Source organism: Euphorbia lathyris, chromosome 4 (genome assembly GCF_963576675.1).
Source record: "Euphorbia lathyris chromosome 4, ddEupLath1.1, whole genome shotgun sequence".
NCBI classification, from domain to species: domain Eukaryota; kingdom Viridiplantae; phylum Streptophyta; class Magnoliopsida; order Malpighiales; family Euphorbiaceae; genus Euphorbia; species Euphorbia lathyris.
Genome location: NC_088913.1, coordinates 38,555,023 through 38,627,111, shown reverse-complemented (window position 1 = coordinate 38,627,111; position 72,089 = coordinate 38,555,023). Strand labels below are relative to the sequence as shown.

Below are 72,089 nucleotides of genomic sequence, written 5' to 3'. Positions count from 1 at the left end.
CGAGATAAGAGTTTGGTACCTGCTCATCGAATCCTTCATCTTGCTCAGATTTTGCTCGTACTCCGCAATGGATAAAGATTGAATTCTTGTTCTCCATTTTCCATTCTTGAATTTACCGTCAATTGATTTGCCTCCCATAATTTTGTACACCCGGTCTTCTACATCCTTGTTTATATGCCAGGTGCATAGCAAGTGTGATGTATGTGGGAAAACCTCCAGAATCGGCTTCAACAACCCCAACTCCCTATCACTAACAATAACAGTCGGGTTGAGATCAAACCCAATCAAAACCCCCAGCTGTTCCAGGACCCAACGGTAGCTTCCTTCAGTCTCATCTTTAATGATGACATATGCGATCTTGAAATTTTTATTGCAAGGCGTCATCCCAACAATTTCAACAAATGGCATTTTGTACTTGTTGGTTTTGTACGTTGAATCAATGCCGATGTACCAGTAATAGGTCCCGAATAAATCTACTGATTCTGGATGTGCCATAAACACATGTGTAATCACGCCAGAATGAGGATCAGCTTGCGTATAATAAGCATACTTGTTCTCGAGAGCAATATGATAGAACTGACTAGCCAAGTCTCTACCTTCGAACTCATCCTTCCTCATCTTATCCCTATAGTTGTAGATGTGTTTAATTGTTGGGCTGTCTTCGGGATGCTTTTCTTTAACGGCTGCTAAAATAGCACAAGGCTTTGCGTGAGCCGAACTCATATCACGAATAATTAATTTAGATGCGGTACTGAGTCCGCTCATCTGCCGACTTCCCTCTGGATACACACGTAACGAATGATTGTGCTAACTAGTTAATCCAGCCTTAGCCTTTATCCCCTAACCAGTAAGGTCTGACCGTTGATAGGCTTTAATCTCAAATTTACACCTGCACGCTTTAGTTTTAGTTTTTCGTATTAACCCTGCATCATCTGTTCTCCCTCTATAGCGTTCACCCCGTGAACATCTCAATTGCTTTTGCTTTCCACCATGTTTATGCGAAGATATTATAATCTCAAACTCAATTCGAATAGCTACCTGTTTTGCCCAAGTAACAGCATCTTCACACGAAGGGAAAACAGTGTCCGTTATAAAACGGGAAATGTAATCAATGCCATCGGCTTGCCAATCTTCTAACGGTTCCTGAATATATAAAAAATGCACAATATGTATTAACAATACGCGTAAAAAATTTAAAAAAATGGCATTCGGGTGCATAATAGGTATTAACAATACGCGTAAAAATTAAAAAATATAAATTTGGGGTTTATTCGGGCAGCCTGCACGTTAAAAATTACAATTTCGAGCTTGTTCGGGCCTTGTAAAGGCTAAACGGACAGGCTGCCCCGTTAAAAAGCAAAAAACGGGCCAAATTTGGCCTAAACGGGCAGCCTGCCCGTTCCACCGTCGGTTGGAACGGGCAAGTCACTCTGCCCGTCCCACGACGGAACTAGCGCAGCGTGCAGCCTGTTCCTATGGTGGAACGGGCGGCGCACCCTACTCGTTCCGCTGGGTGAACGAGCGGCTTATGTCGCTCGTCCGCAGACCGAACGGGTAGTTCATTCGTTCGGCCTGCAGACGAGAGGCATGTGCCGCCCGTTTAGGCTTATTCCCTAAAAAAAATCAAAATTTAAAAAACGAATTTTTAATTTAAATTTATATCGTAAGATTATCTCGCGTTCGAAATCATGGTCTTTGGGAATGCTCGGGTCCATTTTCGTCAAATTCGGGTTTTTAGGCTTGGAGAGAGAAAGAGAGAAAAAAAATTTTGAGTTTTTGAAAAAAATAAATGAGGAGGGCATAAATGTTAAAAGGGTGCGGTGGATATTCACGTAGTTTATATAGCAATACCCTATATTTTTAACATATTAAATTTAAATTCTTTTATTTTTTATTTATTTGAAATATATATATGAATAAATAAATAATGTGGGTATTTTTTTAACATCCCATGCATTGCATGGATATTCATGTAGTTTATAAACACTAAAAAATTCTAAGTCCCAAAAAAATCAATCCGGGAATTTGATTGTAAGAAACCCTATAAGACTACCTAAAATTAGAATAAGTATCAAATCTGGCCTTACGTTGTAAATAATAAAGGGTCTTTTACATAAAACACATGAATAGGAATTATATTTATATTTTAATCAATAGGAATAATTTAATTAACAATATATCAAAAACACTAAATATATTTGAAAAATGTCACAGTTATTTAGTTATGAATTTCCTATTTTTTGGAGTGGTTAGACAGTTTTTTAATTTGATAAAATTCAAATTATTTTCTGATAAAATTGTAGTTATTTTTTAAAAATTGAGTGTGAATGTAAATTTTCCAATAATAAACCACAGTACAATAAACATACCTTTAACCCTACACATTGATGTAATTCACATTCCATTATAAAGCCCATAACATAATATTGAATAGCCCTTATTAAATGACTTTCATACTATTCCATAAACAGTCAAGCACAAACAATAGAAACGAAAGGATAAACTTTCAAACTGCAATCTCTAGTCTACAGAAACAAAAAGTTGGAAATTTGCAACTAGAAAATCAGAAAAGCCATAAGGACTCAAATGAAAAACATGGAATTGTCAAAGTTGGGATGCAGACTGTACAGCTTCTGATCAAAGGAGATTGACGAAGAAGGCTGATGCAACACCATATTATTGTAGTAAAGGCGGCCTCTGTAAGCAGCAAGATCGGCATACATAACCGGAGGAACCAGCGAGACAGGCTTAGTGCACCGAGCACTGGTGAAGCACATGCTATAAATAAGATCCTGTATTTCATCTGAATTAAACATGTTCTCATCCTGCACCACATGGTAATGCGCTGGTTTGCTCGTCCCTATTTGCCCGTAATGGCTACAAAGATAGAAGTCATACCCGAAAGGATCAACGATTGTAGTGTCCACCACTGTACCTGGAGGCACATTTTGATCCCTATTGCTGTCCAGAAACAGACGAGTTGTATGCCGCTTCTGAGCGATTATGACTGTGACTTTTGGGAAGTAATTCTGAGCTGAAAATGTCATCTTCAGATCCTTTAACTCCTCATTCAGAACCATATCAAATTGGTTCCCACTTACTCCGTCACGAAATACAACAATTGTCTCTGGCCTTGCCGCATTTTGCTTCGCGTAACTGTTCACAAGCTCCATACACATGTCACCAAACTTGGCAATCTTCTCTGTTCGGTGCTGTTGGAAACATATTTTCGCACTGTACTTATTCGCAACTGGCCAGTTCATGGACCCAGAAACAGCTGCTATCGAATGACTTGTCGCGTTTAATGCGCTAGGATGATTAACATCAGCACCAACAAACATGAAACGGCCTTTGTTTTGCAAGCACTGGGGCTGCTTCCACAGCTCCACATTGCTGCCACCGATCTTGGCGTTCATCTTTAAAGCAAGATTTGCGAGAAACTGATCTTTATTGGGTTTGCTGGCATTTGCTGATAAACAGCACTGAGTTCGGATGCCAAGCTTGGTCTCGCATATGAACTTGAGATTCTCATAGCCATGATCCACCTTTGGTAGTATACAAACAAGAATCTGTAACTCGTCTCTTGACCGTTTCTTGATGTTTTCAAGCATTTTATGCAGATGGTCAGTATTATATAAAGTATTTTGTGTCGGTTGTTCAACACAAAAAGGCCTATCCATGTGAATGTTCAATCTTTGACAGCGAGCAATCAGTTCAGAAATGAATGCGTTAATATAATTAAGATTGCCAAAATCAAGCACCCCCCACGCCTTAATAGGTACACTGCTAACAACTGTGTTTCTTTGAAGGTTCCAATCGCGTTTCTCTTTATTATCTTGTACATCTGCACATATTCCTCTTGGAGTTCCAATCTTCAATACCGGCGGCACAATAACCCGACCAGTAACTTTCGTCATATTCTTATCAGCATTAATTCCGAAATTGCTAGTAATGTCTCCTCTGCCAGGAAAAAAATGCAGAATTATAAGTACCAAATATGAACTAATAAGAATGAAAACATTAGAAAAGACTTGAAATTTCTTACCCGCAGGGTCCCAATTTTGATCCTAGCATGTCATATATTTTGCCCTCCCTAGCCTTGGGAGAAGCTAATGAAATCCTCCTTAACTTGTCAGCTGAGTATCTATCCAAATTATCCTTGGGAAACTTCTGCCCTGCAGCTATGATGCAGAACTCCATAGGAACATAATTCATCTTCTTGTTTTTCCCTAAATCTAAGCATGGAATGTGTTTTAACTCAATATTCTTATTATATTTCTCCCTGAAATAGTCGACAAGCCGAACTTTCCTCGGAGGGATGGCTCCTCCGGTTTTGTCTTCGACATCGAAAGAAATATCTTGAGTGTTCTCAACAGTTAGCCTTGCAATTTTGAATTTCTGATTGGTTATTCTGTGAGTTACAGTAACATTCAAACCCCTCAAAAGTTTCTCAACTCGGCTCCTGTACGTACCGAAATTGTTCAAATTGAAATTGTGGATATGCTCGAAAAGGAAATCCACAACGTTCATATCCCTAATTAAGGGCAAAACAGAGTAATCCATACACAAGGCTAGACCCTGAGACGTCAGCTTGAGGCTATGTTTAAGCCCTCTAGAGGCTGCGATACCAAATCCAAGATCATCACCCTCTTCATAAGGAGACTCAGGATGAAAACTTCCATTCACATGAAGCATTTCCCTTGAAGGATTCTCCTTCATTACGACATCAAGAGCTTGTAGTACATCACGAGGGACCGATAACTGGTTTCGAGTAAAATAAGTATCCAATTTATCACATTTGATCTCATTCACAAGCTTGACTTCACATACAAAGGAACGGATTCGCAAGCCTTCCTCGCGATGTAATTTGACCTTGAATGTCTGTTCCTAATGGGACAGTGCTGAAGATATTCTTCTCACCATCATAAGCAGTCTTTGACAAGGGAAATTGCTCGGAATCATCGGAGAATAACTTGTTCCGCACTAAAGAGAGAACAGATTTTGGTGGCACCGTTACAGGAAGACCATTCTTGGAAGGGAAATCAGGTTTGATCTGAATATCATAGTGCAATATGATACTCTTTGGGTTGTACTTAAGCAGAAAATGATTAACACGAAGTCCTATAGATGCTATATTCTTCTTTCCACCATTGTCTGGCCTTTTCATGGCTACAAGTTCGTTTTCATCAGAAGATGGAAGAGGCAAGTTTCCCGAAATTGTCAGAGATTGCGTCGCTGAAATCAGAGACTCTGTTGACAAAAAAAAAAAAAAATTAAAGGAAAGAAAGGCAAAACTTTGTATGTTACGCCAATCAGCAAAATAAAATCAAACAATTCTGCAGAATATATTTAATAAGCAATTTAAAAGAATAATAAAAATAAACAAATGTTTGGTATTTATGATGTCGGTTTGTATTACATGAAAAATTTCTATAATGGATCGGGATAAGTATTAATCTCAGTTACTCACTCAGATACTTCAGTTGTGCTATTATCTAAATGGAAAGATTAATAGTGGGAGAACTACTTATGGAGTGACCTAAAATTACTTCTAGTAGTGGTCTCAATCCATAATCAATAAAAAAATATTTTTATATTAATATTATATAATTAATTAAATTTTGAAAAAAAAACACTCTTACTATTTTATTGATGCGTGAGTAGAAAAATATATTTTTATTTGTTTTTTTGAAAGAACACACATTTTTTTTTTTTTACTAACATTGTCACTTAATTTAGTAACATGTCATCTTAGCAAAAGTCAAAATTTCACCATGCAACCAGAGGCATAGACAGGGGAGGGGGCCTGGGTGATCCGGCCCCTCCGACCGCCGGAACCACCTTGATTCCAAGTAGTTTCGGTCCTTCCTGTCGCAAAAAAAAAAAAAAAATATCGGGTGTTGAACTAGTCCTCAAAGATGGTCCATTAAGTGTTAGACTTGTCCAAAATTTTAATATTTTGGGCCTATTAGGTACTTCATAAATCCAAATTTCTAATTTTTTTTAGTCTATTAGGTCTTTTTAAATCCAAAATTCTAATTTTTTTTAGTCTGTTAGGTTATCCTTAAATCCAAATTATTAATTTTTGGTTTGGTAGTCCCTCTCATATCAAAATTTTTAATTGTTTTACCTGTTTGGTCTTCCATAAATCCAATTTTTTTACATGTTAAGATTCTTAAACGAAATCTAGCTTAATTTTGAGAAATTATACATTAATACTTAAAAATTGGTTCTTGACCATTCAATAAAAAAATAAAAAAAATGAACAAGTTCAATTTAGTAAAAAAAAAATTTGTTTATGAATACACGTATAAAATCAGCCTCCTAACCAAGTAATCATGTATTCGTCATTACACGCAACATCATAAAATTCAATAAATTCGCCATTACATTATAAAAGATTAAAATTCTTTTATTTTGCTTTGTTTTGTTAACTACCTAAAACACGATCCTCTTTTCCTAAAAAAACAAATCAAACCACGTCTCTCTATTTTTAAATTTTAAATTGTCATTAAATTATTGGTTAACCAAGGAATGATTGAAGGCCTTCCTTCCAAAACCTACCCAACTGAGCTTTGTATTGAGGTCATTTGAGTTGAATTTTAAATTAAAATTTAATTGATAAATTTTAATAAATAATTAATTAGTTTATTAAATAATTAAATCTCAAACTCCTGCGAGAAGATAGTGAGGGAATTTCCTTCACCCGCCTGTCAGCTCTATAGTTTAGCTTCCCCCTTCTGTTTTCTTTTTCTGTTTTTTGTTTTCTTTCTTCTGTTGTTTTTTATTTAAGTTCCATGTTAACCAAAAAAAAAAAATATGCAATAGCAATTCAAAGGAAAGGAATTGTAAATTTTACTTTTACGTAGATGCAGCAAAATCATATTATTTGCTCCCCAAACTCTAATATGTGATCTTCATGACAAAATTATCACCATTATACTCAGGAATAATAGAGATAAAATAATAATAAAAATATTAGTTTTGGCATGCATTTCAGAGCAAGATTTTAGAAAGAAGCAATAAAAAGTTACCAGTTCCAAAAGATAAGTTCTGAACTGGAGAAGAAGCATTAGTTGTAGTAGGTCGTCGGAAAGTAACATTGCCACCTCTACCGCCGACCCGTTCCGAACTAGAATGTCGTTCGATTTCAGTCCTTCCATCTTCCCGAGAACGGTATTGCTGAAAACCGGTGCGGCCACGACCACGACCACGACCAGCTGCACCATAATACTGGGCGGTATTTCTGCCTCTATTACCGCGAGCGCCTCCACGAGTAAGAGCAGGCTTCCTCTCCATTGAATTGTGAATGAGTGAAGGTAATTGAGAAGAGGAGGAGGAGGAGAAGACGATTGAAAAACAAGTGAGAAAGAGGATTATGTTATTTATAGGGAGAAAGAGGATTGTTATTCCAAATTTGACAAGGACAAGGATATAAGGGAACAACTAACTTTACGAATTTTGGACCAAATATTTGGTCAATATAAATTTGAATTTTATTTATTCACCACAATTTACCCCCAATTAGTAAATAGTCAACAGTATAAACCATAAAAGACTATGGTTTATTGTATTGAAATGAACATAAAATAATTCCAATACAACATTTTCGAAACCCTTTCTAATTTTTTTTTTAAAATATTTTCTATTACATATTAATAGTTGACCGAGAACTCTAAAATTCGTAGAAGGACCATTATTATTATTGTGATCCACAACAACAGTGAATGGGTAAACAGAACCGATCCTGACCTTTTATAGATTTGAAGCGAAATAATAAATAATTGAACTCTAATAAAACTGTTTTATTTCTATCTTATAGTACAATTTTGAGGACTATTTTATATCATTTATTTGTCGTCCTTTTATACAATTTTATTAGCTTTAATCTTTGTTTTTATCAATATTTAGTTTTTATTTACTTTTTTTTGTAGCATTTATTTAATTTTAGCTTTTATTTACTTTTTGTAGTCTTTATTTAATTTCTATTAAGTTTTATGTTATTTTTAATTAATAAAAAAAGTTGTCGCATTTAAATTAGATCTTTTATTATGCAAAACTCATGAAATTAACTTATAAAAAATAACCAGTTTTTACTTGGTAATTAAAACAGATATTTGGTAAGTTAATTGATTGATTCTAGTGATTATTTAATGGGATTTTGTGAGACGGTTTGAAGATTTTCAGGAGAAATCTGACCAAAGACCAGGCAAAGATTTCAGTCGCCCAGTCCCGCTACCGGCTAGCTTGTCAAGTTGTGCAAGGGAGAGGACATAGCCAATGTTTTATCCCCAGCTCGTCGAGCTAGGGCCCCATCAAAGCCCTAGTATATGAAATCTAGCCAGGTCGTCGAGAATCCCTATTTTAACTCATTCTCCACTTTTTAAATTGGCAATCTGTATTTTATTTTATAGCTATTACAAAATATTTTAAGTTGTTGATAAGATTTTGAATTTTCTATTTAAAGATCATGGAATTTTCATAGGCATCGAGTAATTACTTGTTAAATTTTCCTTCCCTTTGAGAGTAGTTTGAACTCTTAGAGCACTTGCCCTATCTAAGAACAAGCCGGGTAATCCTCTATCTATTTCGCTTTCTAGCCTTGTACTGATGCACACATCTACCGCTCTGAGCAAGGTATTTTAGCTCACACGAGAGCCAGAAATCTTTCAATTCGCCCATACAATAGAAAGACCATTTTATAGGTTAGTTACCTCATGCATCAAACCTTAGGGCATTACTCAGAGAAAGAAAGAACAAAACTAAACAACCAAGCTCGGTGTGCTCGGACTGATCTACAGCACAGACTGACTTGCTTTACTGTAAAAGAGAGAGATTGAGATAGCTAAGCTATTAAAGAATAAGAATTATTACCTTACTCTCTCATCTATTAACTGTTGAGAGATAAGGAAGTACTACTATTTAAAATGGCAAAGAGGAGTCTTTTTCAAAAGCAAGCTATATATAGGATGTAATAGCCTGGGAGTAATATCATCTAATAGAATTTTATCCCCCGTTGATTCTCCCAGTAATCTAAGTATTGTCATTCTACATGTCCATCTGCAAAAGCTTCCACCTGTCATTGATACATAGGTGATCAAGGGTCCACCTCTGATTTAGAATGACGATTGTTTGAGTCGACGAGTTTCAAAGACGAATCTTCTTTTCCTTTACTCTTGTTCAACTTATAAGATCTTTCTGGATTTTGAATTGGTTGTAATTTATAACAAATTTCCATCTTTAATATGAATTTCATTCTATTTTCAAAATCAAAAGGTGTTAAACGAAATCAAAATTGCTCGAAACCACTAAAAATCTCTCTCTAGCTTGACATTCTTCGTTTTCTAACTCTTACAACCCTTCAAGATCATCTCTAATTACCTACAAATAAAAAATTTGTGCTTCTCCAAGCATTATATGAGAGGCATAATCATTCATGATAACATCAGCATCAATGGTTTCTCCAAAATTTCTTTCTTAATAAATAAAATTGCTAAACCACTCAAAATTTCTTGAGACATTGATGACCTCAAGTAAGTTTTTATTGACTTTAATTTTGAAAAATTTCTTTCCGATCCTGCTGCATTCATAGGCAAAGTTAATAAAATCCTGTAAGCAATACAAATATTTGAATAACAATCTGCAACTTTAACAAATTCAAGATTTTCAACATTTTCAACGATTGACATTAATTCATCAAATGTCAAAGTAATTTATAATACTTTTAATTGAGAGAAAATATCTTTTAAATCAAAATTCGATACACCGTCATGAGAAAAAGTAGAGTGATGATTGTCACAATAATTTTTTAAATCATCAGGATCTAATGACTTCATTTTTTAATCAAATAAAAATCCAAAAATACGTTCGAAATTCTTTAATCGCTCCAATCTACTTTATAAGCTTGTAAAGCCACAACCATCAAAAAAATAATATTGTTTAAATAACTTTTGAGGAGTCTTATTAATTTCATTTTCATGATCATTCTCATCAAATTATTTTTTCCTAGTAATACAACGTGTTGTTGGAACAGTAGGCTCCATGTCCATATCAAAAGCAACACCCTTTAATACTTAGATCTATTAAAAACATCCAAAGAAGCACAACCATACAACGTTTACTCTTCACTAGCTAAAAATTGAAGTAATTAACATAAATGGAACCGAACAAAATGATCCAAAACAAATAGAATTGAAGATGAACTTGTTATATATATGCTGATTCGGGATATAAAACATAAGGCCCGATAGCCAGGCCCATGTCACCACTGTCACTCAGTATAAGTACCCCAATCATGGGAAGATAAAGGGGGAGGACTCATTCACTTAGTCGGGTATCCCCCAAAGCTGTCCGAATACTTTCCTTTATAAACCATCTCGAATAACTAACTGTCTTGATCGTCAGAGTGTTTGTAGGGACCGTTCCCCGCATAGAGACGAAGCCCGGGAACCATAAAGATCCCCCAGAGACAGCTCGGATAACTGTAGTTCGTTCCGAAATTATATGCTAATTGCTAATTTCAAGAATTCAAATCAAATAATTCATGTTAATTAACATTCAAAATAGAAAACAACTAGGTTATGAGATTTCATACCAAATCGCAAAAAAAAAAAAAAAAAAACAAATCGCAGTGGCAGGATAGAACATAAACAGGATGAAAACGAGTGAGGCCTTGTTCTTTATTACTTAATTTCAGTAACAATCAGTTCAGTTCAGTTCAGTATTCAGTTTCAGTATTCAATAATGTATCATTATTTATTATAATTATTATATATTATTATTACTTATATATAATTTATTATTATTATCATTATTTATTTATAATTTCAACAATTTATTATAATTTATTATATATTAATTTATCTATTTTCATTATAATTATATTTATATATAATTTATGCTTTGTCATTATATATATTATCATTATTTATTATAATTATAATTATTTGGTGCAACTTATTTGCAAATTTTGCGAAAAGTAAATAAATATTATATTAATACGTTTACATTACAATACTCTAAAAAATTAACTGGCTCAACTACCTTAATATTTCAAATAGTGCAATTTTATCCCTAATATTAGAAGCTAATAGCAATTTTACCCTTAACATTGATAAATTGAGTCAAGATTTTGTATTCATATGAAAATTCATATTTAGACGTTAGGAGTAAAATAACCCCGGATCCAAAACGTTAAAGGTATTTTTGTACCTTAATACTTAATTGTAATAAAAAGTTAAGAGTGTGTATTCATATAAAAATTTGTATTTAATTTCATAGGCTTTAAATTATATATAAATTTGTGTTTGTATGTAATTTATATTTTTAAATTAAATTAGACTCATTTTTATTTAATGTCATAGGATTTTATCGAGCCTAGATTTTATTTGATATTTAATTTAGTTTAATCTTTAATAATATGTTTATTTATTATTGATATTATTTTTTTTTGGTAGAAATATTATTATTATTATTATTATTATTATTATTATAAGCTTATTAATGTCCAATATTATCATTAAATTATTTTAAAGTCTAATATCATCATTATTGTTACGTTCGATTAAATTCGGTTAAGTTCGGTATCATTCAGTTAAGTTCAGTAGCATTCAATTAAATTCAGTTCAGTTCAGTATTCAGTATCATTCAGTTCAGTTCAGTTCAGTAGCATTCAGTTCAGTTCAGTTTTTTTCAGTAATAAAGAACAGAGCCTGGGAGAAGGAGCCAGAGAAAAGCCGTACAAAAGAGAAGAGATATATGCAAGTGAGAGAGAGAGACATAACACGTTGGAGAAGAACCGTAAAATTTTAATAAAGCGATATATATACCATGTTAAAAATAATTTTTTAGGCCCTATAAATCTTGGGCCTCTAGCAGACGCACCACAAAACAGGGTTCAAGACCGGTCCTGCGTGTAAGCATCTCTTTGTTGAATGGTATAAAGGCGTGTGGGATTAGTATTTTTTAAGGCATGTGGGATTAGTATTTAATATATTATAATACATGCTTTTTAATAAAGCTTACAGCTAAAATAAGTAATAAAAAGTATCACTATTCAAGATAGAAGCAAAGTAGGTTTAAATCTGATTTTTGATAGTAACTTTGGCTAGTGTAGCCAAAGTTCATTTTGTAACTTTTTTTTTTTTTTGTATTTCTAAGTTAAAGTATTTTCTAACAGAGGAACAAAAACTTGAAAGGTGGTTTGAATCTTCCGTCACAAGAACGAAAACTTCAGATCAGGTTCTATCAATTTGTGAAAATTAAAATCAATAAACTGCAAGTTAGAAGACTACTGTAAAAAAATTATAGGACCTTTTGGGAAGCAACTTAAGGCATGAAATATGACATATATATTTTTTTCACTTTCAAAAGTTTGAATGAAGTGTGTGTTTGGACAAATGTTGTAGGATATACTTATCTGAGCGATGTATGTATTAATTATGGGATCATGAGAGTAAAATGTGGAATAGGGGAAGCTCTAGTATTTTAGAGGTCATAAGCCCTAGTTTCTGTATTTCGATTTTTTTTATAGATGAAAATTTGATTAATTTTTACTGAACCAAGAAAAACAAATAAAGATAAAACCCTTTAGGTCAATTTGTAGAGAACGAAGTACTTAGTAGTTATATTAATATTAGGATAAAGTACAAAAATATATATCATGTAGTTTGATCTTTCTACAAACACAGTCCCGTGTGGTTTAAAATTTTGCAAATAAAAGTCTGTGATTTGTGAAGCTTGCAAACTTAAATATTTGTCAAAAAATTATTACCGTGGCTATTTATAAAAAAAGGAACGATTTAGAGAAATTAAAAAGTCCGATTTTGCAAATTACCCCATATATAAGACTCAATTTTACGAAGTAACTAAGCCACACATGTTTTTTGACTGAAAAATTGACTCAAATTCTTTAATTGCAAGCTGCATAAACAACAAATCCTTGTTTATAAGGTTTTAACTATGAGAATGTGTTTGTAAATCGGGAAAACCACAAGTTTTTTATATATTTTTTACCCTAATATTTAAGAGAGAGGTTGTGAAATAAATTTTGCAGCGCTTCTATTGTGTTATTCTTATTGAATGACACTTATTGAAAAAGGACAATATATATGTATGGTTACTATTAAGGGAGTGTTTGTTTTGGAGGTTTCGGAAAAGGGTATGTAAGGAAAAGATGAGGTTTCATACATTTTGTTGGTGTTGGTTTTAGGGTATTGCTATATACAGCCCCTAAATTCCGGTTCACCGCACCCTTTTGACCATATTGCCCTTCTCATTTTTTTTCCCAAAACCTTAAAAACTCTCTCTACTTTTCTCTCCCGAGCACAAATCCCGGATTTGACAAAAATGGATCAAAGCATTCCCGAAGATAATGAGTTCGAACACGAGGTAATATTACGATTATTAAAAACGTTATTTAGGTATTTTCGATTTTTTTTTTTTTGGTTTTTGCCTGGGCGGGTGGCGCATACCACCCGTTCCCTAGGTCGAACGGATGAACTACCCGTTCGGCCTACGGAACGGGTGGTATGCGCCACCCGCTCCACCCATGGTACGGGCAGTACGCGCTGCCCGTTTCCACCTATGGTGGAAACGGGCAGCCTGCCCGTTCAGGCAAAAATGGGCAGAAATTGCCCCGAACTATTTTTGCACGGGAGAAATAGCCCCGAAGTATTTTTTTTAATTTTAATGTCAATTTTTCGTATATTCAGGTACCGATAGAAGATTGGAACCCCGATAACATTGATTATAGTTCGCGTTTCATAACGGATACCGTTTTTCCCTTAAGTCAGGATGCTATTGATTGGGCAAAAAAGATAGCTATTCAGAATGGGTTTGAGATTGTAATATCTTCGCACAAACATGGGGGAAAACAGAAGCTGTTGCGATGTTCACGGGGTGAACGATATAGAGGTGTTGTGAAAATTGATGAAGATCCTGCAATTAGGAAAAGTAAAACTAAAGCGTGCCACTGTAAATTTCAGATTAAAGCCTATCAACATGCAGACCTTTCTGGATGGGGGATACAGGCTAAGGCTGGGTTAACTGGAATGCATAACCATACAATGCGTATGTATCCAGAGGGAAGTCGGCAAATGAGCGGACTCAGTATCGCATCTAAACAAATTGTGCGTGATATGACTTCAGCTCAAGCAAAGCCTTGTGCTATTTTAGCAGCAGTTAAAGAAAAACACCCAGAGGACAACTCAGTAATTAAACACATATATAATTACAGGGACAAAATGAGGAGGGACGAGTTTGAAGGTAGAGACCTGGCTAGTCAATTCTACCATATTGCTGTGGAGAACAAATATGTCAATTACACACAGGCTGATTCAGGTGTGATAACGCATGTGTTCATGGCACATCCAGAGTCAGTTGATATGTTCAGGACTTACCACTGGTACATCGGCATTGATTCAACGTACAAAACAAACAAGTACAAAATGCCGTTTGTTGAGATTGTGGGGATGACGCCATGCAATAATAACTTCAAGATAGCGTATGTTATTGTTAAAGACGAGACTGAAGGGAGCTATCGTTGGATTTTGCAAAGGCTGAAGATTTTGATTGGGGATGATCTTAACCCGACCGTTGTTGTTAGTGACAGGGAGCTTGGGTTATTAAAGTCGATCCAAGAAGTTTTTCCATAAGCAGCGTACTTGCTATGCACTTGGCATATAAATAAGGATGTGGAAGATCGTGTGTATAGAATCATGGGAGATAAAGGCCTTGCCTCTAAATTCAAGAATGGCAGATGGAGAACAATATTAGAATCATTAACCATTGAGGAGTACGAGACCAATCTTATGATGATGAAGGATAAGATGAGCAGGTTCAAAGGAGTTATCTCGTATGTTGAGGAGACGTGGTTGGTGCATAAGGAGAAGTTTTTTGTTGCTTGGACAAAGGAGTTCCTACATTTTGGCAACACAACTACTTGTCGAGTGGAGAGCGAACATGCTAGTCTAAAGCAATGGCTCAATACGGCAACTAGTTCCTTGACACGGTATGGCAGAAGGTTCACAAGCAGATTGAATCACAAGCAACCAATATAAGGTATTTGCAATTTCTTCTACTGCAATTTAGGAATTTGCATTTATGGTTGTATCATTTCACTAACTAATAATAATTTTGTCTTCGTATCAGGTACATGCTTGAGCAGTCCCGGCTTCGTCAAGCAGTCACTTTCGCCGGACGCCCATTAAGCCAACTTGTATTCAAAGTCTCTCACTACTGTCTGCAGTTGCTGAATCAAGAGTTAGAGCGCATGAGAGGGTTGAGCCATGAAGTGTACGTGCGTTGCGGTTATGTATTGAGAACATCGCATCAGATACCATGTGCATGCGAGCTGAAACGAGCTTGTGATCTGGAACAAATGATCAGTACTGAGAGTGTTCACGTGTTTTGGAGAACACTTTTAATCAATCATGGTCACACTGATGAAAATGACGGGCGTAATGATCTGAACGAGGAGCAGCGATATTTTCAGTCCTTAGTGGACCAGGTCTCTAAAGGCGACCCATCCTTAATGCGTAATATTTCAATGTTTATCCATGATCAACTACACCCTGATCAAGCTCAGTACACCGAACCCGATGTCAAAATTCACGTGCAAGGGCGACCTAAGGTGAGCAAATCCACAAAACGTATGCCGAGTTCTTGGGAATACAATGAAACTCGTCGTGGACGGGCTCGTTCTACTAGTTCATCTAGGAGTCATGGTAGAAGTGGCAGAATTAGCTCGTCATCCTCGGTACATAATGGTGCCTCATCAGGTAATGTTTATCTAATAAACCTAACTTTTTTTTATAAATGTTTTGCAATATAGAGTTCATTTACACTAATATACATGAATGCAGATGGAAAAACGTATTATGGTTCTGACTTCGTACATTCCGATAAAATAGTTGGCATAATTAAACCATATGTCGAATCATACTACGACATTGTAGGTGATGGAAATTGTGGTTTCCGTAAGGTAGCAACTTACATTTTTGGTGACGAAGAAGCGTGGCAGACAGTTAGGCATCACATTCGAAATGAAGTAATTGCTAACCGTTGTCTGTATCAAAGAGTGTTTATTGATACTGTTGATGCAGCTCTTCGTAGGGTAAGTTGGGACGGTGCAGGTTGTACGCCGGATTATTGGATGCTCGTTTGGGATGACTTGTGGCCGGTTGCTACAATGTACAATGCTGCTGTCATGTTATTTGGCTTCTCGGGTGGGGACACATTAGCGTTGTGTGGTACTATCTTACCATTGTATGCCGCATCCACTGCTACAAGACCAGTACGTGAGATTTGTATAGCTCATTTAGGGAATCACTGCCATCACTACATACGTTTAAATTTATCGCCTAACTTTCCGGTGCCCCCTATAATACATTGGTGGTTTCTGCACCGAGGTCAAAGCGTTGTAGGATGGGAGCGCTTCTATCAGGATAGGGTGGCACAGTGGACCAGATTGGCCAAACTTAGGGGATATTAGTATTTGATATTGTATGGTTCTGTAATGTTACAGGTGAATTCTGATGAATTCTGTTTGGTTATATATGGTTCTGTAATGTTACAGGTGAATTGTGATGAATTCTGTGTGGTTCTGTATGGTTATATGTGGTTCTGTAATGTTACAAGTCAATTCTGTGTTGTTCTGTGTTGTTTTGTAATGTTACAGGTCAATTATGATGAATTCTGTGTGGTTCTGTAATGTTACAGGTGAATTGTGATGAATTCTGTTTGGTTATGTATGGTTCTGTAATATTACAAGTGAATTGTGATGAATTCTGTGTGGTTCTATATGGTTATGTGTGGTTCTGTAATGTTACAGGTCAATTCTGATTAATTCTATGTGGTTCTATAATGTTACAGGTCAATTCTGATTAATTCTGTGTTGTTCTGTAATGTTACAGGTGAATTGTGATGAATTCTGTGTGGTTCTGTATGGTTCTGTGTTGTTCTGTAATGTTACAGGTCAATTCTGATTAATTATGTGTTGTTCTGTAATGTTACAGGTCAATTCTGATTAATTTTGTGTTGTTCTGTAATGTTATAGGTGAATTGTGATGAATTCTGTGTGGTTCTATATGGTTCTGTGTTGTTCTGTAATGTTACAGGTCAATTCTGTATTGTTCTGTGTTGTTCTGTAATGTTACAGGTCAATTCTGTATTGTTCTGTGTTGTTCTATAATGTTACAGGTCAATTCTGATTAATTCTGTGTTGTTTTGTAATGTTACAGGTCAATTCTGTGTTGTTCTGTGTTGTTCTGTAATGTTACAGGTCAATTCTGATTAATTCTGTGTTGTTCTGTAATGTTACAGGTCAATTCTGTGTTGTTCTGTAATGTTACAGGTCAATTCTGATTAATTCTGTGTTGTTCTGTAATGTTACAGGTCAATTCTGTGTGTGTTCTGTGTTGTTCTGTAATGTTACAGGTCAATTCTGTGTTGTTCTGTGTTGTTCTGTAATGTTACAGGTCAATTCTGTGTTGTTTTGTGTTGTTCTGTAATGTTACAGGTCAATTCTGATTAATTCTGTGTTGTTCTGTAATGTTACAGGTCAATTGTGATGAATGGAATATATTCGAACAGGATATATTCCAACGGCTATATTCCAACGGCTATATTCAAACGGCTATATTCCAACGGCTATATTCAAACGGATATATTCCAACGGCTATATTTTCCATCTATAAAATTAAACAATTTTTCTACTTCAGTTATCCACATTTACTCTTTAAATTCATTTCAACGAAAACTCTCAACTATAAATGGCTTCATCTGATTTTACCAATGTGTTGCCTAATTTTCCTCCCGAGAAAAGCATAGTGTCAACTTTGAGTAAGTCTGATTGCACGGCGAAGATGCTTGATTACCAATACTATGCAATCCGTGTATATGGAGAGACATTTGTGAGTCCAGCAATGTTCCATCCTGAAACTCCATTTATGTTTTGCTTCAAGCTTCCGTCTGCTGGTGAGTTTCCAATATACTCACTACACATGCTATGGTTCTTATGTTATATGTATTACATGCCTTTTGAATTTGCTCTAGAGGAATGGTTGAACAGTTTGAATGAAGGAAATATTCCTAGTCATATTCAAACATTTCTGAAGTGGTTTATGCCTATTGATGACTGGAAAGCTATGTTCGCCAGACTACTGCGTGATAATCAGAGGGGAATTATCCCTAGAAAAAATTTCAACTCCATCATCTTTTTAAGATGGACAGAGTCTGAAATTTCTCATGAGGTTCATCGAACTTATCCTTACTCGATCGTGCAAAATTGGGATCGTTATAAATTAGAGGTTCGAGTACTACAGAGTATCAGCACTTCAAAGAACGATTACCTTCCAGGACGAGCTTGGCCAAGAAATAGAGGAAATGCTCCATGGAATATTTTTCCTGTGGAATATGAGACGAATATTGCAGAGGAGAAAGAGATATACCTTGCAATACAGTCAGGTGTACCAGCGACATCTTCACCAAACATTGATGAGTACGAAGAAGATAGTGACTAATGTATTTTTTTTCCGTTTATGTCGTTGTAATGTATTTTTTCCGTTTATGTCATTGTAATGTATTTTTTCAGTTTATGTTGTTGTAATGTATTTTTTCAGTTTATGTCGTTGTCATGTATTTTTTCAGTTTATATCGTGGTAATGTATTCTTAAATTTGCAATAATAACAAAGCGTACCACAAAAAAACGATAATATCAAAATACCAAATTCAGTCATAATAGTACTAAAATACTTCGAAATACAGTCATAACTCACTTGGCCAAATGCCAAGCACCCATAATCTGCTCTAACGACTGCCTATATACAATCGCAGCATCCTCGTCCAGATGACTCATGTGATCCAACACAGTTTCACCCCAGCCAGCTAATCGACTAACCCACTGTCAAAAGTAAGGAATAAAAAACAGAGTTAATATCACTTCACACTTCAGTAAATATCATTTCACATTAGTAGATCAGTAAAGAAAAACCAAAAATAACTTACAATCTCACTGTTCGAGCGAGTATAAACAGTCGGTCCGGGTGCAACAATCTCCGGAAGTAGACGAGGGTGTGAGTGACGGGTGTACCAATGCATGTACTGATCCTCACAATCTGATGGAGTATGTGCTGGAGTGAATACAGACAATATAAGGACGGCCGACTGGGGAAAAGAGTCCCAAATACCCTGCACCATCACAGTTGGCACCTCTACACGATACTTCAAACTGGTCCACGGACGCACAGCCTTAGAAGGCTGCAATATCGGTCTAGGAATGGTCTGCACATGTCCAAGCTGTCGAAGGCATCTCCCCGGCATGTACGGCTCGATCACATCCCGATACCGTATCCATCCAGCATATAGAGTCCCCGGGGTCTCCGTAATGGCATCAGGGCCATATGGCATCCACATCACCTACAGATGTATAAAATTACATTAACACATACAAGTAATACAAATTTGTTTTAATTGAACAGTATTTATAATTATATAGCAAGTATACCTCATTTGTAGTCAACACATCAAGCCGGGCACGAAATGCTCTCAGCCGCTCATCGCTCTTCTCCATCGATATAGATGGCCACAACGAAGCCCTAGGAAGATCCGGGTTAACTGTAACTGCCTCTCGATGTGGCCTGAAGCAAGGAAAATACTCGTAAATCCAGGACTGGAGCAATGTCATACAACCCGTCATCTGCCCGCAATCTCCTCTGGTAGCAATACCAAGATGACGGTATAGATATGCTAGTGCAGCTGATCCCCAAGAAAGTCCAATGGCTCCAGCTGCCGAGTCCTGCACCTCTAACAGACAAGAAGGTCGGATGCGGTCACCACTCTTATCTACGAACAAGGTGGAACCGAGCATCAGCCACATCCAAGCTATAGCCTGGGTCTCAGGAATCCGATCACCTCTACAGTGCTCCATGACGGAAGCGGCTCGTATACCACCAGAAGAATAATGACGGGCATCTAACTCAACCCGAGTCATCCCAAACAAATCCATCACGCACTCCTTAAGCTCATCAATACTCGCATCAGCAGTCACCATGGCACCATCTACGGGGATGTGCAATATCTCCCACACATCATGCATCAAAATGGTCATCTCGCCAAACGGCATGTGAAATGATGACGTGTCTGGCTGCCACCGCTCTACAAATGCCGTGATCAGAGCAGCATCTATGTGACTATGCATAATACCAGGTAAATGGAACATGCCAGATGACTCGATACGCGACTGAATCGTCCTGGAAGAACCAGTGTACCATAATCTCAGCTTCGAGCAATACCCTGATTTGGTATGACACCTAAGGACGCCCCTATCCTGACCGGCCCAGATAGCACATGCAACATGTCCTAGAAAGCTCGGGATCACAGCACCATCAAATGGACCCCCGGGTACGGGGTCCTTCACAACCCAGTCATCCTCTATAGCACTCCTCGATCGCTTGCTGCTACCTGAAATTACAGTAAACGGTTTACATTAAATTTTTGGTATATTTTCCAATAATCACGATTAAAACAAATAAAAATAAGCAGATTTTTAAATTTCTCTTACCAGAAGAAGATCCTGCGGTAGAAGAAAATCGTCCGTCTCGACCCCTCGTCACGACGCCACGATGTATGGGGATAGTATCAGAACTAGGACGATGCATAGAGGCATCTCCGTCCATCTCTATATCAGCCGCCTCATCATGTCCCTCAGCACGCTCCGCCTGTGCTGCATGTGCCCTCCGGGCGTCCGCCATGAACCGCTGCTGCTCCGTCCGCTCCCGCCGAGCAGATGCAGTAACAGGACGTGAAGACGTGTGTCTGGGGTCAGATCCCGCCTCATCCTGTAATATTGTTTATTTATTATATTCAATTTACCATAAATTTTTTATTTTTTATATGTTCGGGTCTGCCTACGCCCGGTCCGTACAAATTTTTTAAAAAAAAAACAAAATTTGGCCCTTTTTGGCCTGGGCGGGTGGCTTACACCACCTGGCCTAAGGCCCAAACGGGTGCGGCACACCAGTCGGCCATAGGGCCGACTGGTGCGCCGCAAACGTTTGGCCCGTAGGCCAAACGGGCACGCCGTGCGCTCCACCATAAGGTGGAGCGCGCGGCTTATATGCGTTCCACCTTAGGTGGAACGCGTGCGGCGAGCGATCCACCTTATGGTGGAGCGCATGCGCCGCGTGATCCACCTTACGGTGGAGCGCGTGCGCCGCGCGCTCCACCATAAGGTGGATCGCTCGCCGCGTACTTGTTCCACCTAGGGTGGAACGCACAGTTCGTGCGTTCCACCGTAGGCGGAACAAGGAAATCGCACCCGCCTGGTGCGATTTCTGGGTTTTTTTTTTCCGAATTTCAGCCCCAAAAATCACTAATTCGTTAATTATTTGAACGGAAAAACTTACCGTAATACCCATGTATCCTTTGCCAATGCCTACTTTTCGTGTCATCTCGTTTTAGGTCGGTTTTTTGAAAACGGAAAGAAAGTAGAGAGGATTTGGAATTTTCAAATTTCTTGTTTGAAATAATGAGAATGGCAATATGGTCAACAGGATGCGGTGAAACGGAATTAGGGGGCGGTATATAATCGCCCACTTGTTTTATTAATACAATCATTCTTTTTACCAATTTTGTTAGTTTTGGATTTACCTCAAACTCCTCTAATCTTATTAGCCAATCCCCTAAAGATGTGCTTGGTTGGGTAAAATAAATCATTGAAATGGGAATATGAATCAATCATTCACATTCACATTGTAATGGTTTGTTTGCATATATTTAACGGTGGAAAGACATACTCGTTCTTATAAATAGTGGAATTAGTCATTCCACTCTTACCCTCATATTAATTATTTTTCATTCCCATGTAATCAAAGAAACGCCCACAAACTTAACCCGCCATTAAAATATGTTTTTATCATTTATTCTATATAAGTTCTACACTAATAATAATTAAAAAAATTATTTTAATTTTTATATAGGAAAAAGGAAGTAAAACAAAACAAACACCCCCAGCAAATTAATTTGAGATTAACCTAGGAAAGCTAACCCCTACAATATCTTCAGAAAGCAAAGATAACATGAAATTAGGAGGAGAAGAGAAAATAGAGACGTCCAAAGCCCTCTCATGGCCCTCAGTAGCAAGTCGATCTGCCACCCGATTCTGCTTCCTGAAAACATGGCAAATGTTGATAGAATCGAAAGAGGAGCAAATCCTTCTAATTGCTTTAACTAAATTCTGGCTCCCTAAACACATAGTCCTTTTATCAGAAATCATTTTAACTGCTTCGAGATTGTCTAACTCCACTAGCAGCCTTCTAATATATATAAAAACTTTATTTTATTGTTTTGGGTTTTTGTTTTTTTTGAGAAAAACTATTGTTTTTATTATTGATTTTTACAATAAATTGATACATTATCCTCTTTTCATAAAATATATATTAAGGTATATATAAATTGAAATAATATATATATATATATATAACTTAATAAATTGAATTAATACTTTATTATTATTAAGTTTTGTATTAATTCTCATTTCGATTATTGGAGAAACAAACAATTTTAAATGGAATTTGATTCCGATTCCAGATTAATCCAAACAAAATAAATAAATAATCATTCCGATTGTGATTCCATCACATTTCGATTCCATTTCCGTTTCCGAAATTTGAACTAAGTGCACCTTAAGATTTTCTATTTCATTTTCCATCCTATACTACATTGCATCTCCATCTCATAAAATTCTACTATAGTCTTTATTTTATTTTTTATTTTTTACTTTTTTCTATCCCTAAATTAATTTCACTTTTCATCCTTATATCTATATATTTTTACCTTTTTTCTCTCGAACAATATTGTTGAACAAATTTTACTTTTTAATTTTTATTTTGGTCATTATACTTTTTATTCCTAGGCTAATTTCACTTTTGATTCTTGTACTTATTTATTTTTACTTTTTTGCATTGAAAAATAATTTTAATCAAATTTTTTATTTTATCATATTATTCAAATTTTATATTTATTTTTAATTATTTTAAAATATAATGTATATGCATTGTCTTTGATTAATTTTATTCCAGTTTCTTGTATTTCAACATCTTTTTATTTTAATGGTTGAAGTAATTGATTTTAATTCCTATATTTACATGTGATTAATTTTTTTTTTTGAAACAAAACTCCATTAAATTAAATAGGAAACCAATACATCGGTGATAAGGAAAGGAGGTAGGCATTCTCACACTCCACGAGCAGACATAGAAACTATCTCCTTAGCTAAACAATGAGCTGCATAATTCGTTGAACGCTTGACATAAGAGATTGGCATATTATCTAACTCTTTAATGAAATTGACATGATCTTGAACCACATATGTCAAATATAATAAATAATGAGCGGATTTATTAATGGCTTGAACAACCAAAAGGCAATCCGATTGAACTACTACATTACTTCTACTTGACAATTTAATCTTCGATGGTGCTTCCCAAATCGGTATTGCATCTCCCATAACTAGTTCAGTAACATCCATGTCTAAAATTTTATTTTTCGAAATAGATAGCGTTAATTATTTATGAATTCAAATATATTATAGGGTTCAATTTAATATTTTTAGGTGTAAATTAAATATTTTGAGTAAGTTTAAAAGAAATAATCAATTTAAAGGGCTAAATTCTATATTTTCCCATTTGACCACATCTATATACGGTCAACACTTGACCTTAGTGCATGAATATTAAAAATATTATTATTATTATTATTATTATTAGATTATTTTGAATAAGTGAAAGATGATGTAATATGTATAAAATATAATTATAATGTAAAATAACATGTGTAAGATACATGAGATAAATATGTATTTTAGTGACAAGTAAGATACCATGTGTCTTATTTATATGAAATAACTATTTAAACTAATGACATGTGTATAATTTAAGATGTATATATATTTTTGGATAAAAAAAGGAAAGAGGGGGATGGAGAGCTTTTAATAGGAAGGAAATGAAATTGAGGGAAAAGATCATGTTGTGCATATATATTTTTATATGGCAAAATGGTAAGAACTCTTTCTTTCTTTATTATACCCAAAAAAATTCTTACTTTACCAATTAAATTGTAAGAAAGGTTTGGAGAAGACAATTTATGTTAAATACTTAATATAAATGCAATTTTTATTTAATTGTTTAAAATAACATCTTTTGGTATCTATGAAAAGGTAATATTATTCTTTTTTTTTTAGGTTTAGTTGGACAATTATACATCCAAATAGATGGTCGTTTAGAGGTTTCGGTTACGGAAGGAATTTACAATAGTAAATTATTAAATTGTCAGTGACTAATTTTTATATATTGAAAAATAATAATAATACAAATAGTTTGAATATAAAATTAATACACGAGTCTAACAGAACTTTCGGTCGGAACTAACGATACCAGTTTAGTGTTACACGTTACAACTCTGGCGATAAATAAAAGTAGTCTGATAAAAGTGTAAGAAAATAATCTGATAAAAGTGTTTGATTAACATTTTAGAGACTTTAAATTGTCGAGTTAAAATATATTATAAATTAGAAGGATTAATATCGATATTTGTTAAATAGAGTTTGTATAAATTTGAATATAATAGTTGGTACAATAATTTGAATATAAAATTAGAACGAATATACTCTTAATAGTTTAACGTGGTTTAACGAGTCCAATAGTAATTCGGTTTAGAATTTTTGTTTCGGTGATCGAAAATAGTCCGATAAGAATATTTACTTTTAACGATATTAAATTTTATCGATATAATATTTTGAGCTATTAAATTCTTGGAATTCGATTAAATTACGAATCGATGATTTTATACGATATTTTAACTATTTTAGTTATATTCTTAAATGATTATTTGACTTTAAATATTGTGATTATTTTTGCGAAAATAGTTAATTGAGGTCAGATGATTTTGTGGTTATTGAATGAATTGGAAGTTTGATTGTGGAATGAAATTTGAGCACGTTATGATTTTCTGAATTTTTATATCCATCTAGAGTAATCCGGACCGGTGGTTTTGATAGTTGAAGACCATGTTCAGTGAGGGACATGGCCTGTGTACACAGTTTAAAGACCTAGTCGGGTATTGGCAGCGAAGTGTGGGGTAAGACCAATACGGGATTAGGCAAGGTTAAAGAGACATCTCGATTACGTGATATATGTGGTTATGGATTGATACATAAGAGGAGAAACTCTAGAATGGATATAAAGTTTTATGTTTTCGGATATGAGTTGATTTGGATATAAGGTTTTATGTTTTCGGTTTTGAGCTGATTTTGATATAAGGTTTTATGTTTTCGGTTATGAATTGATTATAATATAAGGTTTTACGTTTGATTAATTACGAGTTTGATTGATTACGAATTGGTTTGATAAAACGTTTATTTGATTACGGAGTTGGTTTGATAAAACGTTTGATTGATTACGAATTGGTTTGATAAAACATTTGATTGGTTACGAGTTGTTTTGATAAAATGCCGATATAACGATATCGATATTTATCTGTGATTTGATTTGATTTGATAACGTGATTTTAAGGTTTTTAAGTTTAAGTTTTATATTGTCGAATCGATAAAGTATTCACGTATATTAAATAAATAATAAATAAATTTTAGATGGTCTGAATAAGCGTTTTTGGTCTACTCCGAAATTAAGTTAAGTTATTAGGAAATTAAATTAAGTTATTAACGGGTTAATAATTAACGAGTCAAAATTGTAGATCGGGATACTAAATATATTGTGAATGGTAGCAGTGATAAAACGAAATTATATGAAACGTAACTATATATCAATAAAGTGAAGTTTATTAATTTTATTAACACGTCAATTAAGTTGAGAGAACTACCTAAAATAGGTAGAACTACGTGGCTTTGATTCCCGGTATAAATATTAGAAGACGTTCGGGATATGTAGGAAGCTTGATAGAATTATCAAGTCCAAGCCAAATAATAATAATAAAACTTTAGGTAGTTCGAATAAATTTTCAGACGGATAGGCATCCGTTAGACGGATAGGCGTTGGTTAGCTGTTAGAAGTCCGTTATCCCGTTTTTCGTTCATACCCGATGCCGTTTTGGGTCGGGTGTGACAAGTTCAGTATAACCTGGAATAGAAGAATGATGAGCATATAAGCATTGCCCATCCGAATCTCGAAGGAGAAAGTCAATCGAATTATAATCTTGTTCTTTAAACGTTCCTGCATCCACATTGCAATACAAGGAATCTGATAGAGGCTTCTCTCACTTATCAGAAATAAGGCCAAAGATGCAAGGAGGTTTCAAGTAGGACTTTTATGTGGATTACTAGTCCACAAACTCCTGTCTGACAATTATGGTTATTTAGCTGGTTGTAGTTGTTTATTTTCCCATACCGCCACGTTTCCATATCATCCAAATAAGCATTGTTATCTCTGTAAACTTAATTGGTGAAGCTAATGAAAATATATTGCCGAACCAGACTTTAACATCTCCAATTGCCTCCATTTGATTATCACAAAAAATATCCCCAAGCAGATTTAACTGTTAGTGCTCAAGAAATGCATGACTTTCATTTTCACCAACATGATAACAAATTGGACATATGTTAGCAAGAATGTTATGCCTAAATGACATATTAGACATTGTAGGTAGGCAAGCTGTTAAAAGACAAAACATACAGTTTTTAACCTTCGGATTGATCGACAGATTCTAGAGTCTATGCTAATTCACCATGGTTACTGCATTAGATGTATTGTTGGCTCATATAGATATCTTGTATCCACTTCTAACCTTATATGAACCTGACTTATCAAAATACCAATACTAACCATCCTCATATACTAGCCTTCAATGTGGAATTGAGAAAATCAACTTCTGATCATGCTTAATAATGGCAGCATGTATCAACTGACGCATCCATTCCCTTGCATCCGATAACAAATCCATCATTGTGCTTGTCGGGGCACATTGAGAGGAGGACTTATCGAATATGGAAAAGACCCATCAGGTAGCCAGGGATCCCTATATATCATCGTAATTTCCCCATTACCTACTTTGCGATGAAATCCTTTTTTGAGAAGGTCCTTGCCAGCCATTAAACTTCGCCAGAGATAAGATAGATTGTGATCTATGGTAGCACTAAGGAATGAAAATGAGAGAAAATACCTTACTTGCAGAATTTTTGATACCAACGAATTGAGATTATGTATAATCCTCCAACCTTACATTGTTAGTAGAGCCAAATTGAAATCTCTAACATTCATGAATCATATACCTCCTTGTCCTTTAGGCGCACATAAATTTTCCCATCTAAGCCAATGAATATTGGATGCAGGGCTACCCAAACAATTCCACAAGAAGCAGTTAAGCATTTTGTGCACCTCATCACAAAATTGATCTGGTAATAGAAAGACACTCATAATATAAGTTGGTATGGATTGTAAAACATATTTGATAAGTACCTCCCCCTTCCCCCTTGAGAAAGGAAATTTTCCTTCCAATTGTTTATTCGATTCCAAATTCGTTCCTTTAAGAACCCAAATATCTACATTTTGCTTTTACCCACTATAATAGGGGCACCTAAATAAAAACCCATGTCTTCCACTTCCCTTACTCCCAATGTTGATCTAACACCCACATTATCCCTATCTTATGTATTCTTACTAAATAGAAGTGAAGATTTATTGATACTTTGCCCTCATGCCCTTTCTTAGATTTGCAAGCATTGCTGAATAGTCTCAGCTTCATCGCTAGAAGCACGAAAAAATAAATAGCTATCATCGATAAAAAAAAATAGGTGTGAAATAATTGGGGTTGAACATGCCACCTTACAACCATGTATTAGACCAACCAACATAATAAAGAAAGTCCCTCCGCACATACAAAAAATAGGAATGGAGAAAGAGGATCCTCTTGTCGAAGTCCTCTTGATTGAGTGATCGAGCCTACCCCCTCCCCCTTGCAGAATAGTATATCAAATCGTAGAAATGTAAAGCATCATCCACAAAATCCATTACTGATTAATCCCCAACAAAAAAAACATCCCACCAAGAAAGTCCCACTAGAATCGGTCATATGCCTTACTCATATCTAGTTTCAGCGCTGCCAAACCTTTCTTATATTGCCTCAAATTTTAACTTATGGACCACTTCATACACCACTATAATATTAATACAAGCGAGAAACACACTCCGACATTTTGAAATAATGGATGGAAGAACTTGCTTGAACCTTTTAGCTAACATTTCGGATATGATTTTAAATAATACATTACAGAGTGCGATCGACCTGAGATCAAAAGCATACTTTATGTTAGATTTTTTTGGGATCAATACAATAAGAGTATCGTTAAGTCCCGAAGGAATTTGAGAAGTATTTAAAACTGACAGACACGTACTTACCACATCAGATCCCACTATATGGTAATATGACCGCTCCTTTGATGGTAAATTGTCAAACACGTACTTACCACATCAGATCCCACACTGACTTAATCTTCACCACAATCATCATAGACGGCTGTTCTTCAGTGCACATATAAATTTTCTCTGTCATTTTATTCTCAGCAGACTTATCGGCTTCAAGAATTTTCTTAGGGTTTGGTCTTTTAGAGCCATAGCCAGAAAAAATAAATAGAAAAAAGAGAAAAAAGTAAAAAGAAACACATACACTTAAAAATGGGAATAACGAGGAAGAGTTCCGGTAAGAATGCGAGACAAGAAAAAAGCAAGAGGTCAAAAAGAAACTCATAATGAAACTCTCTCCTTTTATACTATTGGGAAGGAAATCGAAACGACGTATATTATCATTACTTATTAATAATGATTAAAGAAGCATTAAATGATCCTACTATGCACCTTAAAAAATCATGATACCATGCCACATGGCGCACAAGGAGAAATTGTCGTTAATTCGAAAGACGTCCAAAAGCACAAGAAAATGTGTCTTAACAGTTGCATTTATGAGCGTTGGAAGAGGGGAAAATCAACTGTTAGGAGCCTACATAACCTTCTTATCAATCCCGCATTTTTCAAAAAATTCAAAAAAGGCATCAAGATCAAATCTCCCTCCTTCAACTTATCAGGAAACAACAAGTACAACGCTTCCTAAAGCCAAGACTTTCTCATCATAAAGAACGATAAATTAGATCCGGGAGGGAGAGTACGCGTCATCTCCTCAACAAAATAAGGTAATATGATTGCATATCAATGAGCTTGATTCGGGAAATCTTACTAAACCCAGTCAAGGATCTAGCCGTTACCATAATCCCGTCTGATCCCGAGAATCATGGGCCAAGTGGCTTTGAGGGATATTAGACCGATATTTGGGTACACTTCCTCCTATCAACATGAGACACGTGGCTCGCCTTGTTCCGCAATCCATAACTGTCTTTTATAATTCGACATCAATATAAATAGAGCAAGTTCAGCTTAAGGTAAACATGTTTATTTATTCTATTAAACTTGCACTACAGGATTAGTTTAGTGATTGTGATTGTCTTCGAGTCTTTTTATAAACTAGCTTAGACATGATAGTGGATTCGCCATACAACCGAATTTGACCTAGAATTTTCAAGATTACAGCACAGTTACCTTTTGAAGTTTAATGTCTATAGCCAAATTTAAGTAGCTGTAATTTACCCTAAAAAAAAACATAATGACACATTTAGATCTTACACTTTTCACGTCCCATTTTGTAATCTCTCTCTCACACAACTTGGATGTAATCATGTAATCTAAAAAAAAAAAAAAAAAAAAAGTCCTACAATTCCATTTTTCCAAAAAAGCCCCCCATCAAGTCATACACACTAGTAGGCAAGTACATGAAGCTGCTGTTGATGTACCATATACCACGGTGGTTGTGGTTCTCTTCTCTCTTCCGCAGCTATGACTCTATCTCCACCATATGCCCCACCGTCTCTGTTCGCTTCCTTCTCTCTCTAAAAACTATATAAATATATCTACTTCCTCTCTTCGATAACTTCCATGCCAGCGGCAATGACCCGACTCACCACCGTTATCCTCTTTATCTATCTCTTCTCTTTCTTACTCTCTATTTACTCCCATTCTTATGTCGCCGCCGATTCACACTTCGAAGGTTTTGAAGCGGAAGAAGATGATTTCGTCGACGAAGCCGTAGACCCCCAATCGTTTAAACTCACCGATCTTCCTTTGACTCGTTCTGATGCACCTTCTACTCCTATACCAGATCCCATTTTAGAAGACGCAGAATTCAGTACTAAATCAAATCCAGATTCTCAATCCTCCAAAGTCGAATCGGATCTCTCGAAACCCTCGTCTCCACCATCAACAACCACCTTTGAATACTGGGATGAAGATGAATTTGAAGGCCTCCCTGTTAATCAACCGCCCCCGGAGATCCCCAAAACTCCCGAATCTACCAATCCGAGCGATAATCAAATCCCGGATCAGAATACAGTTGTCGTTCCAGTGAAGAAGCAGTCCTTTACTATAGAGATTGTGTGTGTTTCTTTCCTGATAATTTTCATTATCAATTATTTCACCGGGAAACGTGAGAATGAGAATTTGGCACTTGCTTGGGCAGCGAAATTTGCTGTTAAGGATTCTATTTTTGAGAAGAATTTTAGTCTTCTGGGAGTAGGGGAAGGCGATGATTCTCCCCTGTTACTGAAAGAAGGGCAGAATATATTCAAATTCTATGCCAGTGGTCGTAGGTACTGTCAAGGGTTATTGGCTACGATGGAGTTGAAGAGTAGACACGATTTGATTTCAAAGATTTACAATATGATTGTTCCTTGCAAGGATGAGATTTCATTTGAAGTGTATATGAATGATGATGCAATGGATCATGTGATTTTTGCGCTGGCAAAGAAGAAGGCTGCCAAAGGGATGCATAAAGAGATTAGGGATTTGCAGAGGTTCGCCAGTATAATGGCTCAACCACCTAGTGGGAGGAAATGGGTACCTGAGGAGTTGGGAGTTATTTCAGAGTCCAAGGAGGTTGCAGGAGATTTGATCACTGAAACTGTGCTTGAGCAGGTTAGATTATTAAATTAGTTCTTGCAGACTTTTGATCTTTAGTTGATTAATGCTGTTTATTGGGTCGAGGTCTTGCATTTTTGGAATCTCTTATTGATAGTACCATTGTGATGTTTTTATTGTTCTGCTGTCTTACTTCTGATTTGATGTTCTGTTCTATAGAGTAGCATCTTGTGTTTACACAGTTCAAGCTCTGTTTTCCAATGTGTGAATTTTGTTTAAGAGTTGTCTAATACTATACTTTTGAGCTACGTTACATGCAAATGGATAGGGGAACCGAAACCGGTAAACAATATTTGTAAAAAATCTAATAAACAAAAACGAGTTTCCTTTATTTTTTTAAAATTATGGAGATGGGATTTGAGGGCGAGCCTTGGCGCAACGGTAAAACGTTGTTGTCGTGTGACAAGAGGTCACGGGTTCGAGTCTTAGGAGCGGCCTCTTGCCAATTAAATTGACAAGGGAAGGCTTGCCCCCAATACACCCTTGTGGTGGGACCCCTCCCCGGACCCTCGCTCAGCGGGGACGCGTAATGCGACCGGGCCGCCCTTTTTTTTATGGAGATGGGATTTGAAATGTTGTGTACAAGTTTCCGAGAGTTTCGGTATATGAAACAATTCCTAAACATGAAATGCTATAAAATCAAAGTTTCCGTGCAATATAGGTTTTGAGGCTATGATATTTAGTATTTGATTTTTACTTACCTGGGCATATTTTTAATGATTTGTGTCCATAGAGAGAGATTTCAAGTGATACTTTTTGGTCATTTGTGAGAGGTTAAAGTAGATGGGTATTTGAGGTTCAATGAAAATGTCTTACTTATGTAAGAAGGGATTGATTTGGCTACCTTCATAGTTATATTGCGTTCACATGCAAAATTGATTTACAAGCAAGGTGCCTTATGTTTCTTGGGTAATAGGAATCCAGGGGATTTGAGATGGGAATTGGTATGGAATGCTAATAATGACCTTCTTGTTCCTCGTAGTGGTTCTAACAACGTTGTGTATGTCGCAAGGACCAAGCTGAATGTCATCTTACTCTATTCCATTGAATCTGTACTTTTGTGAAGTTTGTGCAACAAAACAAATATAATCCAGGTGCTGTAGATATTGCTCTGGAAATGATTTGGATTCTAGAAACCTTAAACCAATTAGTAATTTATTATATCAAGAAGTGATTGCTTCTAACAAATATTAATCTATGTAGTTGACATGGAAACCTTAGGGTGTAATTTATTTAATGCGTGGGTTATGTAATGTGGTTCTATTATTTGACCTTTTAGGTGTTATAGGGCTTTGGTTGGTTATTTGTAGTTTGAGGATTTGTCCACAATAAAAGCTTTAGAGGTGGTTTCTATTTTCTTTGTTGCTGAAGATGAATGCAGATGTGTTCCTTCCTTGAGTTTTGAAGGGTGAAATGGTGATTAGCATATGAGCTTGAATGAGTCACTATCATTACTAGGCTGTTCTATGTATCAATTGATCCTTTGGTACTACTACTATGTAAACAATCCATTGGGTCCCTGGGCTTGCAATTTTTGTTATCAATTAACCTAGCTGTACATGATCTAATATGATGAACGAAGGTAAGAAGAAAGTCAACCATTTTTTTGTGACAGAAGTTGTAATTACACATTTCTAACTTGGAAAGCATAGGAACCATTTTAGGCATGTGTACTTTTCTTCCACTTTTTTCTCTTTCAAATAAGCATTTAAGCGTATTTATGTATATGGGTTCCTTTTGTTGACATTTTGCTGAAAGTTTTGCCCAGTTGAACCACAGTATTTCGTGATTGATAATGGGGAAAGTCGGTCGTCTGACCATATATTTAGACTGCTTGTGTTGTTCTGCTCGATGTTGTAGATGTAGAGGCTGCTTGTATTCCCAGCTTCTGTGCTACTATTGTGAATGAATAGTTTTCAGTTAGTACCTTTGTCTTCAAGTTTAACACTGACTTAGTGTAGTGAACCTGTGCTTGTCATTGGACTTGCCATGTAACTATTAATCCTTTTACTTAATCTTCATCCATCAGTTGTTCACTTCGTGTCGTAACTTGTCTTATCAGCTGTATGATTATGATAATCATTAAGTTATTTCAATTATGCTTCAGGTTTTTGGTGAGAAAGCTTACGAGAAATATGGCAAGTTTTTCATCTCCATGCATTTTTCTGATCAACAACCTGGAACCCACAAGAAGATGCTGTTGTTCAAGTTTGCACTTCCTGATGCAAACAATATGGCTGATATGACTCGATTGGTGGCACTGGTCCCTTATTACATCGATCTTATCGGGCGCTACAAGTTGAGTTCCCAGGTAAATATTTATCTTTTGGAATCTGCTTTTAACGGTTAATTATTTTTCATGGTCTTGAGAATTAATAGTTATGCTTTGCCTGCTGCAGGCTAAATCTAAAACAGAGGCAGCCAGATCAAAAGCTGCCCATGAGGCGTACAAAGAACTTCAGAGTGCAAGGCAAGAAGCATTGCAGAAAAAGAAGGCAGATAGGAAAAAGATGCTTGAGGAGGCTGAAGCAAAGCTCGGTGCAGAGGCTATTCGCAAGAAAGAAGCAAAAGAGCGTGCTCGACAGATGAAGAAGGGAATGCCAAAAATAAAGATGACCCGTGCTCACTAGATTTCAAAATTCCCTTATTGGGCATTCTAGAAATTAGTTGTTAGAACATTCAGAGCCTAATCCCATTAAAACTGTATTTATCAGGTTATCTTGATTCCTTGTGTTCACTGTGTACCTCAGCACGGCTCATAGACAAGACAACGATTCCTATCATTGATTTTGGTATGACAATTTTTTTAGGAGACCAGACCACTTGTTGGAATAGATCAGTGCCATCTCTCAAGAGTTTCTTATTGTTTTAAACTTTTTTTTGGCATCATATTGCTCTTATTTGAGCTTTACATCATATTGCTCTTATTTGAGCCACATTTAAATCAGTTGGGGCATTTCCTTCTTGCGAGCTCGAAGGTAGTGTTAAATGAGCAAGGTATAGGACTACTTTTGATATTTATCTATAGACCTTGTTGGAGCTTCATGTAAATGTAAAAAAAAAAAGGTATGCTCTTTGATAAAAGGACCAAGGACCACAAAAGAAATTAAACTTTAAGAAATCAAATTTGACATTAGTGTTCTATTGCTGTACTTTAAGAAATTGAACTTTTTAAGGTATGCTCTTTGAATTCTTCTTGGTGTAAATTTACTTATTTGTCCTTTTTTAATTGGTCGAATTATTTCTATTATGAGGCCAAGTTATATCTTTTAGTATTTCTTAGAATAGTTCAGGTTGTTTAAATATATATCTGTTTGCTGTGAAAAGAACCAATATCATTGGTTAAAAAAAATTGAATTTTTATTTATTTCTTGAGAGTTCAATTTAGAGATTTCAGTGTTTGAGACAATACAACTTAACAATTCGCTTGAAGATTGAATTTGGGTATTTGCAACTTTAATTTGCTAGGGTTCTTTTTTATCACAATTGAACAATCGGATATAATTCTTAATTGTTGGAGATCAGGATCCGGTCTTTCCAACTTTGGCCCTGTTTGGGAATTAGCTGTTAGCTGATTACATTAGTTGATTTGACTAGCTGTTTGTGTAGACCTGTTTGGTAAAAATTAACTGATTGATAATAGCGGTTTGTACAAAAAGACGAATAAGGGCATTAATTTTAGCGTAGGAGAAGAAGAAGTCTATCTATTAGGGTTAAAGAAGCCCATTAATTTTAATATTGTAAAATGCTAATTGAAAAAGCTCATTTTAAGAGCTTTTTCTAAATTAGCGTTTTCATCTCAAAACTCTTTCCCAAACTTCTCTCCACCAAACACTCCAATCAGCGGTTTCAGTGGTCAAACCTCTAAAGTTGGTCAAAACCGCTCTTTTTATCCCAAAACGCTCTTTACCAAACAGGACCTTTATTTTGTTAGGATTCTTTTATGTTCGACTTTAATTCGTTAACGTTTGTGAGCAGTGGTGGAGCCATGGGGTCTGTCGACCCTCCGGTCTTGTTGGAACCCTAGGGGATTCTCCATCCCGATACCATCATGATTCTGGCATGGTTGGATGGTAGAGATTGAAAAAGATAGGGGTAACCTCTAATTTTCTTTAACCTATAGTTTTTTAATTTATAGATCCAAAACGATCGTGAATGCAAGACTTTTGTCTTTCATATTTTCAATTTAATAACGGTCTGCCCTTCTCCTCTTTCTCATTCTTCAAATTAAGAATACAATTTCCAACAAATTTCAAATTCTTTCAATTTTATTTTAGCCTTTAATTCCTTTGATAAATTGAGGGTTCTTGTGTTTAATTCTGTTGATTATATCATTTTGAGTGCTAGGTGGATTATTCAATTTTATTGGGTATTTTTTTATTTTGGCTATTTAAATTTACTTTTTAATTATTGAAGATTAATTTAGATATTAAGTTTTTTTAGACAATTTAGATATTAAATTAGTTCTTTAAATTGGACTGGATTTTTCTTTAGGTTAACTCAATCAATCACTAGTGAATAATAGACACATTTTAAGTAGGATTCAAAGTCATGAGTCATTATTAAAAAAAAAAAAATCTACAAACATTAGAGTCTCTCGAATTTTGAATCCTTTAATTTTGATTTTTTATTACAAAGATTAGTTTAGATATTAAATTAGTTTAATTAGACTGCATATTTCTATATTTTAGCTCAATCAATTACCAGTGAATAATGAATATATCGGAAAACAAAATTTATAAACACATTTTAAGTAGGAATCAAATATTGAGTCGTTATTAAAAAAATTCTGCAGACATTGGAGCCACTCTGAACTTCGAGTCCTGGACCCACCACTGTTTTTGGGTTCAAATATAACTGTCGGGCTTCCGGAACATTGTTTCTTATTGATTTGCATCAGTTTAATTTTAGAATTAACTTTGTTTCTTATTCCGGAACTTCGAGTCCTGGCCCCACCACTATTTGATTTAGCTTCTGTCTTATTGATTTATATCTGTATTTATTTCTTTGATTTTTTTTTAATTTCTTGTTTCTATCAAAATTGAATTAACTTTCATCATTCTAATTAAAAAAAAGGGTAAATTACATAATAGTCAAGATTAACCAATTATTTATAAGTGTCTCAAACTATTAAACAAATTTATTTAAATGTCAAATTTGGTGGTTATTTTTAAATCTGTATTTTTTTCTACAACTGATTAACTGAAAATTTGACAAAAACGAAAATAAAGTTATGATATTCTGATATTTTAAGATTTAAAAGCATATAATGATAAATCACATAAAAAACGATTTTTATAATTGTAAATAAAAATAAAAATTTGATTTTATATGTAATTTCCTCTAAAAAAACAGACCAAGTTTGTTTTCTATGTAATACAATTTGTTTCGTCTTTATTTTGTTTTCCCCATTACTTTTGCGCTAATTAAAAAAAAAAGTGGAATTGCGTCATAGAAAAAACAAACAAAAGAATCTTGTAGGTCATTGAGTAGACTTACAATAAGACAGAAGCTAGATCAAATGGGCGGTTGGAGCTCGGCTAACATGCTCTTATGCCTAAGTGAGCTTTCAGGGATGATATAAAGATGAACACACTAGTAAATCAAAGTTAGAGATACGCTTAATGAATGAACGAATGTGTACATTGGAGGGCGTCTTACTATATTATAGTGTGATTCAAACAAAGGGCAGTGATTATAGACCTTAGAGTGTGTTGTGATATGTGTCGCCTGTTGATAGGCAGACGTGTACCCATTAAGTTGGATTCAATATTTCTCAAGCCTACTAGGTTCGTGATTGATGGGATTGGGCGTGATTATTCTGTAACAAGTTGATCTTTGACTGAGTCGATATTGATCTCTCGGATCAAGATCGCGTGACTAAGTCATTTGAAGATAACTGACCTTTTTCAATGATGCCACATGTATTCTGGTTCTCAGGTGATGGCTCGGGCTTCCCTAATAATGTCATATGGATCTAGTTACATCCGTATAATATCAAATGTCCCCTTCGAGTCGAGTTTTGCATTCTTTAGCATGCGAAGGCTTTTGTTGATGATGTCACAAGGAGCCTTACTCTTTATTTTCCTTATCGAGTTAAAAAAGGCTTAGGACCTTATTTGAGGGGGGTCTGGCTTGATATTTTGGGGTTTTAAGAAAAGAGGGTTGATAAGGAGATTGTGCGGGTTTCTAAGGATTGATTTTCCCCTCTTTTTATATGCTTTTAAGTGTGGATGTGAACGTTTATCTATCATGAACATCGTTCGAGCCAATGGCGGTTTATCCATGCTTGCCACGTGTTGTATTTTGCATTGTTTTTTAAGATAACATGTCAAAAGCAGTTAATGCTCTTTGATCATTACTGTTTAGTAATGATAGTGGCTATCTTTTTACTTCTTCTTCAACTATATAAAAGGGCGAAGAGGTTGGTGAGTTTCGCTTTACGTTTCTTTCTTTCATTGTTGCTTTCCTAGGTTGTTTCTTGCTCCTTTTTTCTGGCAATTTGGTTGAAGTTGAGAGTAAGGTTTATTTGATTTCTCTTTCTTTTTGCTTTTCTTATGCTTTCAATTTTGACTAAGAAGCCAAACCTTAAGAAGCCTTTAGAGGTAGATAAAGTGTCTAGGAAGAAAGTTAACCCTCGGCCTGGGGCAACCTTCTTTATTGAATGTAGAAAGGTTGCAGTCTTTTGGTGTAGTGACAGCTGTATTGACTTGCAGCAGATGGATGTTCGTCTTCCATCCTCCATATGTATGATAAACATCGGTTGTGATGGTTATCTGGGTATTTATACCCGGCATATGGAGTTGGGGATATGATTTCCCCTCCTTGATAGTGTTGTGGATATCTTGCGGGAGTTTCCATTATATCCTTCCTAAATTTCTCCCAATTCACGGGCATAGCTTTTAGCCTTTGTGAAGATTTTGCAAGATTTGGGGATTGCACTGAACGGGGCTATATTCCATAGATGATTGATGCGCCTTCCGTAAAGAAGACTCACTAAGGGATAAGTGTACCCCGTCGTTATCAAGTAATAAATCTGGAAAGTCTAGATATCGAATCCACATGACTTATTTACCACAAATATCGATCTACTTGGTCTCAGGTGTTATCTAGGCTTTGTGGGTTTTGAGTTTGTTTGTTTAAGTTAATCTACTCCTAGGTTGAATCATACTACTCCTAGCTAGATTATACTAATTCTAACTAAGTTATTCTACGCCTAATTAAGTTAAACTACTCCTAATTAAGTTATACTACTCCTAGGTGATCTTTCACTAATGCAATTACCCGAAGGAACATGGTATGAACGATAATAATGAAGTTAGGTTATTAGGTCTATTGATTAAAAACCTAATCTAAGTCACTTGTATTCAAGGCGATTAACCCTACTTACCCTCCTGAAGTTCCTAGTGCGTGATTCCCTTGTAAGGCCGAAACTAGGTCTAAGGCTCAGCAATTTGGGCTTAATCAACTAAGAGGTCGTCAATCTCCTAGGCTCTGACTAGGTCAGATTCAGCTCACAATATGTGCCTACTAGATTTTGGGGCTTTTGAATGAGTTAAACCAATTGAATAAAGCGTAAGATAAAGATTAAACAAATAATCATAGAACAAAACAAGAGCTAAAATATTATTAAAGGCGAAGAACAATGTCACAGGATACAATTAGCCTAGGATTCATAGACTGTATCAAAGAGTACAAATAAGGAAAGATAAAAGGAGATACGAAAATCCCTTTCAGGGAACCTGTCTACTCTGCAGCCGGCTTCTTAGGTCTTAAGGACGGACCTTGAATATTCCTCGGTGAACAGCTTTGAAGGAGCTTCAATGGAGGTTGAAGAAGATGGAGGAGATGGAGAGGAATTTCAAGGGGAAAGCTAAAGTAAATTACAATAATGAAAGATATCTAATTTATAATGGAAAAGTTCTATTTATAGTTGTAGCTCGGGCCCTCTTTTTGACCTATTTCGTGTCCTTATGCAAGTGGGAAGTCGTGGAGTCGTGGGGTCAAAATTGAGATTTTTGACCAATTCCCGCAGGCCAGCTCGCCTGAGCAGGCGCCAGCTCGGCGAGCTGGCCATGCCAGCTCGCCCGAGCAGTGCCAGGACAGCTCGGCCGAGCAGTGCCTGGGTAGCTCACCGAGCAGTGCCTGGGCAGCTCGCCGAGCAGCGCCTGGGTAGCTCGCCGAGCAGCGCCTGGGCAGCTCGCCGAGCAGCGTCTGGGCTGCACGTCGAGCAGTGCCTGGGCAGCTCGCCGAGCAGCGCCTGGGCTGCGCACCGAGCACCGCCTGGGCTGCTCACCGATGCTCAATTCGCCGAGCGACTGCCGGGGGTCCCCGAGACGCGATTTTCACCCGAACTCGTTCCTGCTTTAGCCTGCACATGCACGAAAACTCTAAATAACATTAGTTCCGAGGCTAAATTGACCCGCCAATCGCTCATTTTGAGTAGACACTTCGTTTGGTGCGACTTTTGGCGGATCAATTAGCTATAAAAGATAATGGAATTTTAACATACATGCTATTTTTGCCATATTTGCCTAAAATAACCAGAAAACGAGCCTAAACAACGAAAAGTAAAAAAAAACATTTCCAATTTCTAACTAACTCACACAAAAGCATATAAATGCGAGAATTGCTCGCTTATTCATGAAATAATGCTAAAAACCGTCCTAAAACCGTACCCAAAGATAGGGGTTTTTGACCCCTATCAATGATCTCATCATCTAGAGGATGCATCATGACTATACCACTTTTCTGGTGAAGAAGATGGATAGTTTTAAGAGCTTCAAGATGAAGTGGCTCCTTATTGATCCAAATAAGAAGACGATGGAAAGTTTGTATTATGGTGGACTCCCTTTCCGTATAGCCTAAAACCCATCCCCTGAAGAACCCCCTGTCAGGAATAATGAGAGGGAGCTAACGAAGGCAGAGCTAGAGGTAGTGGAGCGGTTTAAGGAGTTTGATGTTGTATGGGATTATGTGGATATGCTTGGAGTGCTTCGGAGCTGTTTGCCTTGTGTTTTAAAAGGCACAGTCGAGTGTTTTTACGCTAATGGCATATAAGAGTATATTAGGCTTCTCCTATGTGATTTTCGCGTGACATGTCTCATTACCAATAGGGAGGACATTTGTCTTATGAACGAGGATGCCATTTGTCCTTATGAACTTCACAAAAACAATGTTCTTGCAAAAAACCATCTTGACAATGTTCTTTCAAGCGTAAACGCAACTTGCAAAATGCAAACTGAAGTAATATATGGTTTGGGGAATCAAATTATACATATACATATAGAGTTGATAGTTGATGACATACTGCCACATGTTATCATATTTTCTATTTATATAAAAATATTTATTCGTGAAATGTATAAGGGGGATGATCCACGGAAGTTCAGACAGTTAAATGGGATAATCTTTGTTAACGGCTATCCTGGTATCATCATTTATTGGCCATTCACTACGCCAAAACCCTCTTCAGACGAACCATCGTCCTGCGAGATATAAATCTGTTACGGGGCTCGCTGCCGTCTATTGCACCTTCAGATGACGGTCAGGTTCTGTCATGTTTCGTCATCACACATGACATTAGCCTATTTTCTTACTGTCATCTTACCCTTGTTACGATGCAGCTTATTTATTACTGTCGTCACCTTTAATGTCATCACATGACATTCTAACAATTAAAACCGTCAGGTTAGCGTGTGAGAAATTGGCATATTTAATTTGAGATGACAGTTCGTATAATAATTTCTGCCGTTATAGCCTGTTTAGATGGCACAGGTCTTAATCAATCATGTCAAAGGATTTTTTTTCATATGACAGAAACATTTATTTTAATGTCTTTTTATTGCTGTTTAGATGACATTTTTAAAAATTAAAATGTCACTTTATGCCTTCTTCTTCGTTTGAATTTCTGGTTTTTATACCTGAATACAGAAACATTCTAAAATATGAAGATGAAATTCTTTATATCAAAGATTTTAATTTTATTAGAGACCAATATTCATAATATGTTTACATTTGTGCCTATAACGTCAATCCATATCTTGAATAACCAATACATTTCTAAATTAAAACACAAAAAATAACCAATCTTCCATAAGTCAATCCATATCTTGGAGTAATAATTAGGCCTATAATCCCAAAGGTCTTGGTATCTGCAAAAGCCAAGCAAGTCATTAATATTACACACATCCCTAAACTCAGTAGTAATTACGTGACCCTTCCCCTTTCACGGCCTTTCACTTACCACAATCATATCACTATAAATATATGCATCATAATTCAGAATCATACCTTTAACAACCAGAAAACTTACCAACAATGGATCCCCTTGTTGAAACTCCAGGAGACATAATTGCTGACTTGGATAAGTTGTACATGGAGAACCCAGAGTGGTTTCTGGCCATCAATGGTACGTATGTCAATTCATAGTTGTTCTGTAACCCTTCCTGGCTTCTTCTGTATATTTCTAATGATTCTTCTTGGATGATAACGTATAGGTCCTCTCAATGGTAACTTCTTCACATGGTCGATCATGATGAAAGGCCCCCAATACACCCCATATGAAAGGAGTGTATTTGAAATCAGAATCAGCTACCCTCCGGATTTCCCAAACAGACCTGCAAGAGTAATATTAACTCAGATTAGTAAGATATAATCACCTACATGAAACATACACTAATAAATCTCTCCTCTTATTCTCAGTTTTGCTTCTGGAATAGGATATATCATCCTAACGTGGCTCCTCAGGGATTGATTCAACTTCCCCGTATCCTTAATAACCATCGCTTTTCCACTGTCACGGTATAATGCAACCATTTATCTATTTCATTTGATAAACATACAACATCATATTTTTGTTCTAATTATTCTATGCATTTTGTAGTGTCTGCGACACATATATGATCAACTTCTACAACCCCACAGTGAGGAGCCATATCCTGGGCAAGAAGTAGTTGTTGAGAAATACCGCAGCAACAGGGAAGAGTATGAGGGGCTCGCCCGGATATGGACTGAGGAGTATGCAAAGTCGATATGAGGGTGTCCAAATCTCCTAAACTATTTTGGCTAAGAGAAAGGAGAATCGGAAGGTAATGTGAGCTCCAAATGTGGTTCTCATTCCAATTCCAAATTTCCTTTCTATAGTTAAAATAGTTAAGGAGCTTTGGACCTTTAATTCCCCCCCCCCCCTTTTGTAATATAATGTAGAGCTTTGTGCTCCTAAACTGACCCTTTTATAATGCTCCTTCCACTTGTACTCGTTGTACTTAGAACTTGGTAATGAGGGTTATGATGCTGTCACCATAAGGGATTCTGTTTGTGCTGAATATGAAGGGTGTTAAAATCTCCTAAGCTATCTTGGCTAAGTGAAAGGAGAATTGAAAGGCAATGTGATATCCAAATGTGATTCTCATTCCAATTCCAAATTTCCTTTCACTAGTCAAAACAGCTAAGGAACTTTGGACTGTCAATTACAACCGAAAGGCAACACTCATCCCCCCTTTTGTAATATAATGTAGAGCTTTGCTATTCAGTTTGTATGTATGTGCAAGTAGACTAAACCGACCCTTTTACAATGCTCCTTCCACTTGGGTTGTACTCGTGGTACTCTGAACTTGGTAATGAGGTTTATGATGCTGTCAAAACAAGGGACTTTGTTTGTGCTGAATGCATCATAAACCTATCACCATGTTTAATGTTGTTGTTACGATATCAAACCGAGTGGAAAGGAACATAGTAAGAGTATGGCCAATGCACATACATAACCCTTTATGTAGAGCTTGTTATTCAGTTCGTATGTATATGTATATTCTAACTAATCAAAATATATCTTATCATTTGCAAGCCATATAAGTATATGCAATTAGCCTAAATTTACCCTTTAATACATGCTTCATAAACAAATCGCATTCAGAATCCTTACTTATCATCATAGGTCATGTTCAAATAAAAATGAGTCAGTTGAGTTCATAACATTTTCAGCTTTAAGAGTATGCCTAACATGCTATAACAAGTAGACAACTTATTGAAGTAGACATGTATATTCAAGTGAACATGCTATAATAAGTAGACAACTTATTCGTGCCTGTCTATTCCTTACTTATTCAAGACAACTTATTCCTTACTTATCATCATAGGTCATGTACAAATAAAAAAGAGTATGGTGATATCTTATCATTTGCAAGCCATATCAGTACATGCAATTAGCCTAAATTTATCCTTTAGTACATGCTTCATACATGCTCAATGACCTTTTTACAATGTTCCTCTAATACTTGATGCATGATTAATAAGCTACATGCCCAAATGAACAATCGTACACATACTCATACAGAACCTCAAACATAAACATCAACAGAACATCAAACATAAACATGTTTCATACACATACACATACTCAATCACTTCTAGCAGTATACCTCATAGGTGTAAGAGTAGTGCCAATCACAATGAACATTCAAAGCTTTAGAGTATGCCTAATTAGCCACATGCTTAATGATCATTCATACATAAACTCTATGAGTCCTAGCTTCCTAAACAGTTAAATCTAACCAACCAGTTCATACCAATCATTTCTGTTGAAACACCTTTCCACATAATTTTGATTTGACAAAATTGTTTAAGTATAATTAAAAACATATTCTAAACACACTAAGTTTAAATGCTTTGATTTATTCTACTAATGTGTTTGTTCAATGTTGAGTTAAAAATTGCTTATAAGACATAAGGATTTAAAGGCCCAAGCTCAATACAAGAGTCAAAGCCCAAGTCAAACGGTTCAAGACAACTCGGCCCGCGTATGTCAAAACGTTGTCGTTATGGACAAAACGCAACTCAGCGGAAGAAGGATCTAGAAGACCTTCAGGGAACAACTTCGGAACGAAGCTGCTGAGTTGATTCGACAAAGCGTACAAGACAGCAGCTGGCTAAGAAAAACTTCCAGACAAAGTGTTTCCACTTTGGGTAAAGTTCAGACGACACAGTATGCTGTCCAGTTGACTTTACCATAAAAGGAGAGACATTCTGTCGAGCTGACCAAAAGCTGATCGAGGACAGAAGATACTCAAATCTGATTGGCCGAGAGCTCTGAGCAAGTCAGGATGACAACGACAGGAAGCCGTTTCCCTCCAACGGTTATTTCAAAATTCGAAATGACCGATGCCTCAAGACATCTCTATAAATAGTGCCATCAGAAGCTTCATTCCATATAGAACTTGATCAAGCCATTACGCTGACCAAATTTCTACGCAAGTTCTGCAAGCAAGAAGCAAAGCAATCTTACACTAAATTTCATATCTTTTGTGTAAAAGTCTAGAGTGATTATTCAATCATCTAAGGTGTCTTAGCAATCATTGTTTAGGACAAACACTTATCATTTCTAGAGATTAGAAAGGTTAGGCTGAGTACTCGGTTATAGTACTCAGCGAGAGATTAGGATTGAGTAGATGTATAGAGGAAGGTACTCTTGTTATACTCAGTTGCTAAGATTGTAAAAGGTTTGAGGCTCTACCTTTAAAGAGCTCAGTAGAGGATTCGAAAGCTCGGAACGTGTTCCGGGGACAGGACATAGGCTTAGAAGCCGAACCTGGATAAATCTGCTGAGTAACGTATTTCTTACCTTAAACTCCTTATATATATTGCTTGCTTAAATAACCAAAAACTGACCAAGTAAAGAGGTCAAGCTGAGTTGTGCGCATCGAACATCTGAGTTCAGGAATAGACTCTAAGTGCTATATCCTGACTCAAGTTAAGAAACTGACCTAGTCACCAGTTGACTAAGCCAGTATCTTGCTATTTACTCAGCGCCGCTGTTAAAAACCTTTTCTCTTAAGAAAAGAAGTCTGCCCTAAATTTAAAAAGTTTAAATAGTTCCTAACCCCCCCTTGGAACTATACTTGTAACGTTATAAGGGACCAACAATTTCACCATCACCCATAACATCATACATATATGTAATCATTCAGTTCAAACCCACATAACAATATATATACTAAATCAATGAGTTCTAGGTTCCAAAACAATACATCAAACATACACAATCACTTCTAAAGGCATGACCAATCAGTTCAAACCAATATAACATTAATATATATTCAGTAAGTTAAAGAAATCTTCACATATGCTAAATGCATGAACCAATTGACAATCTCTTCAGTCAGCCTTCCCATGTACTGAAGCATTCTTACTATCCCTGCAAATATTGTGTTCAAATAAAAAGGAATCAGATGAGTTCATACCATCTACTGTATCAGGCACTGTCTTGCCCTAGATTAAAAAATATAAAGACCCAAGCTTTACAGCAGTGAATCTAAATACAATAAAATCAGTGTAGCTAAGCGAGAGATCTAAACCTTTCAACGATAGGTCTGAAAATCACAAGATCTTTATACCAGCTGCTTAAATCGACATACACAAAAGTAAATCGGATGAGGAAAAGATAGAGTAAGGAACAATGATACTCTAATACATCTAGGAACGAAGAAAATATGGCTTACCAGTACCGTGTTTCGAGCTCACCCAATGATTGCATGTTCAAATCAACCATGGAGATAGAGAAGGATGAAGCTTGCGTAACCTAAACTGGGGTTTGGGATTGAGAGAGAGTTTATATATCAACTGAAATTTCAGTCAAATGATATAGAGCGCCTAAAATTTGGTATGGCCGCGTAAGTGTAATTTCATTTGCCGCTTTTTTGTTTTCGGCATACAATGACATTCATTTATTAGAAGTGTCATCTGTTGAGCGCATCAAATTTAACGAAAACACGCATTTTCTTTGGATGACAGGATTCTATAATCGTAATGTCTACTGAGAATTGAGCGCATTTTTTATTTCACCTTCAGATGACATACAGTTAAAATACTGTCACAAAAATATTCAGACGACACGAAAACAAATGTCTGTCATGTATCTTGTGTCATGTGAAAGGGAAAATGGCATAGTGATTACTGAGAAGTGTATGCAACTGGTTTGTGAAATAAAAGGTTATCAATCATATCTTTTGGTCTAGTGCAAGTGAATGTGAATTCTTTATGGAAGATGTTTCTTACAGTCTTAATGATAATGCATGTAATCCAATTAAAGCAGACGCTCTCCTTATTGGACAATAACTATGTTGCTCAAGGCGAGAAGGTTATATGTTAGTAATTTGAAGCAACACGAAACTTTCTTCTTTAATTTCTTTTCTTTTCATCTACTTTTTCATTAGATAATGAAATACATAAATATAGTGTAGATTGCTTGAACTTTTACATAAACTTTTTACTATTGACTTCTTACGCTGCTCATCTGTTTCACAACATCTTTCCAAATACACGTAGACATGTTTAGGAACTAGTTGCTATTATAGAATTTGACTTGGTTGTGAAACTATTATTTGTCTTTAGGGTCAATGTCGAGCCTTGTGTTTAAAAAAAAATTAATGATGAAATAATATTCAGGTGGTTGGTTATCTTCTGTTAATAGTCAGTTTGCTATTAATGAACATTTTTCATGTTTTAATTCTATAGTCAAGGATTGAAGCATTGTCATCTAGCGGGGAAAACATTGAGCAAGCTGATGAAATACTCGTAGATGCATCATCTTTCGGTTGTGAATGGATAGTTGGTAGGATAGGCCCCATGTTTGAATATGTAATAGAGCAATTCAAAATGGAAATCAGAGACGAAATTAGAGATGAAGTGAAGAATGGGATTATAAAGGAACTGAAGAATGAACTATCAACTCATTGAATTTCTTGTACAAAAGTTGAGCATTATGAACCCATCACTCAATCTAAATTTGGATGGTGTTCTTTCTACAGTTCGCTCATATGAACATGACGACTGATTTATTTATTCTTATAATGATACTTTAGGGTTTTATTATTTAGGTACTGTTGGATGTTGATATTTAGGTATTTTTGGATTATGCTGCTTGTGAATGTTTGTTTAAATAGGCGTTGCCTTTTGGATTATAAATATCATTGTTGCCTTTATGTTATAAACATTGTTGCAATGGTAAACTAAAACATGGTTGCCTTCTACTCTAAACATCATTGCCTTCTACTCTAAACACCGTTGCTTTTGTAAACTAAAATCTTTGTCGTTACATTGCAAATCGTTGCATGTGTACGAGAAAATGTTGCTATAAATTAAATTTGTTGTCTATGCTATAAACTGTGTTGCTTTTGTTAACCAAAAGTCGTTGATTTAGAAAAATAATTGTTGCCTTAGCCAAATAAATTTGTTGCATTTGTATGACAAAAAAGTTTTGCTAAAAGTTAAAACATCGTTGCCTATATTATAAAATATCGTTGCTTTAGGACCCGAAATAATATTGCCCTGGGGATTAAAATGTTGCCTTTAGTTTGAAATTGTATTGCTTATCTTACTTATCGCAACGATTAATAGATGTAAAATCATTGCTTTTGGTTCATTGTTTGTTGACTTTTAATTATATCATTCGACTGCTGCACTTATTGAAAATAAATCAACGATATGTTCATTGTTGCATTAGAGAACATTTTCGTTGCTTTTGAGAGAAAAAGCAACCGTGAATGAACCAACGAATATAAATTGCCCAAAATCGTTGCCTTTGCTATTTTTTGTTAATATGCAACATTTTGGGTGCCTAATGTAACGAATCAGTATCGTTGTAATTGACATTCTATGGTGTAGAATTCGTGCTCCAATTTGAAATGTTCAATAAAGACATGCAACTCTTTTTTTCAAATGCTCATTGTGCTTTCCATAAACAACTAGTTTTTGGCCCGTGCAATGCACAGATTTATCTTAACATACAAATATTAATAAAAATAAAGGTGCTATATAAATTAAATATTATTATTTTATTTTCAAATTTACTTTAAATAATCTTTTTTATAGATAAATATAATAATATAATTAAAAATATTATATTATATATTATTATATTATATTTTTTATCAGTAAAAAAGAAGAAAAGGACACCAACTCCATCGTTATTGTTTTATATTATATATATATAGATATGAAAAGAATTAGAGAGATTTTATGGATTAATTTAAATTCTGTAGAACTCTTAGATATGGTACGGATAAAATAATATTTTTATAGATAAATATAATAATAGAATTAAAATTAATATATTATATATTATATTATATTACATTTTTTATCAGTAAAAAAGAAGGAAGTGACACCTTATCTACATCGTTACTGTTTTATATTATATATACATATGCAGAGAATTATAGAGATTTTAAGCATTAATTTAAATTATGTAAAACTCTTACATATAGTACGGATAAAATAATCTTTTTATAGATAAATATAATAATATAATTAAAATTAATATATTATATTATATTTTTTATCAGTAAAAAAGGAGGAAGTGATACCTCATCTCAATCGTTACTGTTTTATATTATATATATATATATATATTAGTTAATTTCAATCACTTAATTAGGATTGACAACTTTAATTAACCATAGTCAATTAATTAATTAAAATACTATATATGCTTTATTTTATTTTTTTTATACCTTTTATGGCGTGTTTTGCTCCTTAGAACATCTTCAATAGAGGGTGCCTAAAAGAGTGCCAAAACTTAACACATAATCTTAAAATATAATATTTTGTTGTCTCTTTCATCCACATCACTTTTGACAACTTTATTTAAAAAATGCTCCAATAGAGGTTGCTTGAAAAGTTGCCATTATAATCCTACAAATTATTATTTTATTATAAATATTAAAAATAAAAGGCTCCAGATTTTATTATTTCTAGGAGAGGGACCACTTTTATATTAAAAAATAATTAAACAAAGTTGCCAAGAGGTTGCCAAAAATTGGCAACTTTTCTTGACACCCACAATCACTCCAATAGTGGGCACCCTTCAAAAGTTGCCAAACCTGATGTCACATTAGCTGGCACTCTTTTGGGCACCCTCTATTGGAAATGCTCTTATAGTCGTTTTTATCTCGTTGTAGATCTTATAAGGTTTGATTCCTTACCGTTTCTTTCTGTACTTATTGTGTTTTGATCTAATGAAGCTATCTGCATTTTCATAAAAAAAATCACATCATATTGAAAATTTAATTGAGGATATATAAGAGAATAAGTTGAATATGTTGGATATATTTTGCTTTATTCCTAAAACGAAGGAAGATAATTGGATACATAATCTTATTATAGGGTGGGTTAGTGATATCTTAATAGATAGGTGATAAATTAATATATAACAATTATCTTTAAGCAATGTTATCAGGCTTGGATCGGACCAGCCGGTTCAACCGGAAACCGGCCAGCCATCCAGTCCGAACCTCTTTGGTTTGTTGAACTCTCAACAAACCGGAGTGACCCGGGTTTAAACTGGAACCCGGCGGTTCAGCCAGGAACCGGTGTAACCCCAGGTCAGTAGACTTTGCATTAGCACCTCTCCATTGTGCAAAGGAGGTCGCTGACGCTGAATTTAGCTATTTGCCTCAATGATCACCCTTAATTTATATTACCTTTTTTTTGTTTCTCTTTTGTATATAGACGATGTGGGATTCATTATAAAATCAGTTAAACACCCTTCTCCGCCTTTTCTACCTTCTCCACATGCATTGCTTTATTTTATTTTTTTTAGTATTACGTTTTTTTATTTGTTTAGCTACTTAAATTCCTCCGTTTGGTATGCCGTAATGCAATGTAATGTAATCAAGGTCGTAATGTAATCAAAGTTGTAATGGAATGGAATGGAATGGTAATTCCATTACCATGTTTGGTTGACAATCATGATGTAATGTAATGACCATTACAATATTTATATTTTCCTAATTCAATGTAATCATAAAATTTTATTTACATAATTAAAATCGACGAAAAACATGAAAAGTACGAAAAATGTGAAAAATCGAATCGAAATCAAATACAAAATTAGATTAACCGAAATCAATAAATTAGTATATAGTTTTCGTTTTTTCTTGTTTTTTTTTACAATTTTCTCGTTTCTTTTAATTTCCATTTTCAACAATTTTCACCGTTTTTTTAATTTCCATTTTGCAACATTTTTCACCGTTTTTCTATTCTCTTTTTTCCGGTTTTTCATTTTTCTTTTCATTTTTCGCATTTTTTCGGTTTTTCGCATTTTTTTCATTTTTCTCGTTTTCAATTTTCATGTTTTTCTACTTTTTGAGACGTGAGTAGAGGTGTGCATCGGTTCGGTTTAAACCGCATACCGAACCGAGTGAATTCGGTTTTTTGATTCGGTTTTTTAACAATTCGGTTCGGCATCGGTTTTAATTTTAAATGTATTTCGGTATTCGGTTCGGTTTGATAGAAAATGTAAAAAAAACCGAACCGCACCGAATTACACATATTTTACATATATATATATATATATTATACAAGTCTAGTTTTTTTTTTATTGTTGAGATAATAATCCAATATAGATATATTTCGGAAATATTTCAATTTTGTTGTTGTTGAGGTAAATTTAATGAGAAAATATAGTGAATTTTATTTGTTATTTGTTATTTTTAACTTAATTCGGTTTGTTCGGTTTAAACCGAACTGAACCACATATTTCGGTTCAGTTTTAATTCGATTTTACCTATTATCCGGTTCGGTGTCGGTTTGAATTATTTTGATCATTTCGGTATTCGTTTTTTTTATTCGGTTCGGTTTTGTACCGATGCACGCCCCTAGACGTGAGATTTGAGAAATGAGAGGTTAGATGACAATGTAATGAGAATTCAAGTCATTTTTCTATGTAATGGGGATTACAAGATTTCTTCAACAAAATTTAACTCAAGGTTTTCTCATTCCATTACAATGAAATTGTAATATGCAACTAAACATGGTAATGAGCCTTCAATGTAATGGCCATTCCATTTAGAGGTGGCAAAATGACACACGACCCGATTACACGACACAAACACGACACGGATTTTTAGTGTTAGTGTTGAGCTTAACAGGTAATAGGTCATTTTTGGATTGACACGAAACTGACACGCAAATTTTTGGGTTGGGTTAGTGTTGATATGTGAACCCGAAAACGACACGAAATGACACGAATATTGAAAATTATTGTTATATTCTCTCGTGTTTTTTTATGTCACTTTATTAATAAAGATAATAAAATTATAATTATTAATTGTAAATATTAATTTGAATTTCCTAAATTGTTATAAACACATTATATGACCCTATAACATGATATTATCGAACTTTTCGATAATTAGTGTTAACATACCAATCTAAAATGATATAAAATGTTTAAAAACGGTACCATATTTTCTTATATTTTTAAGAGTTATTATTAATATATATGCATAAAAAATTACATGTAACCCGAAAACACGACACGAAATCGACACTAACTCGAACAGGTTAACACGACTTTGACACGAAAGTTTTTGGGTTGGGTTTGGGTTTACTCTTTTTGACACGAACCCGAAATGACACGACACGAACACGACTCGAACACGATAATTGCCAGGTCTACCATTACGAAGCTCATTACGTCTTACCAAACGGCACCTTAGGGTTTTTTTTATTATTATTAAATCTTTTAGATTTTCTACATACAAATAATGTACTGTAGTTCATTACTTTTCAAATAAATAAATAATGTAGTTCATTTAAATTATATTGGTAGCAAATATATAAGACATGGAGGGCTTTTCTCTAATAATTGATTAAAATAATTTTAAATTAATTATATATATATATTATTTATTTATTTATTACGTCATCCGGTTTAACCAATCCGAACCATCCGATCCGACCAAATGACCCGTGACCCAATCATCAATCCGGTTTGATGTCCGGTCCGGTTCTGATAACATTGTCTTTAAGATAATTATGAGTAACAATTACCTATCTCAACTCAACTCAAGTCGAATTATTGTTATATATATTGCATCCGAATCTCTTCGGAAACAGAAAAATAAGAGTCTGAGTTTGAACTTCAGCCCCCGCCCTACTTTTATCATTGTTATTATCATACTCATACCTGTGATTTCGAGAGATTAATTCTTCTGTAAGCACCCCCATAGCATGGTAATGGTTATGATAGAAGTGGAGCTGGTTGCTGGATTTATTCATTTCATATTCCATCGCTATATATCTTCATAATCCACAAAGTTTGCGATTCTTTCTCATTTTATTACTGTTTCTTCTTCTTCTTCTTACCGCTCAACGTGTAGTATTTCCGAGGATAAGAAAAGCTATTTTCCGATTACTCTTGTCGTCGTCTTGATATGTATTGGATGATTTTGCAAAGGCCGGATCCAGAGACAAGCTACCACAACCAGAGGTAAGATTTTCTTGGAAGCTGCTTTCAATAATGTTTAAATCTGAATTCCTCTATTGAAATTGTTTCTTTCTGTTGTTGTTTATTAATTTCTTGTTCTCTACTGTTCTGCATTTGTTGGAATTCTGATTTTGTAAAGAAGGAATTGCAATCGATCTTTTACCAATTAATGGGACTTCTTTTAATATAACGATTCTCTAAAATTAATTTCAACATTACTTGGAAGACAATCTTTTATGTACATAAAATTATATTCCATGTTTTTGGTGATGGGAAACTATTTTATTTTGCCTTTGAGGGCGATTGGAAATTATGGTCTGTGACCTTGAATTTCTTGATGAGTTTTGCGTTTTCTTGTAGCAACTAGTAGAATAGGTATTGAATTTTTCAAGAAAACATTTATCCGAAACAAGAAAAACTCAACTCATTATCTTTGAGAGTTGATTCGTGTTGATGTTTTTCATGCTATAAGCCGCTTGAGAAAGCTGAAATTAAAGAAATGGACGATGTCGTTTCTGATGGCTGAACTGGAATATGTGATGTGAAGTAGACCAAGAAGAAGAAGAAGAATGCGAGGAAAATAAGAGAAGCAAAGCGGAAGTTTTCATATGTTCATATTGCCTTCTGGTATTTTAGGAATTTTAAAAAATGATATTTCTTACCTTTCTCTATTAAAATTTGGATATTTAAAAAACACTTAAAATAATGATATTTTTAGAAATATTGGTTTTATTTTATAGTATTTAAAATATATTTTTTTGGCTGTTTGAGGTTTTTGTAACAAAATACTGTTTTTTATTTTTTAGTGTGTATGTGAAATCTGAAAAGAAAAACCTGGTTAGGTATTAAACTATTCCTTCCAACTTGATAAACGTATTATTTAGTATGAAAAAACAATTTTATAATATTGTAATTTAGGAAATCCTTGTACATTAATTGCCCAGATTTCTTAAAGGATGAAGGAGAAATTAGGGGCGTTTGGTTCACACGAGTAAGGGAAAAGGAATCAAGAAAGGGAAACTAAAGGAAAGGAAAGGAATAACCATTAATTCCCCTATGTGTTTGGATATGTTTAGGAAAGGGAATGAGGTAAAGGGAATCCGATTCCCTAGAGGGCATGGGGTAATGGCTTAACCTAAAGTGGGGTAATGACTTAACCTAAAATGGGGTAATGACTTAGCCTAAAGTGGGTAAAGGGAATGAGTTTTTTTTTTTTGTAAACAAACAAGAACAAAGGGAATGAAACCCTTCCATTCCCATTTTCATTCCTAAAGACCCCAAACCAAACGCCCCCTTATATAGTACGCTAGACATACCACGTCATATTGTGATGTGGTATGCCATAACCAATACAATTAGGACAGCTGTACAGAAAAGTATGACCCACTAATTTTTTATTTTGAATAAGACGACTGAAACTAGAGAAATCTTAGTGTGTACTAGGCATACCACATCAAATTCTGATGTGGTATGCCATGACTAATAAAATTGAGACAACTGTCAAAAATAATTAACAATTAATAAAAAAATAAAAATTAATAGTTATTAGTTATTCCATCTTGTACTCTCTTTTCGAGTTCTCTCATCCGCGGACCCATCATCGGTATTCTCTTTCGGCGAGCGTCGTCAAGCCGTTGGTTCTATTTTGGCGACCACCACCATCATCTCCACCATCATCTCCACCATCATCTCGGTTCATTCTCTTCTGATTCGATGGTATGATGTAATTAATTAGATTTCCCAATTTGAGTGCAACCATAAAATAACTCCTTTGGTAAAGCCAAAGATTTCAATAAAACTGCAGGTAATATTTTCAGATCTGAAACCTACAATCAATGTTCAATTCCATCGAAATCAATTTTAATCCAATCCAAGAGAAACAAAAATCAAAGATATTGAATGGAACAATAGAAATTAATTTTAATCGAAGCCCAAGAAAATTATTTGACATCAAAATTAACCAGGAACAAATAGAGGAGGTTCATGTTCACTTTCCAGGAGAAACAAAAGTTCCAATCAACTTCATTCTCAGACTTTTCAGGAGGTCGGAGGAGAAAAACAAACGGAAACGGAAGTGATGGCAGTCGAAAAAGGGACATTTTGGAAGATGAAGGGACATCTTCCGTAAGAGAACAATGGTGGTGGTTGCCGGAATAGAATCAACGGAGTGATGGTGCTCGCCGGAAAAGAAGGGCAGTGATGGATTACCGAAAGTTGAGAACAAAAGAGTTTGACAGGGCTCGCCGGAAGAGAATGCCGATGATGGGTCAGCGGAGGAGAGAAACAGAGAAGAGGGTAGAAGATGGAATAACTAATAACTATTAGTTTTTTTTATTAATTTTTAATTATTTTTGACAGTTGTCTCAATTTTATTGGCCATGGCATACCACATCAGAATCTGATGTGATATGCCTGGCACACAGTATAATTTCTCCTGAAACTAATCTTTAGATAAGATCTGACTGGAGTTCAGCGGTTTATATGTTGTTGAGATTTGAAACGTGTTGGTCGTTGGCGGAGGAGAATAAACGGCAATGGTGATCGTCGGCAGTGGAGAACGAATTGAACAGTGATGGCCGGCGACAATTTCTCAAGGCTGATGAGTTATGTATTTGTTTTAGGCGGATTATTGTGGGAACCTTACCCTAATTACTCACAATACTTAGTTGGAATTTTACAGATGTCCTAATTATATTGGTTAGGCATACCACATCATATTCTGATATGGTATGTCTGGCATACAATATAATTTCTCAGGACGAAGATAATTGGTTATTTGTTGAAGAATTGTTTGTAAATTAAAGGCCTAATACATCACCAGCTCCTTGAATTTGTCCAGAATTATAGATTGGCTCTCTCAACTTTATAAGTGTCTCACCAACTCCCTAAATTTGCTTATTTCGTATCATCAACTCCCTAAACTTGTCCATTAAAATTTATTAGCTCCCTGAATTTTACAAATGTCTCATCAGCTCCGTAAACTTGCTTATTCTGTAACAACTAAATACAAAAATCATAATACTAACTCGAATTAAGGTGCAAAAATACCCATAACATTTTGGGTCATGAGTAATTTTACCCCTAACGTCTAAAATGGTGCAATTTTACCCCTAACATTAGTAGCTAAGAGAAAATTTATAAATTTTTTTGAATATTTATGTCCAATTCATACAAAAGTCAGTATATTTTTTATTTTTTTCACATTCCAACATATGTTTGTGATTTGTTACTGATAAAATGGCGCACATGTGAAGTATAGATGATAAAATTCATGACAAGAAGACAGTTTGATGAATTATTTCTCAAATTAATCCAATTTATCAATGTTAGGATTAAAATTGCTATTGTCTTTCAATGTTAGGGGTAAAATTGCATAATTTTAGACGTTAGGGGTAAAATTACTCCTGATCCAAAACATTAGGGGTATTTTTGCACCTTAATCCGAGTTAGTATTATGGTTTTTGTATTTAGTTGTTACAGAATAAGTAAGTTTAGGGAGTTGATGAGACACTTGCAAAGTTCAGAGAGCTAATCAATTTTTTTGGACAAATTTAGGGAGCTGGTGATACAAAATAAGCAAGTTTAGGGAGCTGGTAACACACTTACACAGTTCAGGAAGCCAATCTACTATTATGGACAAGTTCAGGAAGCTGATGATATATTAAGCCTAAATTAAATGACAGTTGGATTTATCATTTATAAATTTATTCGTATCGTGGTTTATTAAATTGGATATATAATTGGAAGACATATATATAATTGGATACATCTTAAATTGTTATTTTAATGGCAAAAAGTAGTATGAGATTTTTATCCTAAGCTGATTTTTCATTTGGATGTATTAAAACTTCTAACTTTTTCAAGTCTCTAATATAAAAAAAAGTCAGCTTTAAATATAAAACTCAATTAACATATTGTATTCGAGAGCTTGAAAATACTTTTTGATATTTGTAACGTGAACATAAAAAACCTAAAAAGTTTATTTTAATAAATATTAATGGTTTAATGAATAAAAAAATGAATACCATCTCAATGATGCTTTTTCTTCTTTAAAAAACTAAAACCTTTTCTCATTAGTATCTTACACCATTTAAGTTCCTATCTACTTGAAGAGAAATTGGAAAATCCTAGTAAATAACCCGATACAATACACTTTATCAACATATCATTATGTTTCGGCTTCTAATCACGAGGCTAGGTTCAAATTGTTGCAATTCTAATGTTGTGGCATGCATATATTAGAACTTCACGATCACAAGGCTACGTTAAAATTGTTGCAATTCTAATGTTGTGGTAGACATATATTAGAACTTCACAAATATAATCTTCACAAGTAAGACACATGTAATAAAGATATGAATTGATTAATAAAGTGTATGTATCAATTGTGTAATTTTTGTTTTAATTGTGTAATTTTTGTGTTCTTTAAAAACTAACCGTTATAACTAACTATTAGTCTTTTATATATATACACTTTATAAAACCAATTTGATTGCTTAATCGTTCCCGCCATTTCACTAACGATGATAATAATGCAAATTCTTCTTCCTTAATCTTCAATTATTTTTTGATATAGAGACAAATTATTTTCGCATTGCATTCAAAGATTAAGAAATTTTAGATTAGCCATTTACTATCTTGTTCTTTCCTTAATTTGTTTCGCTTTTTAGTTTTGAATTTGTTCTTCATCTACGAAGTTTTTTAGGATCTGGATGTATTACTGCTTTGATTAGAGAAGTTGATTGTTCCAATCCTTGGTCGTGTATGTTGATTCTGGTATATGCATCTTAGAATCCTTTCATTCATTTCTTTGTTCATCATGGTGAGAATCCGTATTTGGTTATTAATACTTACGTTTGAATTATCCTCGTCGAAAATTGCATTTGTTAGAACCCTATAATTTTCCATATAAAAGTAAAAACTTACACGCAACAAAATACAGATCTAGGGCACTTACAAAACGGAAAGCCCTAGTCGAAAAATGGAACTTATAAACACAATTTCGATAAAGATATACGAACAGATGGGTGTTGATTCTCAAAACGCTTCTTTTTTCACTCCTCCTTAAGCCAAATCTTCTCTATAAGAGCAAACTTATTCAAGAAAAACATTGAAAAAATACATTGAGAGAAAACAATGAACAAGTATATATCTATAAGAAGTTGGAAGGTCTAACCGTAGTTATTAGAAGGTTATCTTATAAATTGGAAAGGAAATGGTTAAATTCTGATAAATGAATGGCTAAGTGTATAATAAGGGTGAACTTAAGAGTCTGAATTGTTCAAAACATTTGTTTATCACCGGATAAAATTGACTTTTTGTAACCGGCTAAAATAAAAGGCTGTTACAAATATGTGATATTAGTAACAACCCTAACTAAGCCCATTACAAAAGGTATTATTAGTAACGCGCTAAATATTTCCAGTTACAAACAGTTCAATCAACTTAACACATATCTGGACTTTGAAAAACATAAAATATATAAAATATAGAAGATCGTGATTGTTATTGGAGTTTCGTTGGCTTGAGTTGTAGATGGAAAGTCTTGAGAATACACTATTCTGGAACGATTTAATAATAAATTAAAAGGATGATTCTCTAAGGTATTTACAAAGAGATTTGTCAATTTGTACACCTTGTATAGTCATGGAACCATGTCGCCTTTATCATAGAGAATAACCTTCTCGACTTTAGGGTTTCTTTGGGACATTGGTGTTTCTCTTAACCTTAAATGTCTAATTGTAGCTTGTATTTGCCTTCTAATGACATATGGTATGTTATTGATGGGTTTGGTCCAAAGGTTTATGAAAAAAATGGATTGAATGTAGTTGTAACCGGGACTCTGAGAGCTCTTCTATCCTATTTGAGATTCCTTAATTCTATTCTAGTTAGAATTCTAGAGATGTCACGATTTACTATGTTTTACATGATCTTGTCTATCTTCCCATTCTTTCTTAAGCATGATGCGTACACTAAAATTCGAACACAAGATCTCTAGTTTATGTAGCTTGAAACCTTTAACCACTCAAGCAAACTTTAATTGACTAGTAAACAAGCTTAATACCTTTGCCCCTGAACTTGTCTCATTTTATTACTTAGCTCCCTTTACTTACTGGTCAACCTATCATTCTCCTCAACTCAACAAATGTAATACTTCGTGTCCATTTATGTGCCTACAAGCATTTGGTTGGCCTCCTCAACTCATCTTGTGCATCTTATAGCCCCTCAACTCACCAAATGTAACACTTCGTGCCCTTAAATTTTTAAGTCTGTTTTAAAGTAATGAAGGAAAGGTTCACACGCATAAGGTGTCTTGGAATGAATGTGGAAGGTGTCTTGAGAGGTGCACTCAATGCCATCTAGGTAGGGGCCAAACATATGACAAATTTTTAGTTGAGGGGCTGATAGGTTGGAGATTAAGTAGAGGGAGCTAAGTCACAAAAGAGATAAGTTCAGGAGGCAGATGAGGTATTAAGTCTTGGTACATATTTGTTTTTTTAAGTAAGAACCTATTTTATAAATAATCAAAACAAAGTATATCATTGATGCGGGAGAGTAATCACACACTTAAGATGGTTAGAATGAGAGTCGGATACTCGATCAAAAGAATAAATTATTGATTAGCTAATCGTTTAATAAAAGATACTTGAAGATATTGAAATGAAACTAACAAAGACTTAACACTAAATGCACGTGTGAATCTACATAGTCATCACTTAAAACATTCACTCTTAAACCGTACAAAGATCCTATTTGTGCAAAGATCTAGTACATATCTAGTTCAGTGGCGGAGCCAGGACTCAAACTTCGAAGGGGCTATATTGCATATAGATTTTTTTTTCCCAAATAACAAGAATTTGATTCATACTAAAAATATATTTACATACAAAAAGATGTTTTGGATTTTTTGTTTGGTATATTCATTGTTCACTAAAAGAGCTAAAAAAACTTTAAGGTAAAATAGTTAACTTTCTAAAACAAACTAAAATAATTATCTTTATAAAAAAAATTAAAATAATAGGCTAAAATAATTAACTTTCCAAAAATCAAACAAAGGCTAAAAAATTATAGCGGATTTAGGGCCTAAATAGTTGGGCTTCATAAAGAAATGAATTTGCTAAAAACATCTGTGTGTCTCCATCAACCAAGCGTCTTCAACAACGGGAGTTAGATCTCTCTGTGTTAGAGCTTCAACGTCAATGAAAGGAGAATGTATTCCGCCATGGCTGGTGGCAGCTTCTGGTGGAGCCAGGGAGGAAAACCCCTCTCTGGGGTTTTCCGGCGGGGCCGGAGGGTCGGCCGACCCTCCCCGCCCCCTCTGGCTCCGCCCCTAAAGTGTAAATAAGGATTGATTTAGTAGCAAAGAGTTTTTCTACTTATTAAGTTGAACATTCAATCAAAATTGATGGATAATATATAAATTTCACTATAAATTCTCACCAAAATCTCTAATATATCCGATCTATGGTTACCTAAACTTTTCCATCATAAAAATTGTAGTTTAGATAAGTAGAAAAACCAAAATATAGCTTTTCCTTCAAATTACGCAAATAATATAAGCAAAAGCTAATAAAGTAAAGCCAAGAATGAATACGCATGCAACATGTGAAGGAAAGAAAAATATAGCATCGGAAATATCGTTGAATAACTAAATTGATATATTAAGTTTTTTTAATCATATTCTTATTTTATTCTTATTTATATTGATTGCATCCGGATCAGGGCCCAACTAGTTGTAAAGACTATCTCGTGATTGGAGGAAACTCTTTCCTCCTCCTCCTTCTTCTTCTTCTGCTGCCAGTCACCCCCTTCATTTCTCTCCTCCAGCTTCCTTCTCAAATAGTATTATCGTCTTCGTCAATGGAAGATTGCGAACTACTATTACCAGACGCTTCGCTCCTTTCTCCTTATCATATTCTCTTCAATGCGCTCTCTCTCATTCCCTTCTTTCACTATCTCGTTGCCTTTCTTCTCATACTTGCCCTCTTCCTCTACAACTTCCTTCAAATTCATTTCTTCCGCGATTTCATCACCGGATTTAGGGGCAATCCTGTTTCCCTCACTTGCAATTTCTCCTCCGAACTCTACCAATGCGTCGCTTCTAAGTGTTCGATTCTTCATGGAAGGTCAGGATTTGGAACATCAATTTCACTTGTTGTACTTTTACATCTGCATCTAGCTATAGTATTCCGAACTTCACTTTGTGTTTTTTGTTTATTTATTTCAAGGTTTTGTCCTACGCCATGGCTCTCTAGTCCTCATCTCCAAACAACTTTCTTGACTCTATCCGGGAACTCTCCTAATTTTTCATATAGAAGGTCAGTTCATCATTTTGTTTTGTAGACTGGCGTTCTTCATATCTATGTTGGAAATTAAGTGGTATTATGTTTTTCTGCTCAGGCATCTATTCAAAGCTAGTGATGGAGGAACAATTGCTTTGGATTGGCTAACGTCCGCTGAAGGTCTGTATCAGTTGTAGCTCCTTTATCTTATTTCCATACTTCCTATGAAATTGATGCCCGATTATCATATTCCTCAAGTTCCTCATCTGATATCACATTATCTCTTGTGCTTTTTTGGTTTTAATTTCAAAAGGCAAACTAGGGAGTTTCGGAATTGTTCCAATTGATTCCATATCATATGTTTCATAATTTTCACGTCGTGTGTCATATAGATAGCCTATTCCAACTTCCAAGGTGAAAGATAGGGGGATGAATTAAGGTAAACATTTGATCATAGAAGATATGCTGTTAGCTTACTATAAGATTAATTAGGTACATTAAAATTGTAAGAGTTTACGTGAATTTATCAATGATAGTGAAGGAGAACATACCCAAAATTGGATATAGAATTATTATAAGGAAAAAACCTGAAGTAGTTCTTTCTCGGAAAGAAAAAGAAATATCATCACGAGGATTTGTTTGTTTGTTTTTGTTTTTTTTTTCTTTCTTTTTTTTTTTCTGACAGCTTCCATTTCTAAGTTTCGTCAGATATAACATTCGTACAGTCTGATGGAGAAAGAAGATTTAGTATAATAGAAGGAAATATAAACTTTTTAGATTCATCATAAAAAAAATGCCTTTGATTAGGAAATCAACAGGAAAAACAAGGCAGAAATGAAGTTACTGTTTTTCTTCTTTGGTTTCTGCAGTAATTTTGATAAATAACTACAATAGAAATCTTTACTATTTTTAGCTCTTAGCAGATTTTGTGCCTATCACATTGTGTTGTAACACTTCCCAAAACATTTATTTTTCCTTTTCCCTCTATTACTGCATTTGTCCTGCAGCGACACCATTCCAAATGGTTGCGTTTGCTGTTGTAAATTAAGCAAATGATGTTCAAAGTCATAATTAGATGTGGGTTTAGGTTAACTTTTGTTAAATTAGATAACATACTGCACCTTCATTTGAGTTCTTACAAAGACAAAGTGAAGAAAGATCCCTACCTCTGAAAAGAATGACCTGATATTTAGAAGTAGTCATATCTATTTCTTTTTCATGACCGTACAATTTATATGGTAATTAAATCAGTGGCAGAGATGAATAAATGTGACGTAAAGTTAACATTTAATAGGTAAAACAGATAAAACATAAAGAAAAGAATGTTTGTTTTTCTTTATTATAGTATCTCCAACAAAAAAAGAGAACAAAAAGAACAAGGATATGTATAATGTTCTTACTTATTCAATCTTTCTTCAAGAAGGAGATCTCATAGGATAAATGGTTCGACTTTGAATGCATAGCTGATATTTTTCTAATGGTAATGGTTATTTTTATATTTGCTTTACATTTTATGTTGCATGCTTAAATAGAGTTTAATATAAATAAGATTTGGAATTGTTTGAGCTTCTATTAATATGCAAATCAGTTATATGCCTAATTCTCACAACTATAATTCTCAGTCGAAGAAGGTATCTCCTACAAGAGTGATGCACTTCTGCAAGATGAAAAAGCTCCTATTGTAGTAGTGACTCCAGGTTTGACAAGTGACTCATCTGCTGCTGTAAGTTCCTTCATTATGAAGTTCAAACTTCATGCATACATACCAGCTGGACATAGATTAAATTTGTCTACTGTATGAAATAAGTTTTCAGTAGTGAATTTGAATGCCCCACTTGAAACCATTTAAATTTTTGAAGTTTTCTTAGGTGTTTTATGTTCTTAATTATCTTAAGTTGTTTTTTTTAACTCCCCGAGTCTTTGTTTTTAAGCCATACAAACATTCATTTGAATAGGCTTTTATAGAAACTTTTATTGCTAATTATGATGAAGTCCTTCAGGTTTTGATGTCAACAACATTTGAGCCCCTTATTGCTTCAAAATTATCAAATTTAGTCATTATAGTTTAAAGGATTCAGTTTTGATGGGCTTAAGTGTCCTATAACATAACAATTCAAGGACTAAGTTACAGTTCAATGTAAGAACTAAGGAGACTAAGGTGTTATATATTTCAAAATTTCATGGAATAAAGTGTTGTGAAAATTTTATTAAGGACTAAATTCTGTTTCGACAAAATTCAAGGACTGAATTTGATAATTTTGGTAACAGTAAGAAGTCTAGTGTTATTAGCATCTACCTGAGGAGGGCATTTTGTAATTAACCATTTCATGTATATAATAGGCAATGGTAAGAGTAATTTTTGCTTGATGCTGAATGTTTTATCTCCTTTTTTGTTAGATAGCAAGTGACCACAAGAAAGAGACAACTAACAAATAATAGAAAATCCTTTATATATATTCTTAAATATTTTTATACTGTTTGATTAAGCTTTCTTTCCAACATCAATAAATTAAGGAAATGAGACAATGTTCTCTGGAGAACATGGAGATAAATATTGATATTAATATGGATTGTTGAGCACATTGGAAGGGGTAAATACTGTCTGTTATCCGACATATACTTGAGAATTATAAAGTTCTCAAAGTTCTATTTATTTGCTTGCTTAAATTTTCAAATAAATTCACCTTCATGTTCTCTTCTCTTACCACTTGACACAAAATCTGCATAACCTAGTAATGCACTCATGTTTGATGTTTATTTTATCGGTCTTGTTTCGTAATCCCTCTTTGTTTCTATCTTATATACATGATGAGTGTATTGTGTAACAGTATATAAAAAATATTGCTTTTGCAATGGCAAGAAAGGGCTGGAATGTTGTTGTAAGCAATCATCGGGGATTGGGAGGAATATCAATAACTGTGAGTATCAAATATTCACATAAGGTTATTTCATCAAAAGTAAATCTTTCTTTTTCAGTCACCAGGGAGAAGTTGTCTTCACTCTCTTAAAATATTACACGAGGATTCACTTTTGCAAAAAGTCATCATATCTAAAAAGATCAGCAGTTGAAAGATCAGTACGGTCCATGATCGGTCTGTTTAAACTTGTTGATTTGCATTATTGGGCAAAAGCCAATGGTAGCCCCTGTACTTGCCTTAATTTCTTTAATGAGCTCCCTATATTTTGATTTGGCCTTAGTTGGCCCTTGTACTTGTAAATTTTGGATAATCTAGACAAATCTATCAGGCATATCTCTCACTTTTCATCAATTAGCTCAACAAAACAAAAGCGAAGAGAATTACATCTGACTTAAATTATGAAGCGCCAATTGACAAAGTGTGGGAGATATCTAGTAGAATTGTCAGTCAGGGGATAGATTATTGGAAATTTACAAGTACAGGGGGCTAAGTAACGGCAACTCAAAGTATGCTGGTTTATTGTAAAAATATAGGCAAGTTTAGGGACCAAAATATGGCTTTTTCCTACATTATTGCTTATCTTGTAAATTGTCCCTTATCTCATTCAATGTGTATATAATTTTTTTTTTTTTTAATAAATGTTGGGCATTTTGCAACTCTTGGAGATTGTGGGGATTGAACTCACAACCCCACACTCCGTTTTGGAGAGTGGTAGCCACCAACATGTATTAATATCCTGTTGTTGGTTGATGTGCTCAAAGAAGGTCTCGGCTCTCCTTCATTTTGAGCATATCTCTCACTTTTATGACTTAGTAATTTGACAATGTACCATTTTATGTTGCTTGAACAGATTCTTGTTCATTATTTTTCTAATGTTCAATGCTTGCTTAGATGTTGGTTGAATATTGCTATACCTGTTGGCTAACAGGGTATCCTTTTATGAATATATATGGTCAGTCTGATTGCTTCTATAATGCTGGGTGGACAGAGGACTTGCGGAGTATTATTGACCATATTCACAGTCAATATCCAGAAGCTCCTTTATATGCTGTTGGAACAAGCATTGGTGCCAATATTCTGGTAAATGAGATAAGAATCTCCCTACTTCCTGTATATTCAGATTGCTAACTGTAATTCTCAGTACGAAGCAATCTACATTATATCATCAAACCCACCTACTTGTGAGATTGAAATGCACTAATTACCATTGCTAAACTTAGGCAAGTGCATATTAATTTATGGTTCAAACCTTTGAAAATTGAATCCTGTCTTCCATGCTTGATTTTATATGATTTGAGACTTGAGGACTCCTGGAAATGGATGCCAAAATAACCTAATGACCAGGGGCGGAACCAGGGGGGGGTTGGCCGGGGCTCCCGAGAATTGAGAAATTTTTTTTTTTTTAGTAATGGTTTCTCGTAATATTTTGGAGAGAATTATATTGACTCTATGTAGTATTATATCAATGTTTAAAGGTAGATGAGATGGTTAAGGATCCTTGCTTTTATTTGAGAGGTCCTGTGTTCGATTCCCGTCAACCTCATTTTATTTTAAAAAGTTTTTATTTTTAAATGAACTCTTTATTTTTATTTTCATAACACTTTTGAATTCATTTTTAATATATCTTTACCATTAAAAAATAAACATATTTAATATTCAATTAGTTCAATGCTAGTTTCTAAAAAAACATGATAACATTTTTACAGTTTTAATGCGTTGGAGACTAAAAAAATTTTGCCCAGCCCTAACGAGCTGGACTTTGAAAATTTACCGTCAAGCGCACAGTTAATTCCGATTTTTTTTTTTAACGTTTTGAATTTTTTTTTTATTGATGTGTTTGAGCCCCGGGTCATTCGAGGTCCTGGTTCCGCCACTGCTAATGACAATCATTTACTTGAGCTGGGTTGAGAGATTGTTTTATAGCCAGAATTAGCAATAATGAAATGTGGATGCAGCTTTTAACAATATTTTATTGACCGCCAAAAATGGGAAATGAAAATTTCTGAATTTCTTAAAGTTGAAGAGTAGTAAAGAGTTGTAATTATGATCATTTGGTAGAGGTTCTCCGGTTGAGATAGAAGGGCAAAGTACGCAGACCTGCTGCTTGATTTTATGGTTTCATTAGTAGCAATCATGTACATATTTTGACCTTCTTTGTAACATGTAGTACTGCTTCAGGTAAAATATCTTGGAGAGCAAGGAGTTGATATTCCTCTTAGTGGTGCTGCTGCTGTCTGCTCTCCTTGGGACCTATTGGTTAGTAACCATGTGTAGTTTACAAAATTCCTGCCATCGTTTAGATTTTAATGCAACAAGATTAAAGTTTTGTGCCTTTATCGAAAATTATTATAAAGTTATATGACTGTTGGAATATTTTACTCCAGAATCTTGTTTTCTATTGGAGATTTCTATCTCTCCCTCTCTCTGGCTCTTCATCTCTCTCTCTCTCTCTCAGAAAATCCTGAAATATAATGGTTTCTTTACAGATATGTGACAGGTTCATGAACCGTAGGCTTGTGCAGAAGTTATATAATAGAGTGTTAGCTATTGGCCTTCAAGGTTACGCCCAACTGTATGTCTGCATAACTTGCACTAGTTCTTCCTCTAAGTTCTTTATATTGAATCTCTCATCACAAGAGTGGTGTTTAGTGTAGTGATTGCATAACAACGTGGATTACTTAAGCTTGTATACTTTTGATCTGTGGTGAAAAGTTACTGTAAAACTGGTTCTTATATTTAGTCTATATTTGCTGCAGGCATCATTCTGTCATGACCCGTCTAATAGATTGGGACAGTCTCAAACTGGTACTTTTCTTTTCTTTGTTTCTTTGGTGAACTCCACCAGTTGTGTTATCCAAAAAATGAATATTTAGTTAAGTATCCGACATGCAAAAGCAAGTAGTACTGTTCATGAAGTTAATTTTGGAAGGAGTAGAAGATACCTATTTTATACAATCAAATGAAACCAATTTTTATGCTATACATTATTGACATATAATATACACCCATTTGAAAAGTGAATAATATCACTAAAATGATTGGTTGTGGAGGTGAAGGCTTTTTTATGTTACAATTTATAATATATAAATGTTTATTATCCTCTGTAATCTACTTCGTGTAGGCAATCAACTCTTTTCAGGAGTCTGATCAAACAGATGTTTCAAAGCACTTGATTTATTACTGCTAAATGGCCTCTTGACTTTGTTTTAGAATAATCAAGTGGTGAAAATATAATGAGCTAATAGAATTCTTTGGGTATTGCTTTTGAATGAGCCGAATTCTGAATAGCAAATACAAAATAATCGCACACCGCGAACCTAAGCACACTCTCGTTTACATGTGAGCTACAGTACAGCTAATTCGGTTTCATTTTAGTTCATACTTTTAACGTGCATTTATTTGTTCATATTTTCCGGCTTACCAAGAAGAAGGGTTGTCTGATGTCGTGCAGGGTGCCTGTCTGGCTCTGTAAGGGTGTGGGTGGGATACAAGTTTATTTATTTATATTTTTTATATATCTATAGACTCCTGTTATGAAGTAGTTACCCAGACAACCAGGCTACTAATGAATGTCATTTACTTGTCCTATATATCAAGATGATTAAGAATTTAACATTTGTAGGAACCAATAGTATATTCTGCTACTAGTATATCTTTTTTTTTCTTTTTTTCTGAAGTTGTGATTTAAACTTGATTTTCTCTTTGCAGTCACGTTATGTTAGGGACTTTGACAAACATGCTACCCGAGTTCTTGCAAAGTTTGAGGTAAAAGACATGGATTTCCCTCTAAATCAAAGGTTGCTTCTCTCGTGTTCCATGACTGAAAGTGTTCCCTTGTTTACCAGACTGTGGATACATATTACAGGCGTTCTAGCTGTGTTAATTTTATAGGGAATGTGTCTGTGCCTCTTCTGTGCATCAATGCCATGGATGATCCTGTTTGCACAAGAGAATCCATCCCATGGGATGAATGTAGGTAAGGAGTCCGAATTTTTCTTGAATGCTCTTCAATAATCCTTTTTGGTATTTCCTTACGGAAACTTAACTTGAAGTCCTCGTTCGACTGCTTGGCATCATTGAGGCAACTCAGGCCTTGAGCATGCTTAAAAAAGCTAAGCTAAGTAGAAAGGTGTAACTAGCTGCTTGTTAACCCGTAGGTGAAATGAACTCAAGGCATGAAAATTATGCCAAGATTGTTAGATAGAAAAAGGCTGGCACTAATTTCTTTCCTAAACTTTAGTTCTAACTAATGTTATTTGGAATCATATTCGGATACTAATTTATCAGACAACTTCAAGAGTCCATGGTTCCAAATTTTCCGTAGAATTCTTCTACTAATTTGAAGCGCAACATGTCATATGGTACTCCATATGAAATGAAGAGTTGGAAGAAAATTCTAACCTGAAATAAGTCCAGCACAAAGTTTTGCTTATTGATTTATTTTTGTCCACTATCATAACAATTTCTTTGCTGAACTTGCTTTTGACCATAGAAATCACCCTTTAATAGTGATGGTTTTATTCCCGAATCAAGTTTCTGGAATACTAAACTAATCTAGGTATGAAGTGATGGTGGTGAGTGATGAATGCGTTGTGCTATGGTGGATTGGATGTGCAAAGATAATAATAAAAGCCTTATCTTGTACCTTAATTATTAGCTTAAGTCAATGAACCAATTGAACTAAGGGGGCGTTTTTTTTTAAACTTCGGAAATGGAATTAGAATCGGAATCAGAATTGGAATGGATATTTATTTATTTTGTTTGGTTTAATCCATAGATTACTAAGAAATTAAAAAAAAAAAAAACTTAAATTATTAGCATTATGATAATAGATAAGATTTAAAGTAAGTTAACTTATATTTTATTTTGTACATTAACTGCTAATTAATATAAAAAAGATGTGGGAATTTTTATTTTTTTAATAGAAAAACGTGAGGTAAATAAATTTCAGTTTGATTCATTGGGAATCAACCTCCATTAACACGGTTGGAGGGGGGAATGAGTTTTTTTTTTTTTTTGAAACAGAAACATCAACTTTATTAACTCAGAAACAAAGAATCCTTTACAATAGCGCTACCGATCCAACTCGGTGCCGTAGACGAACAAAAATCATTAGCAATGGAACCAGCATGCCTAGCCATAGCGTGAGCAGCTTCGTTCGCTAAACGAGGTATAAAACTAACGGTAAAACCCGTGTGAGTTGAAAGAATATCTTTACAATCCTGAACAATGCAACCAAATTCGGAAAAATCCTCCTCAGCAGATAGAATGCTATTAACGACCCCTTTAGCGTCCAACTCGAATTCAACTCGATTCCAACCCTCAGCAGCTGCCCAACAAAGTCCCTTGCGCAGCGCCAGAATCTCAGCCAACCTCGGGTCAATAATTCCCGCAATTGTTGAACTGCAGCACGCTACAACAGCGCCCCGACAATCTCTCAAAACACAACCTAGCCCACAAGAATTTAATGAGGCAAAAACCGCCCCGTCAGAATTACATTTCAGAGAATTGATCTCCGGGGGGCGCCAACGAACAGGCGGATCAAAGCGCCTATCCGCCGTAGAACAAATAAATTCCTGACAGTCCAGCCAGTCGTTGTAAAATTTTTGCACCTTCATCCAGCTCACTTCAGGAGTCTGCAGCTTAGAGTTCCAAACGAAATCATTTCTCTGGTTCCAGATGGTGTAAAGAATTAAAGCGACAGCAACGACATCAGCGCTCACAGCAGTTCTACAAAAATCAAAAAACCAGTCCACAATGTCATCGTGTGAAACATCCGGGGCAACACGGCCAGCTGCTCCAACAGCGAATCGCATACGGACAATCTGCAAACAAGTGGGAATTGAATTCGATATCAATAAGGCACAAAGGACATTCAGTTGATATAGGAACCTTTCTCAAATATAACAGATAACGCAAAGGAAGACATCTCGAGCAGAATTTCCACAAAAAATGTTTAATTTTTGGTGGTAACCTGGAATGCCATACTCTTTCCCAACCCGGAATATCAACATGGTTTTCACTAGATGCTTCAATTGCTCTATAACCCGTCTTTGAAGAGTATAGCCCATTTTTAGAAAAGAACCAAATCAGTTTATCCGACATATCCCTAAAAGGAACAATAGTTCTATAAATTGCAGCAGCATCAGTAACTGAAAAAATCGAGTCCACTTTCCCCCGATCCCATACTTTAGAACCTTCAACGAACAGTTCCCTTACTAGAACCTCCTGGGCAGAGACGTTATCAGTCAACACACAACTAGGCTTACCATTAACTTCCAGCCATGGATCATTCCAAATTTGAATGGTATTCCCATTACCAACCCTCCATTTCAAACCAAGTTTCAACACCGGAATCGAGCTCCAAACTCCTGGAGGGGGGAATGAGTTAATGAGAATTTTATTCCTATTCCATAACTAATTGTGAGTAACCAAATATAAGCAATTGGAATATTTCTTTTTCATTCCCATTCCATATAAACAAACACTGCCTAATAGTGTGTTGAAATTTAATCAACAAATGGGGTTGTCAGGATTCGAACCCTCCACCGTTTGATTAAGAAGCTCTGATACTGTGTCAAAGAACCAATAGAATTAAAAGCTTAAGATAATAGTTAAGCCCAATAATAGTTTTTATTATTATATCTGACAGGTTGTTGATGCTCATTGCTGAACGTTTGAGCATATAACAGTGGCTAAGGCATGTGGCATGTGTCAAGAAGTGAATAAAACTGGAAATTTTCACCTTTAAAATTGTTAGTGATGTCCAATTGTCCAAATTAGTCCAAAAACTCTAGTTTTCAGACAATTTATCTCAAAAAGAGATCCGACACTACTCTTTCCCTTTATGAATTAAATCTTGACCAGAAATTGGAAATTTTGGACTAATTTGGCCAAAAAAGTGTTGCTTTTGGGACAAATTGGACATCATTAAAAAAAAAAAAAATTTGCACATTTAGTTGAAATATCTGTCAATATGTTATACAAGCCAAGAATATGATATTTATCTTTATGAGTTTACAGTCTTAAGTTACAATATGGCTTCACTTTACTTTCAGCATTTTCAATTCTATGCAAAATTTATCTGCTTGTTTTTAGGGCAAATGAGAACATTATCCTGGCTACCACAGAACATGGAGGACATCTTGCTTATTACGAGGGTATAACAGCGAATAGCATGTGGTAATTTACGGTCTTGCTTCTGTGGATTTTTTTTAATGCATTAATATATGCATTATGCCTCTGTTTTGAATGATGGGATTCATAGTGCTGTTCTGATCCTCATTTTGTTATTTGATTGGCTTTTCATGCATTTGCAGGTGGGTGCGAGCCGTTGATGAATTTCTTCAGGTCTTGCACTCTAGCTCACTGAGAAACAAAAGAAAGGTGAAAAACTAGTTCCCTAGTGGTTTACAGATAATATATAAATACTGCGAATCAGCATAAACACTACTTTTTGAATCTTATCTATCAGCTTTAGCTTTTGCATTGAAGGGTTATTTGATTTGAGATGGTATGAGAGTCGTTTAGATAAAAAAAATTAGAGGTTTAAACGTAGCAAGTTAGCAACTACATTTGTTAATTTAGTTTCTACATGAATTAGCTGGCGCTTCATGGCCATTGCATAAGTTAGAACGCATCGTGTAGATAAAATTTCTTGGGAACATGTGTAGGTAAATGTAAATGATAAATTCAGATATTCGTGCAAGCAAGTTCAATAGTTTTCTATCATGGTGTTGCAGATGGAAGGGTCCAACTTGCATAATCTGTGTGAATCTTCAATTGATCAAGGGCCTTTTGTGAATGTCATGGAAGATGGAATGGTGACTGCAACAACCAACTCCCAAGACAATGTAGTGGAGGACACCAGCAGCAATGAAGATGAACTGAAAACCATTTCCGATGGAGAAAGAAACGATAACACCACAGAGAAAATAGATTCCAAAATTATTGTCAAGCAGCCATTAGATCAAAATGTCAATGATCCGACTGTTGCTGTAAGAAGATACATGGGTCAGCTCTCGAGACACAATAAGTTTTCGATCTGGCTACTTGCATACATTGCTCTCGTAACTTCTTGGCCTCTAGTGGGCTCTGCTCTTCTTTTGTTCATCAAGAAAAGATTCAAAAACATCATCCCAGCGACATTTCTTAGACGATGACATACACAACTGTAACCTTATACATGAATGTTATCATTATTGGTGGATCTTAAAATAATGATAGTGTACTATATTTGCAAGGATAATAAAGACGTTATTTCTTTCCTTTTATTTCATGGCAAAAGATAACTTGAACTTGAGGTTGCATCTTCATTGATTTCCAATTGAAGAATTTCTGGATCTACAATTTCCATCACATTTTCAGGTAAAGCTCTCCTACCAAAAACATGAAGGCTTCTGTCATCATTAGACACTTCATCAGTAAGCCTTTTTCCAGTGAATTTATCTCCATAAAATTATTCCCAAGCTGAATATGTCACGTACAAGTGAGACTTCGGTTCCAATACCATAATCTACAATATTGCATTCACGCTAACATTCTCTATGTGTTCATTATGCGAGCCTTTGTTCTTCAGCTATAGCTATGGACCCT

The 72,089-nt window shown here is 34.9% G+C and overlaps 2 protein-coding genes and 1 pseudogene across 2 annotated transcripts; 2 read left to right on the top strand and 1 right to left on the bottom strand.

Moving 5' to 3' along the window:
- Positions 1-2,582: 2,582 nt before the first annotated feature.
- On the bottom strand, positions 2,583-5,224 carry LOC136228029 (protein argonaute 2-like; annotated as a pseudogene).
- A 24,606-nt stretch (positions 5,225-29,830) lies between these two features.
- LOC136226182 (uncharacterized protein At5g49945-like) lies at positions 29,831-33,846 on the top strand. Its single transcript, XM_066014531.1, has 3 exons — positions 29,831-31,026; positions 33,137-33,340; positions 33,429-33,846. The coding sequence occupies exons 1-3, from the start codon at positions 29,992-29,994 to the stop codon at positions 33,657-33,659; spliced, it is 1,470 nt and encodes a 489-aa protein (XP_065870603.1). The 5' UTR covers positions 29,831-29,991; the 3' UTR covers positions 33,660-33,846.
- A 26,176-nt stretch (positions 33,847-60,022) lies between these two features.
- Positions 60,023-71,765, top strand: LOC136226100 (uncharacterized). Its single transcript, XM_066014409.1, has 14 exons — positions 60,023-60,420; positions 60,523-60,612; positions 60,695-60,756; positions 62,199-62,299; positions 63,405-63,494; positions 64,452-64,574; positions 65,673-65,750; positions 65,981-66,066; positions 66,251-66,299; positions 67,203-67,259; positions 67,340-67,470; positions 70,593-70,676; positions 70,814-70,880; positions 71,237-71,765. Exons 1-14 carry the CDS (start codon positions 60,155-60,157, stop codon positions 71,654-71,656), a joined length of 1,704 nt encoding a protein of 567 aa, XP_065870481.1. The 5' UTR covers positions 60,023-60,154; the 3' UTR covers positions 71,657-71,765.
- Positions 71,766-72,089: the final 324 nt, after the last annotated feature.

What these genes read in the sequence shown, in the direction of transcription:
- LOC136226182 (XM_066014531.1), top strand. Translation starts at nt 29,992, where the DNA reads ATGCCAGCGGCAATGACCCGACTCACCACCGTTATCCTCTTTATCTAT. An exon ending in CTGAAACTGTGCTTGAGCAG is followed by an intron (nt 31,027 to 33,136) that starts GTTAGATTATTA and finishes ATTATGCTTCAG; the next exon opens with GTTTTTGGTGAGAAAGCTTA. An exon ending in GCTACAAGTTGAGTTCCCAG is followed by an intron (nt 33,341 to 33,428) that starts GTAAATATTTAT and finishes TGCCTGCTGCAG; the next exon opens with GCTAAATCTAAAACAGAGGC.
- LOC136226100 (XM_066014409.1), top strand. Translation starts at nt 60,155, where the DNA reads ATGGAAGATTGCGAACTACTATTACCAGACGCTTCGCTCCTTTCTCCT. An exon ending in TGTTCGATTCTTCATGGAAG is followed by an intron (nt 60,421 to 60,522) that starts GTCAGGATTTGG and finishes ATTTATTTCAAG; the next exon opens with GTTTTGTCCTACGCCATGGC. An exon ending in CAAGTGACTCATCTGCTGCT is followed by an intron (nt 62,300 to 63,404) that starts GTAAGTTCCTTC and finishes ATTGTGTAACAG; the next exon opens with TATATAAAAAATATTGCTTT.